The sequence below is a fragment of the Perognathus longimembris genome, chromosome 1, assembly GCF_023159225.1.
Source record: "Perognathus longimembris pacificus isolate PPM17 chromosome 1, ASM2315922v1, whole genome shotgun sequence".
Lineage (NCBI taxonomy): Eukaryota > Metazoa > Chordata > Mammalia > Rodentia > Heteromyidae > Perognathus > Perognathus longimembris.
Genome location: NC_063161.1, coordinates 70,331,702 through 70,397,981, shown reverse-complemented (window position 1 = coordinate 70,397,981; position 66,280 = coordinate 70,331,702). Strand labels below are relative to the sequence as shown.

General features: G+C 43.3%; 1 protein-coding gene across 1 annotated transcript; it reads right to left on the bottom strand.

The window, feature by feature from the left end:
- Positions 1–12,203: 12,203 nt before the first annotated feature.
- Positions 12,204–33,329, bottom strand: LOC125367481 (cytochrome P450 3A9-like). Its single transcript, XM_048368167.1, has 13 exons — positions 33,182–33,329; positions 31,013–31,106; positions 29,092–29,144; positions 28,265–28,364; positions 27,692–27,805; positions 27,355–27,443; positions 26,477–26,625; positions 25,288–25,415; positions 23,540–23,606; positions 22,717–22,877; positions 21,011–21,237; positions 15,148–15,310; positions 12,204–12,340 (listed from the first exon to the last, which is right to left on the bottom strand). The coding sequence occupies exons 1-13, from the start codon at positions 33,250–33,252 to the stop codon at positions 12,245–12,247; spliced, it is 1,512 nt and encodes a 503-aa protein (XP_048224124.1). The 5' UTR covers positions 33,253–33,329; the 3' UTR covers positions 12,204–12,244.
- Positions 33,330–66,280: the final 32,951 nt, after the last annotated feature.

The following is a 66,280-nucleotide window of genomic DNA, read 5'->3' as shown; positions in this document are numbered from 1 at the left end:
ATGAGAATATCTTTCGTGGGGTACTCATGCTTTCTCTGCGATTTCAGGTCGTCCATGCTCAGCCGCCGTCTGGAGGATTTCTCCCTGGTCTATGCTGTGTGCTTTAGCTGCGCGGAGTGTGGGTTGCTGTGCCGGGCACTGTGCCGGCGCCAGCACTGGCGCGGTGGTGGGATGCCGCCCGGAGCTCAAATCTGTGTTTTCAGATGAGCAAAGTCGATTTTTCCTTCCTGGCCAGAATCCCTGTACTGTTAGAACTTACTCTGGCTGTCTTTCTAGGAGTAAAAGTTTCTATGGGGTGAGAAAACTGCGATGTCGGAGGGAGCTCAGCTAGTGCTCTGCAGCTCCTCTGCTGTCTTCCCGGAAGTCTCCTGGTGTTGGTTTTTCGCCAGGAATTGTGTTAAACATTTGAAGTCTTTCATGTTTCCCTATGGGCTCTCCTACCTCTGTGAAGAAAATCACTGTAATTTTTAAGTGTGCATTTCATTGACAATATAGATTAGTTTTGGTTATACAGCCATTGTCAGAATATTAATAAGAGTCCCATGAACTTCCCTATCCATGCTGACTTTGAGCTGTTATCCTCAGATCTCAGCCTCCTAAGTGGCTAAGATTATAGACATGTACCTCTGGTGCCCAATTATGCCCAACTAGGCTATTGCAAGTGTTAGGAAAATAGAGGAGAAAGGAAAGAAATAGGCTGGACTTGATCTTCCACTGGTAAAGACTGTTTATTGAAGATCAGCTAGGGGTGGCAACCTTCCCAAGAGATTGGAGGTTGTACCGGGGGTGGGGTTGGAGTTAAGGCTTTAATGGGGTCTTAGCAAAGTGACACAGGTTGGTTACATGAGTTCAGTATAGAGGAGGTGACAACAAGTATGTGCATAGAACAGGATAAGTATAATGATAATTGACTGCCTTATCCAGGGTATTGTCGGGATCTGAACGACCCCTTTCTCCCCGATCTCCCGGGGAGAATGCTTGAACCCTAAAATCTATGAAAGAGCACTCGGCCTTGCCTTCCACAGGCAGAAGGCCAAAGGCGTACTCTCATGAACTTGCACTAAGTTGAGGAAAGGTTGCTGAAGCCTCCCCTCCCCCCAGTCCCCTCACATGTTACCAGGAGTGGGCGCGGAAAAGAAGGCATCAGGGACACGCTGCTATGGTGGGATGCGTCTCAGCCCCCAGAGGGCGGGACAGACAATTTTATTACGATGACAAAGGCGAAAGGGGAAGGACTTGGGGTGACTGACTGATTGGCTGACTGTGCTGTCACTCAAGTGATCCTGGAACCTCCTTTCTGGGCCAGGCAACCATCATGGTGGCACGCACATGCTCGCCTCCCAAGGGGCAGGGGGGGCTTTTCTGTTTGAGGCCGGAAGGTGGGAGGGGCTCCCTCCCATTGTCCCAGGGCTGGGGGAAGGGCAGCCCCCAACAGGGTATCAGGCTTTTTAATGTTCAAAGAGCTCTACCTCTGTCTTGCATTGATGGTTTGACTTTCTCAGAGTCCAGTTGTCAGCCCTCCATTCAATCTCTTAACCCTCTCCTGATCTTACAGCTTTGTCTCAAAATTCCCCACAGGTTAGGCCCACAATGTAATTTTTACAGCCAGGCATAGGTTGGATTGCCCTGCCTGGGTCAAGCATATTCATGCATACCTGGGGTTTTGCCTGATATCCACATGCACTTGGAATAATAGGGTGTGGGTCAGTTGTTCAGCAAGTGAGATTGTTTTTTAATATCTTTCTCAGATTGTTGATTTGGGTGTATAGAAAAGGTACTAATATTTATATATTGATTTGGTATTCTCTTTACTGGAGATGTTTGTGAGATGTAAGAGGGTTTTGGTGGACTTTTTAAGGTCTTTTAGGTAAGAGATCACATCATCCTCAAACAGCGATAATTTGACTTCTACCTTTTGTGTTTGTGTCACTTTTATTTCTTTTTCATGTCCTATTGTTCTGCTTGGGAATTATAGTTCTAGATTAAATAAGAGTGTGCACTCTGGTGTCATTCCTGATTTTGGAGAAATTTTCTTCCCCTGGTCACAGTTATATATAGTCTTTATTAGTTTGTGACACATTCCTTCTGTTAATTATTTCTTTAGAGGATTGATTGGGCAGGGTTGTTGGGGGCTCGGGACCCCCTTCCCCCTATTCCCCAAGGGATGCCTGAATCCCAAACTATGAAAGAACATTCGGCTTTATCCCTTCCGCCCGCGGAAGGAACAAAGCGTGTTCTTATGGATTACGCTAAGATGAGGAGAAATGCCGAGACCCCCCTCCCCGGTCCCCTCACGTGTCAGAAACAGCGGCAGAGAGAGACATCCGGGAGACAATTCAATGGTCCATAAGTCTCACCCGTCCAGAGGGAGGGCAGAAGAATTTATTACAGTGACAAAGGTGGAAGGAGAGGGACTTGTGGTGACTAGCTGATTGGCTGAGTTGGGCTGCCCATCAGGTGATGTCATGAAATTTCCTATATGGTCGGGGACCACAATCCCCCAAGGGCCAGGCCTCCGCCATTAGGCACGTGGCAGAGCCGAGAGGCAAGGACACTTGCTTCTCTTCCGGTTGAGGCTGGAAGGTGGGAGGGGCTCCCTCCCACACTGTCCCATGGCTAGGGAAGGGCAGCATCTTGGGAGCTCTGTCGCCCTTCCCCCCTTAAGGCCAAACTAAATCCCCAACACAGGGTGTTGTATTTTGTCAAAGGCTTTTTTTCTTCTGCATTAGGGGAGACGTGGAACTAGCTGATAACAGACAATATGACATTGGTTACCTGAAAATTAGTGGTGGGCTGAAAGCTAGGTACAATAACTATTCTATGGGAATTTGATCATGAGAAACAAAGAAGCCACATTTTGAGAGTTTCAATTGAGAGTATTTGTAGAAAGCTGGAAACTGCAGGTGGATTCCTGGTTCAAAGCTTTCCAGCACCAAATGTAGCTTGCACAAAGCTTTTACAGAGAAAAACCACATTTTGGGGGTGGAAACCCAAGACCAACAGAAGCAAACCATATAGAGGAATACTCAGGAGTGAGAAAAACTTTTCATATAGGTAAAAGGTCAGGGTTGAGCAAATCAGGGTTGAATAATTGAAGTTGAGCATTCTGTACAGCAAAGGTTTCCTGGGGTTAAACAGCATCACATCTGCAATTCAAAGAATGGCTTATTTCACCTCTAGGTAGAGCTGGGTGAAAAGGCCATAGCCCCCAGCAAGGCACCATGATGGTGGTAAGAACCAGACATTGGTACTTACATCCAGTATCCTTATGTAAGAATGGCAAAGAAACATGAGGAAATGCTCATTATCCCTGGCCATAAAGGAAATGCAAACCAAAACAATCCTAAAATGCCATCTTACTGCAGTTATATTGGCCAACATTTTGAATCCTGACAACAACAAATGGTCTTGGGGATGTAGGGAACAAGGAGCCCTAGTCCACTGCTGGTGGGGATGTAAACGTGTACATCCACTGTAAAAAGCATTCTGGACGTTCCTTGAAAAACTACACAGAACTTCCCTATGACCCAGCCACACCACTCCTAGGCATCTACCCTGAGCATCATGAGCCAGGATATGACAAGGACCCCTTCACTTCCATATTCATCATTTCACTATTACAATAGTCAAGATATGGAAACAACCCAGATGCCCCACAATAGATGAGTGGATCCAAAAAAATGTGGTACCTATATACAATGGAATTCTATACAGCCATTAGAAAGAATAAAATAATGTCAATAAAAATTGACAGGGGAATGGATGGAACTAAAATTGTGGTAAGTGAGATAAGCCAAAACAGGGAGACAGACAGCACATGTTCTCCCTGATATGGAGATACTATAAAATGCACAGAATTATAGATATTCACATACAGCGAACAAAGAAGGGTAGTCTTAGGAGAGAATCACAGAGGTGCAGTACCCAAGTGCTTCCTCATGTGTATATAAAAATATACATACTGAAACAAACTCCAAAGATTTGGAAGCAAAGGACTTTTTTCTTAATATGTTTCTCTCTTATTTTTTTTGTTGTTGATTATGTATTCTTTACCTTATGTATGGGACATTCACCAGCACATCTGTGGGAGACTGGGTGAAGAGCATAGAATCAGAGGGGGAATGCCGGGCTCGGGTCGTCTCCCCTGGCGCGGGGATCAGGGATCTGCTCTGCTCTAATAGCTCCCTTTCTCACCCTCTCCCCAGGTCACCCGACCCACAGGTAAGGCCAGAGTGGAGTGGGGGGCTCAGGAAAGACCTCAGGTGCACGGGGCCATACAAGATCGCTTTACCCCACTCCTTACCTGTGAAGAAAGCCAGGCATACACGGATCTCGGAGACGCTTTAAGAGCAAATCTGATTTAATAGGGGAGGGGCTAAAGCTGATATAGTAGAGGGCGACGAGAGAAGGAGTCATCGACCAGAGGGCTGGTGATAGGCTGGGAGCTTGTCATAGGACCCCCTCATGAGCTAACGTCACCTGGATAGTGCCACCTCGGGGGCGAAAGCCTGTGAGACGGAGGCACATGGGCTGGCGAGAAAGTTTGTGGGCTGGTTGCAAAGCCAGTTCTTCTGGTTCCGGACCCAGAGAATTGTGGCCTGCTTCCGCATTCCCCCAGGGCTGGGGGAAGGGCGGCGTCTCGGGCGCGCTCTCCATTTCCCTTCCCCCTCAAGGCCAAAGCTGAACCCCAACATCTGCCCCTTTTACTTTTATTTTTTATTTTTTCTTTGAACAGCAGGAGGCGCCCTACTCGAGAGTGCACCATGTCTTAGGTTGCCCCCCCCCCATGGGGAGTCGTACCCGTCCTGGGCCACGCCCTAGCTCTTCAGGCTGACCTTCCTGCCGGGCTGGCCGGCCCGATGAGAGGACTCGGAGAGAGTGGGATTGGCACTTGAAAGAAAGCCCTGATAATTTTTCTCTCATGCCAGCTGACTGCAGTGAGCAGCAGGTCCTAATGGTTGAGTGACGAGCCTCATGGGGTTCCTAGATGGCTAAAAGGCCAAAGGCCACTTGTTATCTAGACAGCTCTGGCCTATCGCTTACAATATAAGAGACCCATGTGTCTAGCACAGGGCAATGTAAACATAATGTTAATGGGAGCATAAAGCAGACATGAGCATAAGCAATCATAATACAAGGCAAATGCAAACATGAGTAACTGTAACACATGAGCAATTACAACACAGGCACAAAGTAATGGAGGGTCTCTTATCTGGCTTAGTCCATAGGAAACAGAGGAATCCTGGTCCATTCTGGTGTCACTCAAGGTAGTGCAGATGGCTCTCCCTTTCCTCGATATTGAGGTAGAGGTAGGTTCAGGCCCTGGTGATCTGGCAGCCAGGGTGCTGGTAACTTAACAATTGATGTTAGTAAACACTTTATAGTAAACATTGCAGCAAGGTTTCAATTCCTTGCTTATTGTAAACATTTATCATAAAACATTAAGGTGTCCAAGTCCTTTAGCTCCTATTTCCCTCCAATGGGGGCCCCTAAGATAAGCAGCAAAGGGGGGAGCGAAAGGAGGAGCAACAGTGTGCAAAATTTCCCTTTGGTCCTTGTGCAAGGCTGTGGGCCATGCTGCCACAGCAAACATTACTCCAAAGGGCGCCAGGCAAGGTCCAGGGAAGAAACAGGGCTGACACTGGGTCCATCGCCGGTACAGGCAGGCTTTCTCATTTCTCCAGAGAAAAATCCACCACGGTCTTTGCTTTCCTGAGAGGAAACAAGGAGAGACATCCCTCAAGGGCAAGTGCCCTTGGGTGGTCATTCTGGTGAACAATATTTTAAGTCTCTAGCTGGTATCCAGATTGGATTCGGTTCCCCAGTTGGGAAAATGCATGCGAAGCCCCTTCCCGCACTGATAAGTGAGTCTGGGCCTCTCCATGCCCCTGTGAGGGGGTCCTTCCAACGGACTTCCACCTTTAAGTAGGGTGTTTGGCTTGACCAGTGTCTCTGGAAAGCCGACACAGGTTGGTCCTTAGAGAAATTTAAAATATTCAATGTAAACATCGCTGTCCTTAGCTGGTCATGGGGGCTTCCCCCCCTTTTTGTTTTAATAATTGATCCTTTAGGGTCTTATTATGCCTCTCAATTATGGCCTGACCCTTTGGGTTATATGGTATTCCAGTGGTATGTTTAATATTCCACATTTGGAAAAAGGCCTGTAAAGGCTTACTGGTGAAGCAAGGTCCATTATCTGTCTTTACCTGTAAAGTAAGCCCTAGGATAGCAAAACATTGTAAGAAGTGGCTTTCAGCATGCCGTGCTCTTTCCCCCTCATGCAGAGAGGCCCAGTAGGTGCCAGAACATGTGTCAATAGACATAAAGTCCTCTCACTGGGCCGGCCAGCCAGGCAGGAAGGTCAGCCTGAAGAGCTAGGGCGTGGCCCAGGACGGGTACGACTCCCCATGGGGGGGGCAACCTAAGACATGGCGCGCTCTCGAGTAGGGCGCATCCTGCTGTTCAAAGAAAAAATAAAAAATAAAAGTAAAAGGGGCAGATGTTGGGGTTCAGCTTTGGCCTTGAGGGGGAAGGGCAGTGGAGAGTGCTCCGAGACATTGCCCTTCCCCCAGCCCTTCAAAGTAATGGGTGTTTTCTTTCCCACCAGCAGGGGGCGAGGCGGAGCATACTACGATGGCAGCCCCTGCTCTTCTCCCATCTGTAAACACATTGGCAGCCTTGACAAGAGTTGCCTGGTAGAGAAAATTACAGGAGGTGTCCATTGTAGCTTGGAGAATGAGGTCACCCACCTCGAGGTGCCATAGTGGCAATCTACCTTTCCCATAAATCCCTCCAGGGCACTGGAAACATGTGCATTATTCCTTCTGACCCATTCAAAATCTGACAACCAGTAGGGAATGGTTAGCACATCGGGATCTCTCCCATAATGTCTCAGGGAAGTATCCCTGCCCTTAATTACCAAGTCAGCTAGCTGGTCTAGCTGGGAATAAACTCTGGGAGCTCCTCCCACTGAGGCATTCACCCAGTGAAGAGGCTCGCCTGACTGGGTAATAGCGGCTGAGGAAAGCTCAGACCCGGGGAGGATCCAAAGGCAAAGTGGGCACTCAGGCTTGTAACGTGCCAGCTGTGCCATATTTAGGGCCAATTGGATTTTCTGGAAGGCTGTTTGAAGTGATGGAGTTATTGTAATAACATCAGTGGGCGCTTTGCCCTTCAAAGAGTCATGGAGCGGAAGCAGCTCCTCTGTAGGCAGGTGAAGCCAGGGTCTTAGCCAGTTAATCTCACCTAACAGTCTTTGCATCTCCACCAGATTATAAGATGACTGGAAGGATAACTGGGGCTTAAGGGGGCACACAGAGTCTAGTTTAAACTCTGCCCCCAAGATCTTAAAGGGATATACTTTCTGAACCTTGTCACTGGCTATATGCAGTCCTCCTCTTTGTTGGAGTGTTTGTAGCTAGCTATAGGCCAAGTCTAGCACTTGAACATCTGCTGATCCAATAATAATGTCATCTACATAAATATATAGAATAATATCTGACTGGTTCTGAAGAGGTTGAAGAACTTGTGACACATAATGTTGGCAGAAGGCAGGACTATTAACCATGCCCTGAGGTAATACTACCCACTCATACCTCTGGTCTGGCCCCTGATAGTTGACGGAGGGCACAGAGAAAGCAAACTTCTCACAATCCTGGGGGTCAAGGGGAATGGAAAAGAAACAGTCCTTGATGTCAATTATAATGAAATTAAGATCCCGAGGAATAGAGGGGATCCATGGCAGCCCCCGTAAAGGAGTGCCAGCGGGGATTATCGGCTCATTAATCTTTCTTAGGTCCTGTACCATCCTCCATTTACCTGAGGCCTTTTGTACAAGAAATACAGGGCTGTTCCAAGGGCTCAGCGAAGGTCTAATATGCCCAAGGGATAGTTGTTCTGATACTATTTCCTTTAACTTTTCTAATTTGTTTGAGGGAATAGGCCACTGTTCCGTCCAAATTGGGGCTCCGGGGTGCCATCGAATGGCGGGGACAGTAGGAACAGTGGCACTTAGGATTGGGAGTGAGGCCCTGTAGAAGAATTAGGAGCCTCCTGCCCCCGAGGCCTCAGAGGGAGGCGCTTTTTAGCAGCCACTAGGGCCACCTGACAGGTCCTGGCCTGTAAAGACCACAGCCTTAATCTTTCCCAAGATATCTCGTCCCAACAGGTTATCTGGTGATTTTGTTATTATTAAGGGACGCACTATTCCCTTGCCACCATTCATATCATCCCAAGGAAGACAGTCCCTGGTTGTTTCACTCTCAGCTGTGCCTCCCACCCCCGAGATCTGGGGGCAGGGGATTAGGTCCCACCATGGAGGCACTAACTCCTTCTTTAATATGGTCCGATCTGCTCCTGTATCAATTAAGAATCGGAACTTCTTTCCAAATATGATGATTTTTGTCTCTGGCCTAACTTCCGGATCAATTGGGACTGCCCAGAGGGCCTTAGGCTGTTTATTGTCTTGGTTGGTGGAGAATTGGTAAGTCAGGCCGTAAAGCAGATGCTCTGCCCAGGGCGTGTTCAGCCCGCCTCTCTCAAGGACCACCCTCCTGAACTCATGGAAATCTTTAGTTTCCTGCAACTCCCATGAAGTGGTAAGGGCTCTGAGTTCAAAACCGGCAGGGCCGTTTGTGCTTGGTGGTGGAGCGCAGCAGCCACTGCTGCTGCTGCGGCTCTGAAGCTGCCGCTCAGCGGGGCTGCCAGAATCTGCATATGTATAGAGCTGAGCGGGGCCTCCCGTGGGGGAGGGGTAGCGAGCCGGAAGTGTTGTGTGCGGCGTCTGGATTGGGATCCCAGGGATCAAGCTCGCGTTTGTCCCTGGGCCTCTCAGAGCGGGGCGTCGGGGCCCCCTCCGGACCAAAATTCACTCCTGCTGCCCTCTCCTGAGTCCAGGGACTCTCCCCTGGGTCCGAGGAGAAGCAAGTCTTGAGAGTCTTGATAGCTCTCAGTGGGAGTTCTTCTCCCCATTCTGCCTCCTGTAACTCCTGCTCTAGTTGGTCCCACGTTTCCCATGAGAGTGGGTTGGCTCCAGTTAGCCTGAGATTTAGCTCCTGCCAAATAAGCATGGCACAGGGTTCTGAGATATTCGTCCCCGCGTTTCGGAGGGTTAACCTCAGGATTTCAAGGGGCGAATTACTTCACCTACTTTGAACTTGTCCCATCCTCTTTGCTGACCTGGATGGGAGGACCGCGCGTCCCGGGGTTTACACCCCAATTCCCTGAGGGTCTATCAGGAGCCGGACTTTCTTGAGTGGGTTCTGCCAACCCACGCTGGGCGCCAAAGTGCCGGGCTCGGGTCGCCTCCCCTGGTGCGGAGATCCAGGCTCTGCTCTGCTCTAACAGCTCCCTTTCTCACCCTCTCCCCTGGTCACCCGACCCGCTGGTAAGGCCAGAGTGGAGTGGGGGGCTCAGGAAAGACCTCAGGTGCACGGGGCCGTACGAGATCACTTTACCCCCCTCCTTACCTGTCAAGAAAGCCAGGCATACACGGATCTCGGAGACGCTTCAAGAGCAAATCTGATTTAATAAGGGAGGGGCTAAAGCTGATATAGTAGAAGGTGATGAGAAAAGGGGTCATGGATCAGAGGGCTGGCGATAGGCTGGGAGCTTGTCATAAGACCCCCTCATGAGCTAACGTCACCTGGATAGCGCCACCCCAGAGGCGAAAGCCTGTGAGACTGGGGGGCACATGGGCTGGCGAGAAAGTTTGGGGGCTGGTTGCAAAGCCAGTTCTTCTGGTTCCGGACCCAGAGAATTGTGGCCTGCTTCCGCATTCCCCCAGGGCTGGGGGAAGGGCGGCGTCTGGGGCGCCCTCTCCGTTGCCCTTCCCCCTCAAGGCCAAAGCTGAACCCCAACAGGGAAAGGGTGAGAAAGTGCAGCAGTGGAGCACACTGGCTGCACTGAACATTGCTGAAAGTGGACTGTGCAATTAATGGGTGGAGTGGGGAGAGAATGTGGGAACAGATGACACTATGTGAACGGAAATGTTCTTATTTATGAATGTATGTAAAGGTAACCCCACTGTATATTACCTCTAAAATAACTGTATGTAAATTAAATTGGAAAAGAAAAAGGGAAATAAACACAAAACAAAGCTAGAAGTGGTAGTGTGACCTAAGTGGTAGAGTAGTAGCTTTGAGCAGCAAAGACATTGCCCAGGCTCTAAGTTGAAGAACCAGTACTGGTAGAGACAAAGAAAAAGGAGAAGAAGGAGGAGGAAGAGGAGGAAGAGGAAGAAGGAAAGGAGGAAGAGGAGCAAGAGGAGCAGGAGGAGGAGGAGGAGGAAGAAGAGGAGGAAGAGGAGGAGGAGGAGGAGGAGGAGGAGGAGGAGGAGGAGGAGGAGGAGGAGGAGGAGGAGGAGGAGGAGGGTGGTAATAGTGCATGTCAAACTTCACTGTCTTAGAATTTACTCAGCTTCTGTAACTCCATTTGTTTTTGTGACTCCGTCCTAAAGAAATAAGTTGTGGTTCCTTATGTTTTGACATTTAAAGACATATGTATCCACTGTCCACTGTTTCTTTGCCCTCTAGGTAGTGGTCATAGAGATAATCATAGAACCATGTCATGTTGCCCTGGCTTAATGCTTGCTTACAGCATTATTTTAGCTTCTGTAACTTCATGCATGGCTTGTACCTGCAGAAAAGAATGTTATGGATCTTTCATCCCCGAGCAAAAAAGGATGTAAAATTTTGCTTATAAGCAGCCCAGTGAATAGGCTTGCTGCTGCACCTGGGGTGTCCCAAAGCCCCAGGGTTGCCAGCCAGCTAATAATGACTTTCTATTTCTTGTAGTCTCTCATGCTTTCTCTTTCTGAAATGACTTTCTTCATCAGCAGTGGCAAATGCTGCCTCCATTATTTTTGATATAGTTTCTTATTTTATTCATCTTCTATTACGTGGCTAACTTCCATTCCTCCGTGGCCTCCTCCCTCCCCTGACTTTTGCCCACCCTCTTGAGGCCATGGCTATCCTTTACCAGACCACTTATCTGCATAGCTCCATTTCACCTTGCTTGGTTACCAGGCCAGGCTTCCTGCTCCATGTGGAGAAGTTCCTGGTTCTACTTATCTCTGACTACAAGTGGTCATGACTCCTTGCAAGGTGTACCCAAGGTGTACCCAAGGTTTCAAGGTGTTCTAGAAGCTTTGAGATTAAATTATGAGGAAAGAGGGAGAGCAGAGAAGAGAAAGCACCAAAAGAAAGCAATGGAAGGGAAGGGGAAAAGGATATGATTTGAAGTGAGTGCTTTTTTTTTTTTTGGTCAGTTCTGTGGCTTAGACTCAGGGCCTGAGCACTGTCCCTGGCTTCTTTTTTTGCTCAAGGCTAGCACTATGCCACTTGAGCCACAGCACCACTTCTGGCTTTTTCTATATATGTGGTGCTGAGGAATTGAAACCAGGGCTTCCTGTATGTGAAGCAAGCACTCTACTACTAGGCCATATTCCCAGACCAAGTGAGTGCTTTTAATATTGCTGTCAAACCAATTGGCCAAACAAGTATTTTTATTCAGTGTTCATTGGGTTAACACAGTGGGAAGATGAAAACAGATTACAAAGGAATATTGGGGAGTAATGAGATAGAAACATTACATCGAAACCAATAAATCATGTCTCAGTAGAGTGGTACAAAATGATGAACTAAAAAACAATAGCATCACAGGAGCGAAACACCTTCAGTGAGGAAGGACATAGTGGATTAACTCTGGGAATGATAATCAAATTGGAGACTTGGAACAGACCCCAAGCAATCCCTGATTCTGATGATAAAAGTAGAAGATTCTCTTCCAGCCCCTCATGTGAGTGGAAGGCCTTACTGTTTGTAAAAGGGAGTTACATGTAAACTTTCTCAACACAATACACATTGTAGAATTATGCAAATAAAACATTGGAGAGAGATCTTTGCCAACAGAGTCATCACAAGAACTCTCCTTTTTCTGACTAATTGTTGATAAGATTAGTGATAAATACCTATGCTCTAATCACAGCTCTGAGAATGGCAATAAGAGAAGAGAATTCTCCTGCAAGAACTGGAAGTCATTTCCTTTAACTCACACAGTAGATGAAAGTCCACACAATCATTGCACAAGCTTGAAGATGTCCAGAAGAGCTCATCACAAATTCATTTAAGAACAAGCCTGGCTTCATTTCTGAGGAGTTCTTCCCTCCTCCCCCCACACACAATCAAATCATATTCTAGTGGATACAATATCCTTGAAAAGCACGGCGAAAAATCTTTGCAGAGAATCATGCTCCACTTATGGTCCCATCTCTTGACACAATCTTTAGGAAAATGGGTTTTTCTGGTTGAATAAGTCCCTGTTCACGTAATTTCAAAGGAATCTGCAACAGTTTAAGAAGCACAGTGAGAGAGCAATGGGCCATGCATCTCCAACACAGAAGCAAAGAAGAAAGACATATCAAAGGTAATAATGATTAACAACTAGTTTTGGCATTGCCTGTCTTGAGTTCTTTATACTTATTTGTTAAGCTCTGTCAAGATTGGGGTAGAAAAAGCATTCTTCCATCTGTTCACTGGAAAAAAATCTGTATCTATGTTATGTTATTTTAATGATATAGTCTTAAGGAAAAAGAATGAGTTAAATAATTTAAGTGGGAAGCCAGTGCCTCATACCTGTAATCCTAGCTACTCATAAGGCTGAGATCTGATGATTGCCATACAAAGCCAGCCCAGGCAGGAAAGTCTGAGACTCTTCTCTCCAGTAAACCACCAGAAAACTGAAAGTGGTGCTGTGGCTCAAAGTGGTACAGTACTAGCCTTGAGCTGAAGAGCTCAGGGACTATATATACCCAGGCCCAGAGTTCCAGCAGCAGGACAAATAATAATAATAATAATAATAATAATAATAATAACAACAACAACAACAACAACAACCAGTCACATGTCTGTGTCTCATGTCTGTAATCCTAGCTACTCAAATGGCTGAGATCTGAGGATCATCATTCAAAACCAGCCCAGGCAGAAACGTTCATTGGGCTCTTATGCCCAGTTAATATTCCTAAGGCTGGATGTAGAACTGTGGCTAAAGTGGTAAAGCACTAGCCTTGAAGGAACAGCTCAGGGATAGCACCTAGACCCTGAGTTCAAACCCTAGGATTAACACACAATCACAGAAAATTTAAACCAAATTCTTATTCATTAATGTAAGATATTTTTGAAAAGTTACAAAATGATTCATTTTGGAGTTGTTGGGTCTGTCACGATAACCCTGAGAAAGTATCACACATTTCAATTACATAAACGGTCTTCAAATTTGAAATAATCCAGTCACTTCATCCTTTTGAGCCAATTCAGTGTAATGATGGGAGAGACTTCAAGTAGAACTTTCTTTCTCTTTCTTCTCTTCCTTCCTCTCCTCCTCCTCCTCCTCCTCCTCCTCCTCCTCCTCCTCCTCCTCCTCCTCCTCCTCCTCCTTCTTCTTCTTCTTTTTGGTGCTCAAGGCTAGCACTCTACCACTTGAGCCACAGCACCATTTCTGGCTTTTTCTGTATATGTGGTGCTGAGGAATCGAACCCAGGGCTTCATGCACGCTAGGCAAGCAACCTAGCACTAGGCCAGATTCCCAGCCCCCTTCCTTCCTTTCCCTTCCTTCTTTCCTTTTCCTTCCTTCCTTCCTTCCTTCCTTCCTTCCTTCCTTCCTTCCTTCCTTCCTTCCTTCCTGTCTCTCTCTCCCTTTCTTCCTTCCTTTCTTTCTCTTTTTCTAACTTTCTCTTTTCTTTCTTTTTCCTTATTTTCTTCCTTCTTTCCTTTCCTTTGCATTTGTGTTTGTCTGAGGGAGGGGCAGTGTCCTGAGGCTTCAATTGAGGGCTTGGATCCTGTCATTGAACTTTTTGCTCTACCACTTGAGCCACAGCTCTACTTCAAGCTTTTCAGTAGTTAGTTGGAGATGAGAATCCCTTGGGCTTTCTTGCCTTTGCTGGCTTCCAACCTTGATCTTCAGATGTCAGAATCCAGAGTATTTGGGTTACAGGTGTGAAAAACTGGCGCCTGGCTTCCTTACTTCTTCCCTCTCTTATTCCCTTTTGTTTTTGTTTTTTACTCTTCTAACATCTTCTTTGACTTCCCAAGGTAGTGGGAAATAGGGAATTTCTGAATTTTGCACTAAGTACTCCATATTGTGAGTGGGTCTTTCAGTGGTGGAGAAACAGCCTTCCTATCCCAGAGCAGGGAAGACTAGCATATTGTTATGAAAGCATTCTCCAGTCTGGAAAACACATTCTTTGGGGACCTTCAGAGCATCTATCCCTTCTCAAGTATGCCAGTGGCCTCCTTTTTCTTATAGTTAAGTTCCTTGGTTGCACAGTCAATAGGAAACTGACACAGCTTCCCCAAAGCCATACACGAAGTAGAAACTTTCTCCTCTCTCTCTCTCTCTCCATCTATCCATGTATCTATCTATCTATCCCTCCATCCACCTATCTATGTTCCCTCTCCCAGGAACCCCACTGTCAAGGAAGAGCAGAATTTAATATGTGAGCCTTGGAAATAAGCCTCTGTCCCCCAGGAAGCCTCTGTAAGCTTTGACAGAGGAGAAGCATCTCAAATATCACAATGACAGGACCATTATACATGAATATCCTGCGCCATCCATGCATCCTAATTCCAGCTGACAGGAAGTTCAAATGCACTCAGGCCAAGACCCTCAGCAGAGTCATGTCATGCTAATCTGTGCTGAGTGGAGACAAGCTACCTACTTTGATTGTATCAAACAAAAGATCTGGTTCCCAAATATGGAAACCCAAGAAATGGAACAACAACAAAGATTCTTTGGTTCATTAATTATTAAAAGATGAACAAGTGTATACTTGTCTGACAATAGGCCTCTCCACTAAAAACATGAAAAAAAAAACCCCACATCTTCCATAAAGCCAGGTGCCAGTAGTTTATGCCTATAATTGTAGCTACTCAGGAGGCTGAAATCACAGTTTAAAATCAGTCCAAGATAGAAAAAGTCCTTAAGACTCTTCTCCAATTAACCAGCAAAATGCTAGGACATGGAGGTATAGCTAAAGTGGTAGAGCACCAGCCTTGAGCAAACAACCCAGGTGACAGCAGAAGGCCCTGAGTTCAAGCCCTGGTATTCAGCCCAAACAACTGCCATAAAATAATGTTTAGGAAGTATACTGACCTGGGTTTCCTTACAAGGTTGGAAGGAGAAATTCTGCATGAGTCTGACCAGAGCAATTTTGATGTTCATGAGAGCAAACCTCATGCCGATGCAGTTTCTGGGCCCAGCTCCGAAGGGCATGTAGATGTAAGGATTGATGCTTTCCTTGTTCTTCTTGCTGAACCTGAGGCAACAAAAGGGGAAAGCATGAACACCTCGAGAACACAGGTGTTTGTGACTAAACTTCACACTTCCCTCTCCATACTAGACAGGACTGGTCAATGAAATGCTGCTAAGATTTATTTTTATTTTTGTCTATTGTGGGGCTTGAACTCAGGATCTGAGTGCATTCCCCTGAGCTTTTGTGTGAAACTCCATTGGTCTACCACTTTGAGCCATAGCACTACTTCTGGCTTTCTGGTAAGAATGTCTTGGAGGCTTTTCTTCCTGGCCTGGCTTTGAACCATGATCTTCAGATCTCAGCCTCCTGAGTAGATTAAATTAAGGCTTGAGCCACCAGCACCCAGCTCCTGTTGTAGTTTGGCTGTGAGAACTGTAAGCCATAGTGTATACTGGAGAGCATGATTGCTTTAGTTCATCTTTACTCTCTCTAAAATGAAAAAGTAAAAAACAGCCACCAGAAAAACCAAACACTATCACCACCATCGACATCAAAAGAAATGAACTCATTATCTGACTTAGGAATTAGTAATCATGCTGCACAACGCCTTCATGATAACAATAAAATTACATTTATAAAATTGTCTAATCAACAGAGAGAATCCTATCCCTTGCTGTAGAAGAGCTTTCAGTCTGGTTCAGGTGTGTGGGACATAGAAGGGACACACATACAGGCCACACTGCAATTGCATGAACCACAGAGAGCAGAGTGTTCTCTGATCTGCAGTTTTATGTCTTCTCCCTCCTTCAACTAGAGCCAGGTGCACACTTCCTTTTGGCTCAGGGAGAGCACGGTTCACATGACAAGGCCTCTGCCCCCAGAAAGAGCCCAGCTCTGAGACAATTGAGGTCAAGATCCCACATCTTCCAATCGACTTCAACAGGTCATCAAAAAAATCATACACCACAATCAAACTGGATTCATCCCAGGGATGCAAAGTTGGTTTAATATACGCAAGTCAGTTAATGTAATCCACCACATCAACCGGAGCAAGATAAAGAACCACATGGTTTTATCTCTGGATGCGGAAAAAGCGTTTGATAAGATCCAGCACCCATTTATGCTAAAAGCCCTGGAATTCCAGAGAACATTCCTGAATATAATCAAGGCAGTTTATGACAAACCAACAGCAAGCATAACTCTAAATGGTGAAAAACTAAAGCCATTCCCTTTAAAATCAGGAACAAGGCAGGGATGTCCACTCTCTCCCCTGCTCTTCAACATAGTACTAGAATTCCTAGCCAGAGCAATCAGGCAAGAAGAAAATATAAAGGGGATCCAAGTAGGTAAAGATGAAGTTAAACTCTCTCTCTTCGCAGATGACATGATCCTATACCTAACGAATCCCATAGACTCTACCCCCAAGCTACTAGAGCTGATCCAAAACTTTGGCAAAGTTGCAGGATATAAAATAAACCTTCAAAAATCAATGGCCTTTCTCTATGCTAACGACCCAAAGACCGAGGCTGATATCAGGAAAGCAACGCCCTTTGCAATAGCCCCCAAAAACATAAAATACCTAGGAATAACCTTAACCAAAGAAGTGAAAGACCTCTTTGAGGAGAACTTTAAAACCTTGAAAAATGAAATTAAGTCAGAACTAAGGAAATGGAAAAACCTCCCATGCTCCTGGATTGGGAGGATTAATATAATCAAAATGGCAATATTGCCAAAGGCTATCTACAAATTCAATGCAATACCCATTAATATCCCAACACCATTTTTTGATGAAATAGAGGAAGCAATCGGGAAATTCATATGGAATAATAAAAGACCTAGAATAGCAAAAACAATCCTAAGCAGAAAGAACAGTGCTGGGGGAATTACAATACCCAACTTCAAGTTGTATTATAAAGCTATACTAATAAAAACAGCTTGGTATTGGCACCGGAACAGGCCTGAAGACCAATGGAACAGAATTGCAGACACGAGAATGAACCCACAGAACTACGCCTACTTAATATTTGATAAAGGGACTAAAACAATAGTTTGGAAGAAAGATAGCCTCTTTAACAAATTGTGCTGGAAAAACTGGCTCAACACATGGAACAAACTAAAACTAGATCCATATATATCACCCTGCACCAAAATCAATTCCAAATGGATTAAAGACCTTGAAATCAAAACAGACACCCTGAAAACACTAAAGGAAGAAGTAGGAGAAACACTTGGGCTCCTTGGCACAGGACAGAACTTCCTTAACAAAGACCCTGAAAGGCTACAAATCAAAAAAAGGTTGGACAAATGGGACTGCATCAAACTGTAGAGCTTCTGCACGGCAAAGGACATAGCTTGCAAGATAAACAGAAATCCCACAGACTGGGAGAAGATCTTTACTGGCCATTCAATGGACAAAGGCCTCATATCTAAAATATATGCAGAACTAAAAAAATTACCTTCCTCCAAAACAAAACCGCAAAGAACTAATAGCCCGCTCATCAAGTGGGCTAAAGACTTACAAAGAGACTTCTCTGATGAGGAAATGAGAATGGCCAAGAGACATATGAAAAAGTGCTCTACATCACTGGCCATAAAAGAAATGCAAATCAAAACAACATTGAGATTCCATCTCACCCCAGTAAGAATGTCATATATCAAGAAAACTAACAATAACAATTGTTGGAGGGGATGTGGCCAAAAGGGAACCCTACTTCATTGTTGGTGGGAATGTAAACTGGTTCAGCCACTCTGGCAAGCAGTATGGAGGTTCCTCAGAAGGCTAAATATAGAACTCCCCTATGACCCAGCAACCCCACTTTTGGGTATTTATCCAAAAAACCACAAACAAAATCACAGTAAAGCCACCAGCACAACAATGTTCATTGCAGCGCAATTTGTCATAGCGAGAATCTGGAACCAACCCAGATGCCCCTCCGTAGACAAATGGATCTGGAAAATGTGGTACATATACACAATGGAATTTTATGCCTCTATCAGAAAGAAGGACATTGCCCCATTTGTAAGGAAATGGAAGGACTTGGAAAAAGTTATACTAAGTGAAGTGAGCCAGACCCAAAGAAACATGGACTCTATGGTCTCCCTTATTGGGAATAATTAGCACAGGATTAGGCAAGTCACAGCAGAGGATCACAAGAGCCCAATAGCTATACCCTTATGATCACATAAGATGATGCTAAGTGAAATGAACTCCATTTTATGGAAATGATTGTTATATCACACTTGTAACTACTTTCAACATCCCATGTGTATCTGTAGTTTATACTGTTGATGATGTTCTTGTATCACCTTCTTGTGATTGTAACTACACTATCTCTGTAATCTTATCTGAGTATATTGGAAACCGTGTATACTGGTATTAAAATTAGGAAATTGAAAGGGAATACCAAAATTGAGAGACAAAGGGTAAAATAAGAGAAACAACAACAAATCAATACTTGCAAAACTATATGGTGTAAGTGAACTGAACACCTCAGGGGGGGAAAAGAGGAGGGGGGAGGGGGGTATGAGGGACAAGGTAACAAACAGTACAAGAAATGTATCCAATGCCTAACGTATGAAACTGTAACCTCTCTGTACATCAGTTTTATAATAAAAACATAAAAAAAAGATCCCACATCTTTTGATTGTAAAGTTGCATTTGTTGTGTTTTCCAACGCAACAATGTAACTATTTCTAGAGTGTGGACTGTGTTCATAGTCTGTTCTTTGCTCCACATTTCCAGAAGAGCTTGCTCAAGACTCCTGAAGAAGGGCCATGAGGACCCATGCTCTCCTCTGGCCTCAGTGAGTATGTCTGAACCATCAGGCCAAGGACATCTGAGGTCCTCAGCCTGCACTTCCGTGATCACCCTGGAGGATCAGGGACCAGTGACTACACAGTGGAAGAGGGCCATGTTTTCTAAACGGGGAGTGTGTGTGTATGTGCATGCGTGTGTGTGTGTGTGTACATTTAGACAGCTAAAGGAGAGGGCACCAAAAACCAGAGAGGATAAAAAACCCAAACATCTAAATTTTGAGTTTAAAATAAATGATGGCAGATGCATGTTTCTCCTAAATTTTGTGTTTGTGCACACACACACTCTCTCTTTCTCACATATACACACATGCACACACACACACCACATACACTTTGTCCTGTCCATGGAGGATTAGTTGCAACATCCAAACAAGACATAATCCATAGATGCCCAAGGCCCTGATAACCAATGGCAAAATATTTGTAAAAGACTTCACTATATCCTTTAAATCATCTCTAGATTTCTTATAGTCACTTATGTAATATAAATTCAGTATAATACTTAAATTTTACTGTTTGGTATATATTCTATACTGCTGTATATATTCAGTGCTGTTTCCTATTTTGCACAGGGTTTTGAGCCACAAATCACTGAAATACTGGTGTAAATTATAGCCCTTTATAATTTCAGAACACGAAATCAATCTGTCATTCATTCAATCAATCTGTATGTTTTCTATATACCCATACATTCTCTCTCTCTATATATACACACACACACACACACACACACACACACACACACACATATATATATATATATCAATATCATGGGAGAGTGAAGACTTTATAGCTTACTAAGTAGTAAACAGGTTTTTAAAAACAAAATCCAGCTGGGTGCTGGAGAATCAAGCCTGTCATCTTAGCTATTCAGGAGTCTGCTATCTGAAGATCCTGGTTAAAATACAGCCCCAGCAGGAAAATCCAAGGGTCTCTTATCTCCAATTAACCACCAGAAAACTGGAAGTGATTCTGTGGCTCATAGTGGTAGAGCACTGGCCTTGAGGGCAGAAGAGCAGAAGGACAGTGCCCAGGCCCTGAGTTCAAGCCCCATGACCACCACCACTACCAACAACAACAAATAAAATAAAATAAAATCCAGTACAATTACATTCATAGAAGTATGCTCCTGGAGACACACACACACACACACACACACACACACACACACACACACGTATATATCTCATTGTTGACACATGGTTTTTTCTTGATTTAAGACTTTGTATCCCTTTTTCTGGTCCATTTTTACAATTTTGTCCAAATCTGTCATGCTTGTAATATCAAAAATATGCTTGAGATAATCATAGGGAATAATTAGCACAGGTTTAAGCTAGTCACAGCAGAGGATCACAAGAGCCCAATAGCTATACCCTTATGAACACAAAAGATGATGCTAAGTGAAATGAACTCCATGTTATGGAAACAACTGTTATATCACTGTTGTAATTACTTTCAACATGCAATGTGAAACCATAGCTTCTATTATTGGTGATCCTCTTGTATGCCCTTCCTGTGGTCGTACCTTCATTATCTCTGTATCTTATCTGAGTACATTGGAAACCATGTATACAGGTATTAGAACTAGGAAACTGTAAGGGAATACCAAAATCGAGAGACACAGGGTAAAAAAGACAAATGATTACAAAAGCAATACTTGCAAAACTGTTTAGTGTAAATCTACTGAACAACTCATGGGGGAAAGGGAAAGGAGGAGCGGGAGGGGGGAAGGGGGAATGAGGGAGGAGGTAACAAACAGTACAAGAAATGTATCCAATGCCTAAAGTATGAAACTGTAACCGCTCTGTATATCAGTTTGATAATAATAATAAAAAGACATTTGTGTGAATAATAGAACAAGAATACTATGCCTTGAATGGCAAGGGATCACCCAAGGTGCTGTAAGCCACCACGTTGGGAAGGAGCCTTTCCCCCAGGACCGCTTACCTTTCAGGGCGGAACTCTTCAGGCTCGGGCCAGTACTTGGCATCGTGATGAAGAGCGTAGTTTGGTACCATCACTGCAGTGTTCTTGGGAATAAACACTCCGTTGATTTCCACATCTTTCTTGCAGACTCTCTCAACTCGGCCAGCAATGGGGTAGAGCCTGAGAACCTCGCTCACCACCATGTCCACATACTCCATCTCCATCAGGGCATCGTAGGTAGCAGGAGCCTGGAGAGGGAGGAACAGATTTCCATCATTGCAAGTTTGGGACACAGTCTGAACTCAGGCAATGAAATTCTGCTGATTCTGTTAGGTGCTTTGAAGAATAACTCCTGGTGATAAAGATCCTTAATTTTTACAAGTGTTTAAATAACGATCAAGTCCTAGCATCTGCTCAAGGGCCATGGAAAAACACAAAAAGTAGAGGTGGCTGTGCCAGTTCATCCCCTTAGGCCTAACCTCATTGTTGCTGTACACTGCTTTTCTTTCTCCTGTGAGGGAATGTGACCAATAGATGAAGACAATGAGGCTCCAGTAAAACATACCTAAGTCAGAGTTCCATCTCACCAGAGAAAGAACAGAGGTTATGGTGTTTAGAAAAGAGAAGTCCTGTCCTATTGAGTTGATTATACAACACACATGGATACATTATAGTACATATATACTTATTATATACACACAATCATATTTCATATGCAACTGTGTAACAAATGAAGGGAGAAAATTGTCCTTTATATGATTTAAAAATAATAATATGGTTTACAAAAAAGAAGGACACCATCAGGACACAGACTTCCAGTTCTAAAAGTTCTAAAGAGGATGCAAATGCACAGGCTTAGCCCCATCCTCAGTAGCGGGAACATTCCGTGGGTTGTTCCTTTAGAGCTTGGCTGCAGACTGGGAAGCGGCCGTGTGCCCTCCTGACTGCCAGTCCAGCTGCCCACAGCATCTCAGTGTGGTCAGAGATGTGAACACATGGTGACAATGTGTGGCTGTCTCTCAGTGCTCTAATGAAGATTGGTTTAGATGGCAGATGCCCTGGGTTACAGCTTAGCTTCCTCAACTCCACCTCTGATGCAGGAGACTGAGTCTTGAGTCTCCCTGTGCAGCTTAGCCAAGTCCATCCTGGCTCAGGCACAGCATGACTACCACCTATCAGCACCTAAATACTTAGCTCATATGTGCTTACACTTCTGTGCCACTGAGATTTTTTTACTTTTTTGTGTGTGCAATCTTAGTGCTAAAACTCTGGGCCTTGATGTTAGGCCCTAGCCTCTTTTACCCAAGGCTGGTGCTCTACCACTTGAGCCACAGTTCCACTTCCAGCTTATTGTGGTTAATTGGAGATATGAGTCTCATCGACTTTCCTGCTGGCCTTTAACCATGATCTTCACATCTCAACCTCCTAAATATCCAGGATTGCAGGTATGAGTCACCAGCACCTGCCTTTGCCATGTAATTTTAATGACAGATCACGGATTCAGTTGGGAAACTGAGCTTTTTACAAAGGTTTTATATTTCTTGAGTAGCATTTATTACCTTTATTTCACTCACCGCTTTCATTTCTCTCTTCAAATTCTTCCCTAATAGATTTGAAGATGTCTTCCAAACTAACACTGTTTTACAGAAATCTCCACCAGAAGTGATAAGGAGACTTTTTTGTGATGCCTCATTAGTTCCCGCCCTCCCCAGCTGCTCTGTTCTCACCTTATTGGGCAAAGTCCTGTCAACTTCCTCTTGAAGTTTCTTTTGGACATCAGGGTGAAGGGCCAACAGATACATAATGAAAGAAAGAGTGATGCTGGTGGTCTCATAGCCAGCAAAAATAAAGATAATTGATTGAGCTGCTATCTCCAGGTCCGTTAGACCTAAAGGGAAAGAAACATATATTTTTGGTAAATGCAGTCAGTACAGACTGACACAATCACAGTTCATATTATCACCAACACTTAGGGATAAGACATAGAATGGCAAGGTAGCGTCACCTAATCATCACATGTGACAAAAGCCAAAGGGACAAAGTAAACTTAATCCAGTTTCACAAAGGTTTACACTACCATTGCCCATCTTCATGGGCAATGAGAGAAGTTGAGTATCAAAATATTATGTTGATAGGAATAGAATAATGGTGTGTGTATTTGTGTGTGTGTGTGCATGTGCGATGCGCCATTTCTGGGGCTCAGAATCTGAGCCCTTTAGTACAAGGCTAATTCTCTACCACTGAGTCACAGTTCTGCTTCTGGCCTTTTGGTGGTTTACTGGAGACCAGAATCTCATGAACTTCCCTACCAGGGCTGGCTTTGAGCCTTGACCATCAGATTTCATCTTCTTGAGTAGTTAGAATGAGAGGTGTGAGCCCCTGGCTCCTGGCGGTAAATGTAATATGTAAGGTCATGGTAGTGAGAGTGTGACTCAAGTGGGATGCCATATGTAATAGTGAGTTTTTCTGAAATTCTGCAGAAATTGTCCCTATGTGGAAAAGCAACTTGACATTTTCTATGTGAGTAGACTCTAAAGGACTCCCTATTACCTTTGTGGGACTCTGTGTCTTTGGAATTCTGGGAGTTAATCATCAGCTGAAGTAAATCCACTCGGTGCTGGAAAGAAGACAGACAGATTTCAAATGCAGAAAGTCACCCAAGAATTGAGAAGTAACTCAGAAGAGCTTAACCTCTCTCTGTGAATATGTCTCATGTAACTCCACAAGTCTTTCTTTCTCTCTTTATTTTTGTCAGTTGTGAGGTTTGAACTTGGGGGCTGGGGTGCTGTCCCTGAGCTTTTTTGCTCAAGGCTAGCGCTATACCACTTTGAGACACAGCACCACTTCTGGTTTTCTGGTAGTTAATTGGAGAGAAGAATCTCATGGACTTTCTTCCCAGGCTGGCTTTGAACTGTGATCCTCAGATCTGGTCTCAGCCTCCTCAGTAGCAAGGGTGACTGGCATGAGATACCAATGCCTGGCCACAAGTCTTTCTGACATTGCCTGAATCAAAAGTGAATGAGAATACTCATCTATAAACTTTGGAGGGATCAGGATCTTTTCCTAAAAGAAAGCCAGCTGTCCCAACCAACAGCTTTTGGTCTTTGCTCTCCCGAGCTCTGACAGTCTCTAGTTTCTGAACTCAGACTCCTGGTCCAGGTAGCAACTGGCTTCTTCTCCTATCACATCTCTTTGCTCAGGAGCAACACCAGGACTGCAATCTTTTGTTGTGTGGACACACTTGTTAATGGATAGTCCCAAAGATTAAAGTCTTGCTATTCCCACATGCAATCTATTGGGTTTAGAGCAAGTGTCTGAAAACAGTTTACAATTCTAGAATGTTACAATTTTTCAGTGACATCTGGAGAAACCCTGTACTGTCTTCCTACCCTACACACATCCTTCTTCTGATGTCTATGCTGTGTGAGTCAGATATTTAGACAGGCCTCCAGGACCTCAAATTTAATTCAGACACACTGCAATAGATGGCCTGAATATGAAGCTTGGAAATAAAATGATTCTCTCTCTCTCTCTCCTTTCTCTCTCTCTCTCTCTCTCTCTCTCTCTCTCTCTCTCTCTCTCTCTCTCTCTCTCTCTCTGTGTGTGTGTGTGTGTGTGTGTGTGTGTGTGTGTGTGTGTGTGTGTCCTGGGACTTAAACTCGGAACTTGGTTTCTGTCCCTCTACTTGTTTGACCAAGGATGGCACCACACCACTTGAGGACTTCTGGCTAATTGGAGAGAAGATTCTCACGGACTTTCCTGCCCAGGCTGGCTTCAAATCATGGTTCTCTGATCTGATCTCAGCCTCTTTTATGGCAAGTATTACAGGCATGAACCACGGGTCCCTAGGCTTATCATTTGATTTTAAATTCTATCTTTCTCATATATTTTATATCTCCTTCATTCTTCCCTCCAATCTAAGAACTCCTGATCTCAACCTAGTTTTCATCTAAATTTAGAAGTGTAATTTTTGTTTTTTGGTGTTTTTTGGTGGTGTTTTTTTTTGCCAGTCCTGGGGCTTGAACTCAGGGCCTGAGCACTCTCCTTGGCTTCTTTCTTTCAAGGCTAGCCCTCTATCACTTGAGCCACAGTACCAGTTCTGGCGTTTTCTGTACATGTGGTGCTGAGGAATCAAACCCAGGGCTTCAAGTATATGAGGTGAGCACTTTACCACTAGGCCATATTCCCAGACCCTCATCTAACTTTAGAAAAGGACAGAAAGTTACATAAGACACATTTCTAGAGTCATACAAGGTTTGAACTGGGAACATCCTTAAGTAACCATCAGCAGCTTTTACCTTTGCTTTGTCCTTGAGACGACTTTCTTTCATCCTTTCTACAGAAGTTCTTAGGAAATCTGTAACATCCTTTGGAAATAAGTTGATATTTAATGCTTCATAAACAGGTGTTAAAAATGGAAAGAGTACTACAGGACAAGAAGAAAGAAAACCATAGTGAAAATACAAAATGTGCTATCTACACCATGGAATATTATTCAGACATAAAAAGAAATAAGGTACTAATACATACTTCAAGATGCATGAAATTTGAAAGCATAATACAGAAGCCAGACAGAAAAGCCACATATTCTACAATTCCATTTATAGAATGTGTCTAGAATAAGCAGTGTCAAAAACATAAGTGAACATTTAGGCCTGAGAGAATTAGAAGAGTAGAGAGCCAAAAAAGTAAAGAGCCCCTTCCTTTCTTCTTTCTTTATTCCCTTTTTTCCTTCCTTCCTTCCTCTCTCCCTCCCTCTTACCATTCTTCCTCCCTTTCTCCTTCCTTTCCTCCCTTTCTCCTTCCCTCGGTTGCTTCCTTCCTTGCCACCCCCCCTTGTCTTCTTTTTTTCTGCCAGTAGTGGGGCTTGAACTCAAGGGCTGGGCACTCTCTCTAGGATTTCTTTATTTTCCCTCAAGGCAGATGCCCTACTACTTGAACCATAGCTCCATTAGGAAATCAGAGTCTCACAGATTTTCCTTCCCTGGGCTGGATTCAAAGCATGATCCACAGATCACAGACTCCAGAGTAGCTAGGATTATAGTCATGAGACACTGGCACCCAAGTAAGATACAGGGTTTCTTTTATTTACCTTTTTTTTTTTTGCCAATCCTGGGGCTTGAACTCATGGGCTGGGCACTGTGCCTGAGCTTCTTTTGTTCAAGGTTAGTGCTCTAACACTTGAACCACAGATCCATTTCCAGCCTTTTCTTTCTATGTGATCCTGAAGAATCAAACCCAGGGCTTCATGTATGCTAGGCAAGCACTCTACCACTGAGAGACCTTCCCAGCCTAGTACAGGGTTTCTGATGACAAAATATTCTGCAACTAGCAGTGGTAAGGACTGCATATACCATTATATCTAGAGAAAAAGTCATTGAGTTATATAGTTTGAGATACTTATGTGTATGAATAAATTATATCTCAGTGAACTTTTTAAACAAAGATGGGAGAGAGAGAGAAGGAGAGAGAGAGAGGTCTACCAACCTACTGAGAGAAGCAATGGATCAAAGAAATTAAATTTTAAGAGCCTCTTGACTTTTTCCACAAAGACATCCTGTGGGTTGTTAAGGGAATCGATGTTCACTCCAAATGATGTCCCTGTGATCACATCCATGCTGTAGGCTCCAAAGATGCTGAAGTAGACAAAGACAGGACAATAAAAACTTGCATTTCATTTTTACTCTCTCTCTCTCCTTTCTGCTACATGGGCAGCAAAAAGTGGAAGCAAATTCCTGTGTCAGAATAAGAATGTCAAAAGCCGTTTCCTATTAGAACTGCTTGAGGGGTCTCCAGGTGAGTCCACCACCGCATCCCCCTACCCCCCAAGATCTTTACCAGGTGCTTATGGCTCCATAACCCTAGTGTGAGGGTTGACAAGAAAAATTGGGCGGGTCAGGCTCACATGGCAGCTCAATGAACTTTCTCAGAAAAGACAGACACCCGACCACCACCAGACAAATCACAGCAGTGTAAATACTATATGGATGATAACAGATTGAAGTAGATGGTGATGGATTGTAACAGACATAATAATATAAGTAATAGATAATAGATTGGGGCTTGGGCAGGCCAAGGGTGGAATAATTCTCTCTCTCTTTCTCTTTCTCTCTCTCTCTCTCTCTCTCTCTCTCTCTCTCTCTCTCTCTCTCTCTCTCTCTCTCTCGGACATTGGATTTAGAGCCTGGGTGCTGTCCTTGAGCCATAGCTCCACTTCTGGCTTCTTTTTCTGGGGTAGTTTACTGGAGACACGAGTTTCACAGAATTTTCTGCCTTGGCTGGCATCAAACCGCGACCTTCAGCTCTCAGTTTCCTGGGTAGCTAGGATTACAGTTGTGCACTGCCAGTGCCCAGCAAATACTTACTCTTTCAATGCCACAGTTTTGCCTTTCTCTGCTTGTGGTCTCAGGTTTTTCACCAACCCATCAGAAAACTCATGAATGATGGGGAACATCTAGGCACAAAACAAGAGAAGTTAAAAGAGAAGACTCAAATGCCAGAGGCCATGGCTCCCTCTCAACACAAAAGATGAAACAGCACATCCCATTTATGAGAAACCATGGATTTGTGGGAAATATTGACTAATACCATTTTATGGCAATTCTCCCTTACATGAAGTCCTCTTGGAAAAGGGCTCTGATCTGACTGCCTATCCCGATTCATTCTGTAATTTTCCGGCACCGCGTTCTCAGGTTTGATTACCTCCTTCAGTTTCCCACTGGTGAAAGTGGGGGAAAGCAATGTTCTTATTCTCTTCCAGTCTTCATCCTCAGAGATGGAGATGGCCTTTTTCATAAATCCTGTTGGGCCAAAAGGCTAGACTCCAAAGAAAAACAGATTAATTACTTTCCATCAGTTTGAAGATCTTGCAGAGTTGTATAAAATCAGGGAGTTGGCAGCATTTAAAGCATTATCTACCATCTACACGATGGCACTCTAAAAAACTCAATGAACATTTATCCCAAATGCCTAAATCACCTTATGTGATTTGTGGATTTCTTATTCCAGACACTTATCTATCAGTCAATCCATTTAATTACTACTGATTTTATATATTACCTATATTTTCTTATTTATAACTATAAATGGAAGGGTTTCCATGTAACACATGGCTCATGAGCACTATGTGCTTGATCAATATCCCTCCTTTCAACATCCTTTCCCTCCGTTCTCCAGAGCTTATAATTATTTCATGATACAAACAGGATGAATATCTATTTTGTTGATAAATAAATATCAGGATGTGTTAAAGAAAAAAGGAGAGGGGATGCCTACCCTGCGGTTTGTGAAGATGGTGTAGCATTCTTTCACCAGCACTGTTTTGATCATGTCAGGATCTGTAATCGCCAGTACAGGGCGACGGCCATCGTACAACCTGTGTGTGCCAAACATAGCTGAGTGGAAACTCTAACCAGCCAGGCTCTAAGCCTGGAGCCAAGACAAAGAAATCCAGACTGTGATCACACCCCAAGCTCTTCCACACATGGCAATAATAGCTCAAGCGAGGGATTCTGTGCACAGAAGCCACAGGGGGGCACAAAGTGAAGGCCAAGGTGGCTTAGGCACAAAACAGACATCCAAAGACAAAACAGTTTTGCAAACAGTCATGATCTCTAGGTGTTTGCTGAAATCTAGGTGGTGCATACCTGAGTTCTGTCCGTGCCAGTCACCAAGGATTTTAAATACATTAAGACAGCAAGCACATCTGGTGCTGGTGGCTCATACTTATATTCCTGGCTACATAGTTGGCTGATATCTGAGGATCATGGTTTGAAGTCAACCTGGGCAGGAAAGTCTATAAAACTCTTATCTCCAATTAACCACCAAAAATCCAGAAGTGGAGCTATGGCTCAAGTGGAAGAGCTCTAGGTTTGAATGAAAAAGATCAAAGGCATCACCCAGGGCCTGAGTTCAAGCCCCATGATGGTCATAACACATACACGTACAACTATTGGCACCAGATGAGACCTTCTTCAGGAAAATCCTCCATTAGGCTTCATAATTCATCAGTGTGGCTCAAAAGGCTCTGGGCTGATAGTGTCCCCACATAATGCATTTTCTCATTTATAGATCTACCCCATGAAAGTTTCCAGAATACTTACCCCCAAAGGCTTCCATATTTTTTATGACACTCTGTATCAAAAACTGCAAAGCCCTAGGAAGATAAATAAAAGTAGGTATTACATGTTTAATACTTCATCCAAGTATATTCTCCTTGATCAAGTTCTAGAACAAGTTTGTACATGCAGTATGTCACTTTGATGGGGCTTTCAGATGAGCATTTGGGTTGGGGGGAGCCTGAGATGGCTTCAAACTCCAATTCCAAGGTCATTAGTTGTCTAGTAGTTAAGACTAGAAATTTGAGCCACAGTACTACCTGATATATCCAATCTTTTATTACTTATCTTGTCAAGCAACTGATTTCTCATTTAGTGAATGAGGTCCCTGGAGTTGGGATGTTCAAATCACCTTTTTGGTTATAGAAAATTAATATAAGGCCCAGGCAGAAGTCAGAGGGTGAGTGAAGGCAAAGTGAACTTGCTCAATATGAAAAGATAAGAGTGACCCCACCTCTACCCATAGGACACCACAAATTAAACACTTCCTCTGAGGTTTACCTTTGAAGGTAACAAAAAAATACTAAAAACAAAAAAGAAAGAAATCTTGCTGGTGGGAATTCTCAATTGTGAAATGTTAACTGTGCAAACAAAAGTCCTGGAGCTATGAGTGTCCCTTCCTGGAATTCACTCTGGTAGGGAAAATATCTTTGGTGCTCACAAAGTCTGTGAATCAGAGGCAGGATAAAAATACAGAATATCAGAACTAGAACAAAATATCAAAGACAGAACCCCTGAGCAAGGGAAATTCCAGACCAGCCATTACAAGAAAATTCCTGAAATAGGCCTTTAGAAGTAAGTTCTTGAAACAGACGGATTTATGGCAGGCACTGATGGGAGAAGGGAGAGGATCTGAGATATCATTTGGTCCACAGCAGTAAATCCCATTTGGTCAACAGGAATAAATCTCGAATACAAAAAACAGATAAAGTATGGGAGGACTCAGGAGGTAAATTTTCTGGAATGTTACTTTGTGGCCATTAGTCTTATAGACATTAGCCTTGATGCAATCTTGACAACTTATTGTTTATTACCCTATAGTAATTAGTTCTGATGTAGTTATTTTGTAGCCTGGAGGACTGCTGTCTGTAATCACTAATGACATTACTTGTAAATATGTCTGTGGTCACACATCACCATCTGCCCGTGGCTGTTCCCTTTGAAAACCCTGCTGAGATGCTACAGATACACATGTGACATTCTATTATTGATGATGTTCTTGTATCACCTTCCTGTGGTTGTAACTATGTATACTGGTATTAGAACTAGGAAATAAAATGGAAATACCAAAATTGAGAGACACAGGGTAAAAAAAAAAAAGAAAAACAACTACAAAAGCAATACTTGCAAAACTGTTTGGTCTAAGTGAACTGAACACCTCATGGGGGGGGGGAAGGAAAGGGGGAGGAGGGAGGGGGGTATGAGGGACGAGGTAACAAACAGTACAAGTAATGTATCCAATGCCTAACATATGAAACTGTAACCTCTCTGTACATCAGTTTGATAATAAAAATTTGAAAAAAAGAAAAAGAAAAAGAAAACCCTGCTGAGGCTGTGTTCTCTGAAGCGCATAGAGGAGTGCAGACGCCATGGCTTAATGAAGACTCCTTGCCTGTTTATCTGAGTCTAAGGTCCTGTTTGCAGGTTCTGGGGTATAATATAACTATCAAGTTCTCAACATGAGCACCAAGAGGCTGGAAATCTGAGTGGATCCACTGGTGCCCAGCAGATCTTCAGCACCGCTGGACACAGAGCCCTGCAGTGCACCTGGCCACCCTCCAGGGGGAGCCCACGCACAGCTTCTGAAAGTCAGCCCTTCTCTACACCAACAGCACTGCTTAGAGATGGAAGGAAGCCGGACTTTACATCCATAAAAAGCAAAATGTAGAGCCCAGACCACACTCACCTTGCGATAACAAAGAAGAGTTCCAAAGAAGGGCAGAGGTTTCGGTCCAGGAATTCCCAACTTCTTAAAAACTGTATGTGGATAGGTCCCATATCTAGAATTTTTTTTTTTTTAAAAAATCCAGATCATAGAAATACACACACACACACACACACACACACACACACACACACACACTCCCTGTACACATGTGGAGTGTTGTCAGTTACTAACTCACCAAGTAGGATAGTCAAACTGGGATGTAATGTGTAGGCAATAATAACACCAGAAACTCAAAGAGCAATGATGAGCCTTGCTCTTCAGTTCTTTCCTTACAGTTCTGAGAGAACTCTAACAGTTACCAAAATGAGTTAAAAGTAGCTCAAGTCTTCAGGCTCCTCAATCTAGAGTGGATAGCTGGTTAAAGTCTACAACCTTGTTTTGAGTGCTATTGTGAGATTCAAACTAGAAATTCCAAGTCATGTCATGTACACTTGCCATTTGATCTGGACAGCCAGGCTCATAAGTGTCTGGGATCTCTGACTTTCAAAGAGAGGAATTTTTTCCTGTTTCCTCCTAGCTCCCACCTGGGCATTGTTGATTTCATTATTGTCTTACCTTCTTTCTACTCATCTCCACAGAGAGATTAAGACATCCTGCTGGACAGGAATATCAATATACAAGGGAGATTCCTGCATACCCATGCTATTGCAGCTCTAGTCACAATAGCCGAGCTGTAGAATTAGCCAAGTGCACAATAGATCTTCATATGCACACAGGCACTATGGAATAATACCGTGCTAAGTGGCAATCATGTCATTTGCAGGAAAACATCCGAAAAACATCTTATTGAGTGAGATAGGACATGTTCTAAAAGCCCAATATTGTGTGCTACCACATATCTGTGGAATGATCATGATCATGATGAAGATGATGGTGGTGATGATGATGATTATAGCAACAATAATAGGACATGAATAAAAGGAGGATTGTCTGATGGGATTTGTGGAATGGGGAGAGAAGAAAGGAAAGGATACTGAGGAGTGAAGAGTATTGAAAGATGTTATATATGTCGTAACAGCTTTGTGTGTGTGTGTGTCTCTCTCTGTGTGTGTGTAAAGATAATGAAACAAATGCACTCACACTGTTTAAAATATATAGAGAGGGGGGATAGGATGGAGGAAGTGAATGTGTTCAAAGTTGATTGCTTCCATGTATAAAATTATTATATCCAAATCCCTTTGTATTACTAATGTATGCGCATTCAAGTCTAAAAGTAAATTTAAATTGCCAATGAATTAAAGCAAAGTGCTTATAAGGTACTTTGAAAAAATCTATGTAGCCATGCACCTGGTGGCTCATGTTTGTAATCCTAGCTACTCAGAAGGCTAAGATCTGAGGACTGTGTTTTGAAGCCAGCTTGGGAAGGAAAGTCTGTAAGATCATTTTTTTTTTTTAGGTTATGTATGTTGAATTCAGGGCTTGGGTACTATCACTGAGCTCTTTTTGATCAAGGCTGGTACTCTAACACTTTGAGCAACAGTGTCACTTCCAGTATCCTGGTGGTTAATTGGAGCTAAGTCTTATGGCCTTTCCTTTCCAGGCTGGCTTTGAAACATGATTATCAGATCTCAGCCTCCTGAGTAGTTAGAATTTCAAATGTGAGCCACTAGTACTTGTCTCTGAGACTCTTCTTTCCAATTAACCACCAAAAAATAGAGTGCTAGACTTAAACAAAAAAGCTCAGGGACAGTGCCCAAGCCCTGAGTTCAACATCCAGATCCAGCACCAACAAACAATAATGACCTTCCACCCCAAGTATACAGAGATCTCTACAAGAGCGATCAACTGGTCACTGTTATATTCTGCTTCTGCTGAGTTTGAGTCATTACTTTAGGCCCAAACATCAACTGAGACATAATTTCCAAATGATGCCACTACCCAATCCCCACCTCCCCCGGCCCACCCTGCTGGAATTGAGAGTTTTCATGAAAGAGGAACATTTATCAACCCTCTCTTTGGGTCTCTACAAGGTAAATAATAACCTCTTAGAATGTAGGTTAAATCTTACTCTTGAGCAATTTTCCATTCATTTTTCTCTTCTGCTCTTCCCAATCAATAAACCATAATGATCCTCACTTGAATCCTAGGTTATGGGGAGGAGACAGCAGAGTCTAGATAGTTACTCACAGGTAGAGGAGCACCAGGCTGGTAGCCAGGAGGACCCAGGTTTCTATGGAAAAGTTTGGGATCAAGTCCATGGTCACTCTTGTCCAGTAATTCTGTCCTCTGACTTTCCCTCTCAGCTCTGGGTTGTGCTGGCTTCAGAGCTGAGGCTGCTGAGCTCCCCCAGTGCTCCTCAGCTCTGATGAGGGAGATGAGGATCCTGTAGTTTATGGGCTGGGAAAGGGGGCGGGGATGATGGCTCAGCCAGTAGAAAACTTAGCTATGTTGCACCCACCCCACAGGTGAGTAAGGCAGGTGTCCTGTCCCAGTTTGGCCAGTGAACAAGGAAGGAATCGTGGACACATGAACTCTGAACTCTGAATTCACATTTTATAAATGTGCCAGTAAATAAATGCAATCACTGTTATCACTAGGACCAAAGGTTACAGATTGTCTTGAAGAAAGTAAAGTGCAGCCATTGGCTCCTCTAAACTCTTATCTCCACAGTGGCTCTTATTCCCAAATACTTGGAACTGCACCCAAATAAACATCATCCACAGGTGTTTACAAATGCAGCTTCTTCTGCTGAAACTGTCTGCCAGACAGCTGCTCTTTGAATAATGGGTGATCTCTCCATGGGTAGAAAGCAAGCCCCAGGAACTGGGGCTGGAGGTAAGGCTCACCAGGTAGAGCACCAGCAAATGAGTAAAAGCACCAGACACTAAGTTCAAGTCTTGGTCTCAAACCAAAACAAAGAAAGAAAGGAAGGAGGGAGGGAAGGAGAGAGGGAAGGACAGAAAGAAAGAAAGAGACAGAAAGAAAGAAAGAAAGAAAGAAAGAAAGAAAGAAAGAAAGAAAGAAAGAAAGAAAGAAAGAAAGAAAGAGGAATAGGTTAGAAAAAGCAATCATTACTTGTGACCCCTTTCTGCTTCCCAGGTTCCTGATGGGAGAGATGTCACAACTACTTGCATAAGAATTATACTGGCTCATTAGCATGATTACCCATATTCTATGTCTACTTGATCTGAGAAATGAAGGATCAGGTGACAAATAAGACCTTAAAGTCCCCAAAACACAAAAGAAATAGAGAACTTTTCATCTAGGCTTATATATGTATATATAATTCCTTGTTTCCCTTCCTCATCTGCCATTAGGCAGAAACTGGTACTCGCCGTTTAGAATGTCTTGACCTAGGAATTACCAGGTTTGCCCAGAAATTACAGATTGGATGTGGTTTTGTTTTTGTGGATAGCTCAGTTCTCATCACTGGTTGAGGAGGGTCTTGATCCTGAGGACTTCAACACAGTGGGGCGTTTTCAGCTGGTTGGTGTTGCAGGACATGGGGCTTGTGTGGGGAAAGGAGATTGCTGGGCAGTGTTGCAAGAAGATACACCACATCCTTAGGCTGTTTCTCTCATGCTCTCTCTCTCTCTCTCTCTCTCTCTCATCTCTTTCCCTCTCCTCTCATTGTGTCTTTTTCTCTTCTTTCAAATTTCTCACACACTCTTCTGTCTCTTTCTCTCTCATAGCTTCCTCTCTCCCCCACATTTCTCTCCTCTTGGTCCCCCTCCCACCTCTCTCTCTTCCTCTTTTCTATCTCTTTCATCTCTATCACTTTTTCTCACATCTCTCATCTCTCTTCTCTGTCTCTTTCTTCTCTCTCCTATATCTCCCTCTCCTTTCACTCATATCTCTCATTTCTGTCTCTCTCCTCTTTACTCTGTCTCCATCTCTGTCTCTCTCCTTACTTCCCAGCCACCATAAACCGAGCACTCCATTCCACTTCAAGGTCCCTATCAGGAGGTTTCAGTCTTGCTTTAGGCAATGGGAATGAATAATTCAAAATAAAACATTTCCTTCTGTACATTGTTTACCTCACGTGTTTTTTCACAGCAATGGAAAGTTACTAAGTAACTTGGTAAAATGTGTTAATTCCCAAACCAGCTCTTTGGGTTCAGTTTCCTCCCCTAAGAGCTTGTGGAGCAGCCTGAAATCTCCATGGTGACAGGCAGTGGCCATAGGTTGAGGACTATCCAGGAAGTGCCAGGTAAAGAACAGGTATCCACCTATTTATTCCTTTCCCTTTCTCAAGGCTGGTGCAATACTGGTGCAATACTGCTTGAGCCACAACTCCATTTCTGGCTTTTTGGTAGTTCATTGGAGATAATAATCTCATGCACTTTTCTGTCCAGGGTATCTTTGAACTGTGATCCTCTGATCTCAGCCTGCTGAGAAGGTGGGATGACAGATGTGAGCCATGGCACCAGGCCATTCACTCATTCTTCACTCAGGGCCAAGGGAATGAAAGTTCTTGGTGCAGTGCCAGGGATGGAGCAGATGCCACACAACCCTATTTCTCCAGAACAGCAAAGTGAGAAAGAGATATAAATGTGTTGGTTGACAAGGTGTGTGTGTGTGTGTGTGTGTGTGTGTGTGTCACACTTGTGGAATATTGGGGATTAGTGGAGTCCTATACAGTGGTAATAAAAGAAAATAAATGGCACTAAGCCTGAATATCAACAAAGGTGAGAACCTGGAGGCAATACCTAGGAACAGTAGGATTGGAAGTCCAGTAAATTCCAACATATTCCTGCCACCTTGCATTTGCTTCATTGGGCCCTGCCAACTAGGGCCTGCATACCCACTTACACTTGTAGAAACTGAGGCACAGTGATAGCAAGAGACTTCTGGAAAGCTGTCTAGTGATGATGACAAAATATCTGTGAAGTTAATAAAGAAGGGAGATTGCAAATCACTCGGGTACACCAGAGTTTGATAGATGCTACTCCCCAATGGGTGTCAGTACAGGAAATAGTGGGATTTGGGTCTGCAGCCACACCCTGAGTTGAAATTCATGAAATGACTCCATCTAATGACTCCTCCAGAAGGTCCAACATGTTTCCCAGAATGAAGGGTGACATTTTCTCTCAGCAGGAAGAATAGAGAATCTAAATCACATGAACAGAAAAGGAATTGGCATGTAAGATGTTCACCTTCACATTCATCATCAGAGCAGCAGACAAGGAAATCCATTACTAATGGTGAATGGTAGCATGCTTCAAACAATGCAATACCACATTACTGGCTGCTGGTGGCTTAATGAACTCACCCAAACACCAAACTTTTCCTATACATAACATTTTTTTGTTGTTGTTGGACATGGGGCTTGACCTTGGGGCCTAGGCACTGGTCCTAAGCTCTGTTGCTCAAGGCTAGTGCCCTACCACTTTGAGCCACAGTTCCACTTCTGGTTTTCTGGTGGTTAATTGAAGAGAAGAGTTTCATGGACTTTCTTGCCTGGGCTGGCTTTGAACCACAATCCTCAGATCTCAGCACTCTGAGTATGATCTGCCAGTGCCCAGCATGACTATTTTTTAATTATAGAATCTCAGTGCAGCTAAAATTACATCATCTTCCTCCAAAACACATATTTGACTGCAATACTTTGATGAATAGGGCCAAGATGGCCTTTTCCCCATTCTACCCATCTCCATGCCATGGTCAACCTGGTTCAGATTTTATTTCAACAAAGATAGTCTTTGCATTCCTTAGGACTAAAACAGGAAAGCTAAAAACTAACATTCTGCTATGTTTGAGATTTTTGCTCTATTGTTCATGTATTGAATTGAAAAATTCCCAGGGAAAGAGTACATTTTTTTTATGCCTCATTGGTGGCTCAGATAGGAAACTGAGATCGAAGAGCCCAGTTCGAAGCCAATAACAGCAGGAAAGGCTGTGAGAATCTTATCTCCAATTGACCAGAAAACCAGAAGTAGAGCTGTGGCTTGAAGTGGTAGAGCAGTAGGCTTGAGCAAAAGAACCCAGGAGCAGCATGTAGGGCCTGAGTTCAAGTCCTACAAATGACAGAGAGAGAGAGAGAGAGAGAGAGAGAGAGAGAGAGAGAGAGAGAGAGAGAGAGAGAGAGAGAGAGAGAGAGAGAGCAAGAAGGAAAAATATAAACAAATAAATATTTTTTCTATGTAACAAACCTTCAAAACCAGCACTGTGCCCTGACCAACATAAAAGGTCCTGCTCTTGAAAGAACAAATCCTTTATGAATTTAATTCTGTATAAGGTAAGAATATCAAACATGCCAAGACTGGCATATGAAGAGCTGTACTGTATATGTTCAGGAATTTAGTGTGTGTCAGAACAATGTTTTAATGACTTTTGTTCTCTCACCCACCCAGATGCTCATTGAAGGCATTATGCATTTTGTTTTTCTTTTTGGTCTGAGACCAGGACTCAAGCTCAGTATTGAACATGTTCACACATTGGCTAACGCTCTTCCAACTGAGCCATGCCCTCCCAACTGGGCATTGTGCACTTTCAAAGTTCTGTTCCACACAGACTACACAGATGAGTAACAATCAGATAAAACTCTGGGATTCAGATATGCACCGATGAGATCATTCCAGCACATTCAAGTACAAATTAATCATGCAGGTACTAGAAACATAGAGTTCAAATTAAGCCTTTCCCATCTCTTTACCACAAGGTAAAGTTCAGTTTCAGATCACACAGAGAGAACATTAGGCTCAGCTGTCTGGGCAATTGGGCCACTGGTAAACTGTACAGGACTCTAGGCATTCACACACAGCCAGACCAAAGGAGGATACACTTAGGAGAGGGACACAAAAGCACAATGCCTGTATGCCTCTGGGCATATAAAATAACATTTTTCCAAATGAACTACAGGAAGTGGAAACAAGTGGGTTTGTTTTCCCTTTGTTACTAGTTTTGTTTTCTTTCTGTCTTGTTTGTTCATTTAACTTTGGGAGTGTAAGGAGGCACAGAAATGGGAGAAAGGGTGAACAAATGCAGCAATGGCACTCACTGGACACTATGTTAAACATGAACCATACAACTAGTGGATGGGGACTGGAGGAAAACCTGGGAGAGAGCTAGGGAAGGAGGGACACTGTCCCAAAAGAAATGTACTCTTTATCTGACTTATGTAACTGTAGCCCCTCTGCACACCACCTTTATAATAACAAAAATAAAAGAACTGTTCTCATTATCTGGCTTATGCAACTGTAGCCCCTCTGCACAGCACCTTTATAACCATAACAATATTTTTTAAAGCATAGAGATTGGACCAATCTGAAGCTTTAAACTTTGCAGCTATTAAGGAAAGGAGGACACAGTTCCCGGGATGGAGTTCTGATCTTAGAGCCCCCCAGTTAGATGTGGGAGGGGCCGTCCCTGCAAGGGAAGGCTGGGAAGCTGCCGCCCCTACCTAAAGAGCCCCTGCCTTGGAGCAGGGATGGTGTGAGGTGAGCAGTGCAACCGAGGCAACTGGGCTGGTGGTGCTGCAGGGGAGAGAGTGGCCAGCCTGTCCCTGAGCATCCAGAGATCCCAGCTACAGCAGAGGCCATGGAGCGGGAGAGCTCAGCATGCGCTGCGCAGGAGCGATGGCTCACCCAGCCTCCGTGCACTGCAGCGCATCCGCTGGGTGGCCTCCCACCCACTGGAATCGCTGCCCTGCGCCCCTAGGCCATTATCTCTAGAGCTGCCGCCCCTCACAGCCCCTCCAGCTGTTATACCTGGCTTAGAGTCTCAGCCGCTTTACCCAGATTGAACCCAGAGGAATCCCACGGAATCCCAGGGCCAGAAGGACTCGAGCACTCGCCTCAGAGAGGACACATGACACACAGAGGGCCAGAGGCCAATGGAGCACACCTGCTGCAGGGGCACCGCACATCTGGAACACGTCTGCTGCGGGAACATGGCACACCTGGCACACAAGTGTTGCAGAGGCGTGGCACACCTGGGGCACACCTGCTGCAGGAGCTTGGCACAGCTGGAATATGTTCTGCCTCTTGTCAAGGGTGACATACTGATGTCTGTGGGCTTTGTATTTCTTCTTTTTTTTTTTTTTTTTTTTGCCAGTCCTGGGGCTTGGACTCAGGGCCTGAGCACTGTCCCTGGCTTCTTTTTTGCTCAAGGCTAGCACTCTGCCACTTGAGCCACAGCGCCCCTTCTGGCCATTTTCTGTATATGTGGTGCTGGGGAATCAAACCCAGGGCCTCATGTATATGAGGCAGGCACTCTTGCCACTAGGCCATATCCCCAGCCCCTCTGTATTTCTTTTTCTTTTGGAGTATTTTAATATTTATTTTCCTTGGTGTGCATGTAGTCTTGTTTTTATCTTTTTTTTTTAATTTTTTTATTTTTTTTTATTAATTGGACATAAATTTTTTTTACAAGGTGTTGTGCAAAGAGGGTGCAGTTACATAGTAGGGCAGTGTGTACATTTCTTATGATATCTTACAACCTGTTTTTCTATCCCTTGTCTAGGTCAGGTTGACATATATGCAATATACAATGTATCAAGAACATATACAGTATTCACAGACTTGGTCTCTACTGTCTCTCCGTCTCCCTTTGTTAACAGTCATATATCAGGGAGATCATGCCCCTTTGTTTTCTGTGTTCTAGGCTTGTCTCACTCAACATTATTTGTTCGAGTTCCGACCATTTCCCTGCAAATAACAATATTTCACCATTCCTAATCGCTATGTAGTATTCCATTGTGTATAAGTACCATATTTTTTGGATCCATTCGTCTGTGGAGGGGCATCTGGGTTGTTTCCATATTTTAGCTATTGTGAATTGTGCCGCGATAAACATGGTAGTACAAATGCCTTTTTGATATCTTGGATTTTGCTGTTTAGGATAGATCCCTAGGAGTGGTATGGCTGGGTCATAGGGTAGGTCTTGTTTTTATCTTTTAAAAGAATTTTCTTCACCATATTGTCATTCTTAAAAATTCTACTGTGAAAAGAAAAGAAGATAAGAAAGCAAAAAAGGAAGAAACAAAACAAAAAAAATTCTACTGTGATCTTTTTGCACCCTATAGTTTCTTATACTTTCTCATTCAATCAACTTCCCTCTCCCCATCTTTCTTCTTTGATCATTTCTCCACCTACCTTTTTTTTTGGCCAGTTCTGGGGCTTGGACTCAGGGCCTGAGCACTGTCCCTGGCTTCTTTTCGCTTAATGCTAGCACTCTGCCACTTGAGCCACAGGGCTACTTCTGGCTTTTTCTGTTTATGTGGTGCTGAGGAATCGAAACCAGGGCTTCATGTATATGAGGCAAGCACTCGACCACTAGGCCACATTCCCAGCCCTTACGTATCCTTGTTTTTATCCAATTCATTGTAAATTCCCAGGCTTTTCACAGTTCCTGAACTCCTGATGCACAGCAGGGTAAGTACTGATTTTTCTGCAAATTGACCTGTAGTGTCCATGCAATCCTCAACAAAACATAGGGACATTTTTGTAGACACAAACAAGGTTATTTCTAATTTGGATGAGAAAGTAATGAAGTAAGGATAGGGGAAATGCTTCAGAAAAGGTAAGTAAAGTGAGAGGAGTTGCTCTGCATAATGTTAAGACATAATATATAATGTATATGTAAACAAATAAACTAATGAGGGCAGGCAAATCAAGAGCCTAATATGTATCTTAGCTGTGTACATCATAAGTGTGTGTGTGTGTGTGTGTGTGTGATAAATTTACAGAGAGATACATACACACAAATAAGAGACCATAAAACTGATGAAAACTAGCCACATGCTAGTAGCTCATGCCTGTAATCCTTGCTATTCAGGAGGCTGACATCTCTGGATCTTGTTTCAAAACCAGCCCAGACAGGAAAGTCTGTGAGACTCTTCTCTCCAACAAACCACCAGAAAGTAAGAGTGGAGCTGTGGCTCAAGCAGTAGAGCACTAGCTTTGAGCAAATAAGTTCAAGGGAAGTGCTCAGACCTCAAGTTCAAGGCCCAGGACAGGCACACACAAGCAAAACAAAACAAATCAAAACAAAAAACATATATATATATATATTTATATATATACCTCATGCATACCGAATAAGATCTGAGAACTGGCTGGAGATATAGCTCAGTGGTATCATGTCAGCCAGACAAGGATGAGGTCCTAAGTTCAAAACTGAAAAGAAAATTCAAGAATATAATAGAGCAACAGGAGCACACAGGTACAAAGGGGGAATCAGACTGCTCTGTGCATTGATCTGTGAATCTCTACTTATTTCATAATAAACATAGCATTAATAAACACATCTTAATATGTTACTAAAAATAGTATCTCCCTGATATGATAATCAACACTCATAAAATATGGGTTGGGGAAATAACTGATAAACCTTGGCAGATTCAGCAGCTGGAGTACTTCCCAGAAACCATAGGCTTTGGTCTTAATGTTACAACATCCACAGACTCAGCTCTGTAAGATGCAACATGAGCTCCTAGTTCCAGTGACAGATTCAAACACAGGAGCCAATCAAGCACACAAAATGACAGGTAATGTGGCTCAGACAGGGGAAACAAAGTACCAAAGAATTCTTCAAAGACACTGTCACAATAAACAGTATTCGAATGTCTGTTACATCTCAATGGTGCATCCATGACAATGGTCTGTACTATTTGCCATGAACTTTTTCTCTTTTTTTTTGTTTTTCCCTTTTGCTTCTATTTGTTTGTTTGCTTCTCAGTTGTGGTGAATGAACTCGGGATCTTGGCACTGTCCCAGAGCTCTTAGGTGCAAGGCTAGCACTCTACCACTTTGGGCCACAGCACCACTTCTGGTTTATTTGGTGGTTAATTGGAGATGAGAGTCTCATGGATTTTCCTGTCTGGGCTGACTCTGAACCATGACCCTCAGGATCTCAGCCTCCTGAGTAGCTAGGGTTACAGGCATGAGCCACCAGTACTGGGCTTGCATGAACTTTTTACATGTTCAAAACAATGGATTATCAAAAAGGATTATTAGGTCCAGTGGCCAATGGAAGCAAATTACTTGATCAATCACTCATAAGTCCTAAGTATGGCAAGGGGAGGTCGGGTCTGGGACCCGCTGGTCTCATGCAGTGTCTTCATGCTAAGGGTTATATGGTCTTAGTGGGGACATTGCAGAAATAGGGCCAGCTCTAGGCTTTGTGATGATGGATGAGAAATAAAGAGGTAGAAAAGGGCAACACTTTGCTTCTGTGCCTGTAACACAGAAGCAAAGAAGATGATCTTTCCGAATGCTCCTGCCAGGATTCCAGCAGCTCTAAAAGAGAACAGTTACTGTAATTATTGCCGCCACACCTGAGGGTCCCTGGGAATACAGCAGTATAAACTATATTCCACACAAGTTCTTTTTTTTCCCTGACACCAGGTTTTGAACACAGAGCCTTAAACATGCTCAGCTTGCTAGCTTGGCTGGTGTTCTATTACTTGAGCCATGCCTCCAGTCTGGCTTGAGCAGATGGAGTCTTATGAACTTTTCTGTTTGGACGACCTCACACTGCAGTCTTCTGAATCTGTACTTTCTGAGCAGCTAGGACTGCAGGTATGAGCCATGGGTGCCTGACTCTTACACAAATTCTTCTTTGTGTGTGTGTGTGCTAGTCCTGAGGTTTGAATTCAGGGCCTAGGCACTGTTCCTGAAACTTTTTTGCTCAAGGCTAGCACTCTAACACTTGAGCCACCCCTCTACTTCCTGACTTTCCCCCCTGTCTTCTGGTGGTTAAGTGGATAAGAGTCTCACTGACTTTTGTGCCTCTGCTGCCTTTGAACCACAGTCCTTAGATATCAACTCCCTAATTAGCTAGGATTTTAGGCATGAGCCACCAGCACCCAGCCTTATACAAGTTCTTAAACATAAGTAGATCAAAGTAGAGAAAAAGATATTGTGCATAATTATATGGAAGGGTCTTTGCTTAAAACTATGTGCGAAGGGTGTGAGGAAAGGGGTGACATTGTCCAAAAAGAAATATACTCTTTACCTGACTTATGTAACTGAAACTCCTCTGCATATCAGCTTTACAACAACAATTTCTTTAGAAAAACTAGATGAAGGGGGATAAAGACCCATTGCAATTACAAGAAAAACAAAGGAAAACACCTGAGCTGAAGGGTTTTTCAAGTCTGCATTCAATATCTCTTAGTTTTTTCCCCCCAGAAGTATATCTTAAATGCACATTTTATATAAAGAAGCTTTGGCTGTTTAAAAAATTACTTTATTGTTGTTTTAGAGGTGATATACAACGGGATTACCTTTACATACATTCTACAATAAGTATGTTTCCTTCCTTTTGCTTAGTATTATCTGTTCCTTTATTCTCTTCCATTCCCTCCCTCCCATCTCTGCCCACCACTTGCTTGGTTCACTTTTGTCAGTGTCCACAGCGGCTGGTGAGCTCCACTGCTGTACCTTTTCACCAGTTTTCCACCGATTCTGTGTCCTTCCTACCCTTCCCTCAGATAATCACATGAATACAACATGTATGAGGTAAAGAATATAGTCATCTGAAAACAAAAGGACAAATAAAGAAAAGGTCATTTGCTTCCTTATCTTTGGAATTGATTTTTATATGGTGTGTGTGTGTGTGTGTGTGTGTGTGTGTGTGTGTGTGTGTGTGTGTAGGGGTGCTTGGGTATTACAACTTGATAATTTTCTGCTAAGACTATCTTTCTTCTCACTGTATATGGGTGTACAGAATCCTGTGTAATTTGTCATATCCCATTGTGTTTTAAATCTAACTTCTCTATGTCAGGGAAAACATGGGCCATTTGTCTCCATGATCTTGGCTTACCTTGCTAAACATGATTTTTTCTAGTTCCATCCATTTTCCTGTAACTGCTACTATTTTATCCTTTCTAATGGCTGTGTAAAATTCCATTGTGTATAGGGACCACATTTTTTTAAAATCCGTTTACCTGTAGTGGGGCATCTGGGTTGTTTCCATATCTTGGCTATTGTGAATAGTGCAGCGATGAACATGGATGTTCAGATGTCTTTATCATAACCTGGCTCACGATGCTCAGGAGTGGTAGGTCTGGGCCACGGGGAAGATTTGTGTGTAGTTTTTTGAGGAACCTCTGTTGGGGATTATTATGGCCTGGGAAAGGCTGCCCTTCCACCAGCCTTGGGACAATGGAAGTCCCTCCCACCTTCTGGCCTCCACCCCTTGGGAGGTGAACACGTGCGTGCCACCATGATGGGGTTGTCCCGCCCACAAAGGGAAGTTTTGTGATGTCACTTGATGAACATGGTCCCTAGCCTATGACTGACCCTTTGGCCAGCCCCCTTTCTTTCCCGCCATTACTTCTATATAAGTGCCCTTCCATATTAAAGTCTTTGAGACGCTTTCCACCACCGCAGCGTGTCCCTGATGCCTTCCTTTTCGCCTCCGCCCTCGGTAACATGTGGGGGGACTGGGGGGAGGGGAAGCTTCAGCAACCCGTCCTCAACTTAGCGCTTGCCCATGTGAGCACGCCTTTGGCCTTCCGCTGGCGGAGGGCCAGGCTGAGTGCTCTTTCATAGAGTTTGTGGTTACCATTCTCCCCGTGGGGGGAGAAAGGGATCGTCCAGATCCCAACAACCTCAAGACTGCTTTCCAGAGTGGTTGTACTAGTTTGCATTCCTACCAGCAGTTCAGTAGGGTTCATTTTTTCCCCACATCCCCACCAGCATTTGTTGTCTGAATTCAGAATATTGGCCAGTCTAACTGGACTAAGATGGCATCTCAGGGTTCTTTTTCATTTGCTTTTCCTTTATGGCCAGGGATAATGAGCATTTTCTTGCCATTTTTACCTCTTCTTCTGAGAACTCTGTCCTTAGCTCCCTTGCCCATTTAGTGATTGATTTATTAGGTTTGGGAGGGGTTAGTTTCTCGAGCTCTCTCTCTATATTGGATATTAGACCTTTGTCTGAAATATTGCTCATAAAGATCTTCTCCCAGTTGGTTGGCTGTATTTCTAGTTTACTAGCCATGTCTTTAGCTTTGCAGAAACTTTTTATTTTAATGTAGTACCACTTTTCTAGTCTCTCTCCTATCTGTTGTGCCCCTGGAACTCTTTCAGGAAGTTCCTACTTGGGCCTATAACTTCTAATGTCTCTTTCTCTCACAGCAGTTTCAGAGTTTCTGGTCTGACATTGAGGTCTTTGATCCACTTTGAATTGACGTTAGTGCATGGTGACAGGCTGGGATCCACTTTTGGTTTTCTGCATGTGGCTGCCCAGTTTTCCCAGCACCAATAATTGAAGAGGCTATCTTTTTTTGCAGTGTATGTTTATGGCTCCTTTGTTGAATATCAGATGACTGTTAGTATGTGGTTTTATTTCTGGGACTTCTAATCTGTTCCATTGGCCTTCATGTGTATTTTTGTGCCAGTACAAAGCTTTTTTTGTTACTATGGATCTATAGTAGAGCTTGAAATTTGGTATTGTAGGCTTTGCTTAGCATGCATGAAGCCCTGGGTTCAATTCCTCAGTACCACATAAACAGAGAAAAGATGCCAGAAGTGGGGCTGTGGCTCAATTGGTAGAGTGCTAGCCTTGAGCAAAAGCTCTGAGACAAAAGTAGCATGATACAAATCTTTCGTTAGGTTAATTGCTAGATTTTTTAAGGCTATTGCAAATGGGGTTGTTTTCATGATTTCCCTTTCTGCTTGTACATTGTTGGCATACAAAAAGTCTATTGATTTTTATAGCTTAATTTTGTATCATGCTACTTTCCCAAAGTGGTTGATTAGTTCCAGGAGTTTGGGGGTGGATTTGTTTGGGTCCCTCAGTTATAAGATCATGTCATCTGCAACTGAGCATAGTTTAATTTCTTCTTTCTCTAGGTGGACTTGGCTTTGAATTGCTCTATGAATTCCAGAAATCCTCCTGGTTTTAGGAGAAATAGTTTTAGTTTTTCTCCATTTAGTATGATATTAGCTGTTGTTTTTTCCTATATGGCTTTTACTGTGAACTTTTTTTTTCTTTTTTTCCCCCAGTCCTAGGGCTTGGACTCGGGGTCTGAACACCTTCCCTGGCTTATTTTTTTCCAGTCTTGGGGCTTGAATTCAGGGCCTGAGCACTGTCCCTGAGCTTCTTTTGGTCAAGGCTCGCACTCTACTACTTGAGTCACAGCCACACTTTTGACCTTCTCTGTTTATGAGGTGCTGAGGAGTCAAACCTAGGGCTTCATGCTTGCTAGGCAAGCACTCTATCACTAAGCTGTATTCCCAACCCTTGCTTTCAATGTTTTAAAGAATGTTCCTTTTATTTCTAGTTTCTGTACAGCTTTAACATGAGTGGGTGCTGTATATTGTTGAAGGCTTCTTTTGCATATATTGAGATGATCATGTGGTTCTTGACCTTGGCTCTGTTGACAAGATGAATTGCTTTTATTGATTTGTGTTTGTCAAACCAGCCTTGCATTTGTGGAAGCAGCCTGAAATATCTACCATGACAGTTGTCACTTTTCAGTGATGGTTTTATCAAGAAATCACCAGATAAAATCCACAGCTGTGGCTAAGAAACATAAAAGGAACACACACACACACACACACACACACACTTATTTTTCATGCTCAGTTCAATGGCAAGTGTACATGTGTCATGTTTAGGTATGGTGTCAGGGAACAATGGGAGTCACATAATCCCTTTCCAGGCCATCATCCTCTTCAGGAACAGGATAAAATTATATCAAGTTTGAAAATCAACAAAAGACAAACAGTTGGAAGCTAGAGAATCAATCCCTAGAAAAAATAAGGTTGAAAGTTTAGGAAATTCTGTGCCATTTCTGCCCTCTTTCATTGGTTTCATTGGGCACTGCCAAGCAGAAGTGGGTTCAAATGCCACCTGTTTCCAAGGGTAGAAATGGAGCCCTATTCACTTCTGGTGGCTACTGTTTTTATCATAACAAAATACTGTGTAGAAGAGAGATTATGACTTCTCCTGATGGCCAGGGTGCTGGGGCTCACACCTGAGATCTGGGGATCAAAAGCATCCCAGGCAGATACTATGAGAGACTCTTTTCTCACATTAACAGCAAAACGGTGGAAGTGGAGGTGTGGGTCAAGTGATAGAGTATCATCCTTGAGAGGAAAAAGCTACACAAGAGTGTGAGGCCCTGAGTTTAAGCCCTAATAGCACACACACACACACACAGATGCAAACACACATGTGTGGGGATTATTATTTCTTTGTGCTGCTTCTAGAAAACACCCAGTGTTTTTGTAAAATAGTGCACAATGTTTCTCAGGATCCCTGGCTGATTTCCTTTTAGCCTCATTGTCTAGAATAGGATCACATGGCCCATCCTAGCAGAGGGAATAAGAAGATGGTAATATTTGACTTTGACTTATAATGATTCATGATCTGTGTCTTGACCCATTGATACTCAAAATAAATTTGTCATTTAATGTAACTTGCTGTAGGAGCCAGAGGACCCTGCAAGGAATGTTGTTTGTAGTAGGTATGGGGGAAATGGGAGGGGAGGCAAATAACGTTCATATCCATTAGGCATATGCTGAAATTTTTCGTTGTAGTTGTCATCAGAGCACCACACCTCTTCAGGGAGGGACTGGATTGTCACTGCAGGAGGACCCAGCATGTTGAGAAGGAGCTCAAAACAACTGAGGTGAGCCAGGCATGGAGGCACCACCTGGAACCCCAGCTACTCAGGCGCCTGAGATCTGAGGAGTCTATGAGATCCTTAGCTCCAGTTAACCACCAGAAAAGCCAGGAGGGAGAGAGAGAGAAAGGAGAGCCCAGGACACCATCTTGTGTGCAAGACAATTGGGACAGGAAGAGAGTGTGCCTTCAGCAACTTTTCTCCCACACCTGCTCCCGTGTAATCCTGCTTCTTGAAGTGCTGAGTGCACAGGGGGCTCCAAGGATGTGCGTCTCAGTCACTGCAACATCTGTCTTCCTTAAGCAGCTGTAAGTTGACCCATAGCATTGCACAGGCAGAAGAGATATTAGAAAGAGATATTAGAGATATTAGGAAGAGATATTAGAAAGCAATTTTTGGTTGTCCAGATTCTTTGACCCATGAAAAGTGTGCATTATAGAAGATCACAATAGCCTAATAGCTATACCAGTATGAACACATAAGATGATGCTAAGTGAAATGAACTCCAAACAAGTGGTATATCATTGTTGTAACTATTTTCAACATGCCATGTGCAACAGTACCCTATTGTTTTTCTCTCATATTCCCTTTCTGTTGTTTTACTCCTGCTATCACTGTTTCTGATCTTAGTACCCTAGATACTGTATATAAATGTATTATAACTAGGGTAGGGAAAGGGAATACCAAAATCAAGAGACAAAGGATAAAAAGACAAACCATTCCAAAAGCAATACTTACAAAACTGTTTGGTGTAAACAACTGTACAACACAAGGGAGGGAGAAGGAAGGGGAAGGGGGGAGGCAGGGAAAAAATGAGGGAGTAGGTAACAAGGTGGATAAGAAATGTACTCACTGCCTTACATATGAAACTGTAACCCCTCTATATTTCACTTTGACATAAAGAAAAATGTGTGCATTATTTATGAAATGCATAGCAGTTAACTGCGGCCTCTGATCACCTGCTATGTTAAAGGATGCTAGAGCTTATACTAAGGGTCTTTTGCTCATGGTTTCCAGCCTCCTACTCCACTTTCCATCCTGTAGCAGGTCCTATTTGGCTCCCTTCTGGTTGTCAAAAGAGTGGCTCAAGGGCTGGGGATATAGCCTAGTGGCAAGAGTGCCTGCCTCGGATACACGAGGCCCTAGGTTCGATTCCCCAGCACCACATATACAGAAAACGGCCAGAAGCGGCGCTGTGGCTCAAGTGGCAGAGTGCTAGCCTTGAGCGGGAAGAAGCCAGGGACAGTGCTCAGGCCCTGAGTCCAAGGCCCAGGACTGGCCAAAAAAAAAAAAAAAAAAAAGAGTGGCTCAAGTTGGGAACTGGTGGCTCATACCTAGCATCCTCAGCTACTCTAGGCTAGTGTTCTAACCACTTGAGCCACAGTTCCACTTCTGGCATTTGGGGGAGTAGTTTATTGGAGGTGAGATTCTCATGGACTTTCCTGCCCAGACTGTATTTGAACATCAATCCTCATATCTCAGCCCCCTGAGTAGCTAGGATTATAAGCAGGAGCCACAGCACTGATTACACTTGTTTTTAGCATCCATATGTGAGAGAGAACATGAAGAATTTATCTCTCTATATGATATATTTTATTTAACATAGTATCTTCCAGTTCCATTCACTTTGTTGTAATCAACCAAATATCGATTTGCCAATAAATAATACTGTATTGTATATTTACAGTGCAGGGTTTCTGTCTATTCATGCATTGAGTCCCTGCATATCTTAGCTGTGGTGAGCCACTTATTTTGTGTGTGCAGTGATCCTGAAGCTTGAACTCAGGGCTTGGGTGAAGCCTAAGCATTTTATTCAAGGCTACTGCTCTATCTCTTGAGCTACAGTGCTACTTCTATATTATTGGTGGTTATTTGGAAATAAGAACCTCATGGACTTTCCTGCTTGGGCTGACTATGAACCTTGATCCTCATATCTGAAGCTCCTGAGTAGCAGAGGATTACAAGTATGAGCTACCTGTGTCCAACTTGAGCCACTACTTTGACAACCAGAAGCAAGCATTGGAGAAGGCAAGGAATGGAGGATGAAAACAGAGAGAATGTGTGATTTGGGAGGCAATAAATGGACAAATGAAACAGTATTATAGAGAATCAGTCTGTTATCATGGAGGTACAGACCCTGGTGTCCGACTCCAGATCCATCACCAATACACTGGACATCGAAATGATGCTTTGATGTTTGGCTTCCCTGTCTGCTTCTTAGAACTTCAGGTCCCTAGCTTTGAGGCATTTACATTGTTTGCATGAAGCTAAGAACTTCCAGCACTGCAGATAAATAAGAGAGAGATTAAAAGTGGGTAATGGAATCAGCCAGCTAGAATGTGTTGCAATTTACAAAAAGCCATCAGTAATAACAGAACCTTCTGTTCTCTATGGCGCTGTCTCCCTTGCTTACTCTTCTCTAAATATTAAACAAAGAACTCCAATGACCACATAAAACTCATGAACTTCAAGTTAGAGCCAAACTACCTTCAGTAGGTTACAAATATGAGCTGACACACTCCAGAAGGAGGGTTGGTATTTGTCATAGATGCCAATATTTCTTGGTCATTTTCAATCCTCTGACAATCAGAAAAAAAATAATCAGAATCTGGCAAGAGATAACCTAAAAAGATAATTACTTGCATGTCAAAAATGTAACACTTTCTGTGCCTCATGCCTATAATCCTGGCTACTTAGGAACTTGAGGATCATGTTTCAATGCCAGCCTAGGCTGGCTTTCCTAAGTCCATGAGACTCTTATCACTAATTAACCTGCAAAAAACCAGAAGTGGAGCTGTACCTTAAGTGGTAGAGTACTATAATTGAGGGGGGGGAAAAGCCCAGGGACAGTGCCAGGCCCTGAGTTTAAGCCCTAGGAATGGTGCCGCGTGAGCGCACACGCACACACACACCCAGATAACATTTATTTGGTAATTTCCTAACACTGGTTTACATAATCCATATTAATTATTAAACAAAGACCTTAAGTGACCACACAAAGTTTAGGAAGTTTAGGTTACAATCAGATTATGTTCAGGCAGGTTGAGACTATGAAATTGGGGGAACCTATTAGTTCTAATTGTTGTAAAGGCTGACACCTGCACTCTCAATAAACATTACATCTTCCTGAAAAGTAGTAGTTTCACACTCATTGCATTATCTGAGAAACTTTAATTGATCAAAACTCAGTGCTAATAAAGTTACTTTAATAATAACAAAAGCTATATGGTTCCATACAATATAGCACATAGTTCCCTAATGATAGCAAGTACATGAATACTACTATATGTAATGTAATTTTGATGTGTTTTCCAGTTTCTTTTTCATTTTTGTGCTAGTCCTGAAATTTGGGGCAATGTCCCTAAACTTTTGCACTCAAGGCTGTTGCACTACCACTTGAATTACAGCTCCACTTCTGTAGTTTTGGTGCTGAATTGGAGATAAAAGTCTCACAGATTTTCCTGCCTGGGCTGCCTTAGAACCACCATCCTCACATCTCAGCCTCCTGAGTAGGTAAGATTACAGGTGTGAGCCACCAGTGCCTGCAATAGCTCCATATTTTAATGTGAAAAGTAGAAGCAATAAAAGTAAGTTTCTTTTTTTCTTTTGTCAAATAGGGACTTTTTATTTGGCTTCTGTGTCCTTTGACATTATTATGGGTATCTGTTATATGTTTTTTTAAGTTTTTATTATAAAACTGATGTACAGAGAGGTTACAGTTTCATACGTTAGGCATTGGATACATTTCTTGTACTGTTTGTTACCTTGTCCCTCATACCCCCCTCCCCCTCCCCCTTTCCCCCCCTGAGGTGTTCAGTTCACTTACACCAAACAGTTTTGCAAGTATTGATTTGTTGTTGTTTCTCTTATTTTACCCTTTGTCTCTCAATTTTTGGTATTCCCTTTCAATTTCCTAATTCTAATACCAGTATACACGGTTTCCAATATACTCAGATAAGATTACAGAGATAGTGTAGATACAATCACAAGAAGGTGATACAAGAACGTCATCAATAGTAGAAACTACAGATACACATGGGATGTTGAAAGTAGTTCCAACTGTGATATAACAATCATTTCCATAAAATGGAGTTCATTTCACTTAGCATCATCTTATGTGATCATAAGGGTATAGCTATTGGGCTCTTGTGATCCTCTGCTGTGACTTGCCTAAACCTGTGCTAATTATTCCCAATAAGGGAGACCATAGAGTCCATGTTTCTTTGGGTCTGGCTCACTTCACTTAGTATAATTTTTTCCAAGTCCTTCCATTTCCTTACAAATGGGGCAATGTCATTCTTTCTGATAGAGGCATAAAATTCCATTGTGTATATGTACCACATTTTCCTGATCCATTCGTCTACGGAGGGGCATCTGGGTTGGTTCCAGATTCTCACTATGACAAATTGCGCTGCAATGAACATTGTTGTGCTGGTGGCTTAAAAGTAAGTTACTTTAATGTGTACATGATGTATAAAGATGCAACTTTGGACATCATGAGCATAAAGAAGGAGTGTGGAACAACTGAAGTTAAGAAATAATCCATTTAAAACACTGTTAAAAGTATAGAATATTTCCTATAATAGGTCATAATGGCCAAAATGAAAATACCTACCAAATATACACAACAGGGGCTGGGGATATAGCCTAGTGGCAAGAGTGCCTGCCTCGGATACACGAGGCCCTAGGTTCGATTCCCCAGCACCACATATACAGAAAACGGCCAGAAGTGGCGCTGTGGCTCAAGTGGCAGAGTGCTAGCCTTGAGCGGGAAGAAGCCAGGGACAGTGCTCAGGCCCTCAGTCCAAGGCCCAGGACTGGCCAAAAAAAAAAAAAAAAAATATATATATATATATATATATATATATACACAACAGACACTGAGAAGGAAAGCAAAATATGTCACTAGAAAATATCAACAAAATACACATCAACATCAGTGTAAAGTACAGAGGGAGAAAAAATTGATATGCAGAGAACAAGTAACAAAATTACAACAGTTACTAGTAAGTTCTCATCTATCAGTAATTAATCATTTTACATAGATTGTCTCCCATGTGCAACACTATGAATTCGAGCCCCTGCACTGGAAAAATTCAAAAGGAAATTAAGAGGATGGAATGGAAAAATGGCTACCTAGTCACACAATCATAGTGGAAAACAAAACAAGGCAAATTAGGAAACAGAGGCCTTGATCAACAACAAGTGGATCTCAAGTGTCCTTGAAATATTCTCCAGAAGAGGCCATACACGAGGCCAAAAACTAGTCTTTACAAATCTTAAAATGTTGCATTGAATGAGTACCAGGATGCTGGTACATGGGTTGTGGGGGGAGGTCAATGAATGACTAGAGGAAGGGGAGGAGAATACAGTCATAAAATCCCATGTATATTGTATGAAACTAGGAAAATTGAGAGAATGGGTGGGGTTGAGAGAGAGATGGGGCAGAAGGATGGAAGGGGCGATGTTGATCAAGATGCATTGTACTCAGGCTGAATGGTAACCCCTTTGGACAACTACTTAAAGAGAAGTAAAATATAATTAAATAAAAATAAAATAATGCAATGATACCTCTATTGATTTCTAGCCAATTTTCCCAAATACATCATATTTTGGAAAAATAAACAAAGAAAATAACAGGCTAAAATAGAAGATTGTTTTGGAAGATAAATGGGAGATTAGATAGTAAGAAGTGTTTGTACCTTTTTGGTGAAATGTAGTAAGGGTTTCATTTGCATATCAAGTAGTAGGATTCATATGGCATTGTGTAATCTCCCTTGTAGTACCAGCACTTGGGAGAATGAGACAGGTGGATCACCGGTTTGAGGCTACACTAGGGAATGTAATCCATTTGAGGTCAGCCTAAGCTACATACTAACACTTTCCCTTTCTTAAAAGAAATATGTTCCATTATGACATATTTGTGTATGTGTGTGCCAGTCTTGGGGCTTGAACTCAGGGCTCACAGTCTTTCTTGTCTGGACTGGCTTTGAACCAGGATCCTCAGATCTAAACCTCCTGCTTAGCTAGGATTACAGTCATGGGCCACCTGTCACCTAACTTCACTATGACTTTTTATACTTTAATGATATTCACCTCCCCTAGAAACTTTTCCCCTTCCCTCCTTCTTTCCCCTTCCAGTTTTTAAACAGATTCTAGAAATTTTCATTGTCAGCAAAGAGCCACTTCATTAGTGAAAGCTCAAGAACCTTCTGTACTGAAGCACAATTTGCAATGTCCAGCGATTTTTAAAATTTTCTGTATCGCTTTATTTTTCTTGTCATATTGTTTTTATATTCTGTCCTGCATGTATGGAATACTGAAAATGTTTTGCCAGTTGAAAATATTGCATTAAAGGAAGACATCATATTTTCCAATGTGACCCAAACATTGGTCCAATCTCTATCAAAATTCTCTTGCAGAAATCCAAATGTGAAGACTGAAAGACTTTTACTTTTTTTTTTTTCCAGTCCTGGGCCTTGAACTCAGGGCCTGAGCACTGTTCTTGGCTTCTTTTTGCTCAAGGCTAGCACTTAATGTCCATAATGCTCAAGGCATTATGAAAAAAAGTCTATTTCATAATGTATTTTAAAGTGTACACTTGCTTCTGGTACCATCAAAATACAATTTATTAAATATTGAAATTTGTGTTTCAAGAAATCAGCAGCACCAGGCATGGTGGTTCACACCTGTAATCCTAGCTACTCAGGAGGCTGCGCTCTAAGGATCATGCTGTGGAGCCAGGCAGGCCAGAAATGGGGCTGTGGCTCAAGCGGTGGAAGAATATAGCCTTCAGCACAAAAGCTCGGGAACTGCAGCCCGGCCCTGAGTTCAAGCCTCAGGATGGACACGTGCACACATACAAAAAGTAGTTTTAAAAACAACAACAACAAAACAAACGGGGGACTTCCTCCGGGGCTCCGCCATGCTGGCGGGCGGTCGGCTCTCCTGAGGCGCCTCTCCTCACCTCCAGTGCTCTCTGACTTTTTCCGGCTTTCCTCTCTTTTGCCCTCATGGCAACGCGGGTCCCCGAACTTGTGGAGCAGGCGGCGGCAGCTCGGACCCCGCGCCTGGGTCTCGGGCGTGCTGGGTTTGGCGGCAGTCGGTCCGTCTCTAGGTGCTCGGGAACCTTCTTTCCCGCTGCCCCCCACCTCGAGTCCCACCCCCTGATCTGGCGCCCGGGCAGTGGCGGCTGGAGGCATAGTGGTAACCCCGGGGCCGTGTGCACACCCCGTGCTTAGAAACTGAACACCCGACGGGAAGCGGGATGGAGAAGGACTGGGATCGCCAGGGTGAGGCAGTGGAAACGTTTCCTTCCCGAAGGGAGCAGAGTGGGAGAGAATGAGAGAGGACAGATGAGACCTGACCTATATAACAGCAACCCTGCTAAAACAAGAGAAGTGGTCTCTGCTTGACCCTGCCCAACAGAAGCTGTACAGAGATGTGATGGAGACCTTCTAGAATCTGGCCTCCACTAGCTGGTGCTCTACCACTTGAGCCAGACTCCCTGCTCTATGGTTTGGAATATGGAAAGGGACTATTTGGGAAAAGAAAAGGAAAACCAGACCATTGAAGATAGAGAAGAACAAATCCTTGAAGATGTGTACAAAAATCCCTGGAGAAATCTAAGGTTAAGCATTCTTAATCAGAAAATCCAGAATGGAACATATTCTGGTGCTGGAAACAGCTGGAGTACCCACATCATGTCACCAGTGGCGACCTCTGGTGATTCCAGCATGCAAGTTTTAGAGTCTTTATGAGCATAAAGGACATACTCAATGTGGAAACCCCTTCAGTCCTATTCCAGGACATTATGAAAAAGGAAACTCCAGCAAGATTGGAAGCAAGTGAAAGTCGTATGTCATCCTTGCATATGCTAATTAAAACATCCACTTCTGTCAACCCATTTGAATATCAAAAATATGGACAGAAGCCACATATGTTTAAAGAATATGAGATAGCCTTTAGTTATCCTCAGGGCCTTCAGGAATATGACAGGATGGACACTGGAAAGAGATTCCATGAATATAAGCAAGATGGAAATGCTTTGTGTTGTTCCAGTTCAGTTCAACTATGTGAACAAACTCTGAATGGAGAGAAACCCTACAAGTGCAATCAGTGTGGGAAAGCCTGCCTTTTTTTTTTTTTTTTGAGTGATATTCAAAGTCATGAGAGAGTTCACTCTGGAGAGAAACCTTTCATCTGTAAGCAGTGTGGGAAAGCTTTGAGCTCTTCCAGTTACGTTAAAATCCACAAAAGGACTCACATTGGGGAGAAACCCTATGTGTGTAAGCAGTGTGGAAAGTCATTCTTTTCCTTGAGTGATGTTAGAAAACACAAAAGAACTCACAGTGGAGAGAAACCCTTTTCATGTAAAGAATGTGGGAAATCCTTCTTTTCATTGCGTGATGTTCAGAAACATGAACGCACTCACAGTGGAGAGAGACCCTTCAGATGCATATATTGCGGGAAAGCCTTCTACACGTGGAGCCATGCACAAAAGCACTTCCACACACACAGCGGGGAGAAGCCCTACATGTATAACGAGTGTGCAAAGCCTTCAGTGGTTCTCTTCACAAGCATAAAACAACAGAACAGAAGCCCTACTGATGGAATCAGTGTGGAAAAGCCTTTCTACTGGGCAATATTCAAACACACTTACAGACTCACAATGGAGAGAAACCCTTCGTGTGTGCCTGCAGTGTGGCAAAGCCTTCTTCACTTTAAGCAACATTCTAAGACATGCACGAATTTACAATGCGGAGAAAGCCTGTGTGTGCAAGGAATGTGGACAAGTGCTCCTTTCATTGAGTGACTTACAGACAAGTGAAGCACACTTGGATTGTGTGGAACCATGTCTTAATGGTTTGAGTATGGAATAACCTCCGCAGCTGGCATTTGTAACTTGGGGACATTGTGGAAATTTTAAAAGATGGAGAGTAGCTAGAAGAAATAATTACAAGCATAGATCTCTTAGGTTGTTTTGCCTGTTCCTGTGGTCTTGCAGTTTGCTTCCTGCTCACCACAAATTCTGACCTCAACTGCAGGTTCCCATGGCCATTGTGGTATCCTGTCCCAAAACAAAAATGGTAAATAAGTCCTCTCATTAAAAAAACAAAACAAACAAACCATGAATTTGTTACAGAAGGCAATTGGTGGTGAGAGATAAATCCTAGACAAAAGGGGACAATTCAATATAATGTTCTTTCTGTCTTCTGTTGCCTCTTTGATAACTCACATCTCCTAAGTCTTCTGGAAGTAAAGTAACACTCCTGGCCTTTGGTATGGAAAGGAAGATGGCAGACCACCAGGAAGAAATCTCAGCTGACTTGGCAACCCTTAAAACCAACACTTGCCCATTGCCAGTGATAACATTTATCTTGTGCTTTCCCTACCATGGCTGGTTGGCATAATCCTTGTTGAATATTAAACCAAGAACTCCACTGACCACAGAAACCTTAGGAAGTTCACTTTATAATCTGACTGCTGTGGGAAGGTTGAGAATAGGAAACTAGAAAGCTGGAGTTAGCTCTCAAGGATGGCCACCTGCATGCTCAGGAAACAAAATTTACAAGGAAATGTCTCTTTGGAAGCTTCCTGAAATATAATAGGTTCACGTCTGTTGGAGCAGTTTCCTGTGACTGGAGATGGGCTGAGGGTAAGGCTTCTACAATTGAGGAGGTTGAGGAGGTTGAGGAGGAAGGGACTGAGTTAATGATGGAGAACTGAGTGATTCTGTGACAACAACTATTTCATAGTGAAGCCTCCATGAAAAGTTTCTGCAATGTTATTTCCTAAAAATGAACTGACTCTGAAGTTGTCAGTGGTGGAATCCAGCCTTGGAAACGAATCTTGGCCATGTGAGGACCACTCACTACAATTGAGCCATGTCTTAAACAGGAAACTTAACCATCAGATTTTTTTTTCTTCTTGTGCTGATTCTAGGTCTTGAACTCAAGGCCCGGGCAATGTCCCTGAACACTTGAGCTCAATGCTATTGCTCTATCACTTGAGCCACAGCTCCAATTCCAGCTTCTTTGGTGGCTACTTAGAGATAAGAGTCTCCCAGACTTTCCTTCCTCAGGCTGCCTTTGAGTCTAAGAGTGATCCTCAGATCTCAGATCTCATAAGCAGCTAGGATGGTGGGAGTGATCATCAGATTTTATCACATGACTTGGTTGTCAGCATTGTCTCAGCTTGTAGATGGGGAAGGTGCACGCCATGCATGCAGTAAGGTAGTGGACATGTCTCATGTCACAAAGCATGTCCATGTGTGTAGAGAAGGCACCAGAGTCCTTCCAGTGAGCCAGCACCATGCTCCAGTCACTGCATCAACTTCCCACAGCTGACAGTGAATCAATCCATTTTCCTGAGACTCACCCTTGATTAAATAAAATTCACTTGAAATAAGAGCTTATATGTCCTGGAAGGAGGCAAGTGGATAGTGTTTAAATCAGCCCTGTTGCCTGAACAGTGAACTTGAGTGCAACTGTGGCTTAAGAGCTTGCCATGAGGTGAGGCTGACTCGTGTTGGCCCACAAGACAACATCTTTGCCCAGCTTTTCCTCAGGCCCTGGCCTGACTCAGCTCCCCTCCTTCTCCTCCTGTGAGGATTCTCTCAAGAAACCACAGGCAAAGCATCCCTGTCTCAGGCAGGGACTCCCAGACCAGCGGTAACCCATGTTCAGTAACATTCATCAAAGGGGAAGACAGGAGCAGAAGTTCAGGACAAACCGTACAGCTGGGTTATACTATTTAGTAGAGACCTGACAGCTGGGGCCGAGAGCTGAGATTCAAAATTGAGGAGCACCATGCTTAAAGCTCACATTGTCTGTGATGGTGGGGTGCTGTTTCCATAGAGGCCTAAAGAGGACCAGCAAGGCCCAGGTGAGAGACAGGGAGCCAGAGAGAAGGAAAAGATATCTGTTTTACTTCTCTGTCAGGAAGAATGACAGCCTGTCATTGGCAGAGGAATGAGTAGATCTGGAAAAAAATCACGCAGAATGAAATAAGTCAGGCTCTTCTGAGGGACAATGGACTCATGTTTTCTCTCAAACGTGGAAGTGAGAACAGAAATATAATCATATATAACCATATACAGGGTCGTATGCATGTATAGATACAAGGGAAGATTCCAGTAGAAGAAGTTCTTTAAACAATAGAGCAGTCATTTCCAATAAAATGGAATATGTGTTGTAGGGAGCAGAGGTGAGGGAACAGGAAGAAGGGGAAATACGTGAAGAGAAGATGGATGAATGCCGTTCAGAATATTCAATGCCAATGTATATGAGAATGCACACAGGAAAATTTAGGGGATGGCTGGGACTGGGGGAGATGGTGGAAAGTAATGGAAGGGGTGACCTTGATCAAGATGTCTTGCATTCCCAAACCGACATGTTGAATTCTACCTCCCCTGTCCAACCACTTCAAGACAACAAACCAATTAACTAATGAGAAAAACCTGAAAAATAAGTAAAATAGCCCCATGGGCCAGTTTCCTGCAAGAAGAATGACAAAACCACACAATACTTTGCTCAAAGAAATGACTCTCCCTAAGAGAAATCAGAAATAGACTGTCTCCCCTGAGTGGAAGAACACATTATCTTCCTAGAAACCATGTCACCATCCTGCTAGATAGCCACTAAGCAACATTCCAGGAGCAGGACGGGAACACCAATGCAACACTGCCCTATAGCCCTCACTGCACTCCCTGGACCGAGTGTCTCAGTAGTGTTCTGTGGAGCAGAAGCCTCCAGCCCAGGTATGTCTCAGTGTCTCCCCTCTGGAGCTTCCCTGGACCTGGGCATTTCTCAAAGTATCTTGTGTTTCATAATCTTCCTTGATTCTTTGAAACATCATAAATCTATGACATTATTTTTTATTATCTCTGTGTGTGTGTGTGTGTGTGTGTGTGTGTGTGTGTGTTTGTGCCTGTCTGTCTGTCTGTCCTTGAGCTTGAACATAGGGGCTGGGGCACTGTTCCTGAGCTTTTCTTCCTCAAGACTAATGCTCTACCACTTGAGCCACAGCTTCACTTCTGTCCTTTTGCTGGATAATTGGCAATAGGAGTCTCACAGGACTTCTCTGCTCAGCCTGGCTTTGAACCATGGTCCTCATGTCTCAGGCTTCTGAGTAACTAGGATTTGAGGTGTGAGCCACTGGTACCCAGGGATTTGATCAATGTGTTAGTAAACTTCCACCCACCGCTTCCTTCTCATGGCCACATCCTCTCCTCATCCCGTTTATACAGAGGCTGCTTCTGAGAGGCTATCCACTCCTTCCTCACACCATTCATCACCTTCCTTGGACCCCACTCTCAGGCCAGACTTACCTCCATAAAGATGCCTTCCCCTCCCAACTTCCTCCTGTTGAGTCACCATAGCTTTGACTTCCACCCCAATATGGAGACACCTTGCTTACTCCACCTAACACCTTTAGAATAAAGGACCCAGGAGTGGAAAGGAATGAAGTGAAGAGGAAAAGGAGGAACCCTGCTCAGTTTCTGATATTAGAAGAAATCAATGGAACTCTTTAACCCAAGATGCCCTCCTGGCCTGTCTCACATAATTATCTAATTTCCACTGTCCTAAGAGGCTTTAGGGTACAAGATGGAATACAAACAGATGCAAAAATATGTTTACAGTCTTTCAGAAATGTCAGGAGAGGTGATGATACATTAAAACTAAGAATAAGGAATAAAATATGCTAAATATATGCTTTAAGTGATAAAAATTAAAATTGTGATACATTTTCCAATCACTGTGCAAAGTCAAAGCTGGTTAATGTAATCTGCCCTAAGAGTCAAATGCGGATCTGAAGTGGCCCAGGCAAGGAGTGACCACAGTGGTCAAAAACTCTTAATTACGGGCCAGGTTGCAGTGGCTTGTGCCTGTCAACTTAGATACTCAGGAAGTGAGTTCTGGAGGATCATGATTCAAAATCAGCCTGGGTAAATAAAAAAAAGAAGTCTACCAGGCTCCACCTACAATTAACTAGCAAATGCCAGAACAGAGGTATGGTTCAAGTGGTAGAGCACTGGCTGAACAAACAAGCTGAGGAAGAATGAGGTCCAGTACCAGCCCCTCTTCCTTGCCACGTTAATTTCTGGTTCTCCCTGGTTCTGTTTTCAGTTTCTGCATTAATGTACAAAAACACACCATATACTTTTGGAAACAATTGTTTTATGTTCTTAATACAATACTTATTGTAGCACATTAAAAAGAACACATTAGATCTAGATGTCATTCTTAGAGTCACCATGAGCTATTATGTTTTCATGAGAAATTTTTGATAAAACTACACAGAAATGTTAACTCTAATCACAGCCCAACAGATGTAATGGATATAGGCCCAGACCAGATCAGATCAATCCATATATTTGTTAGTGATTGCCTTTATATTCCATAGTGAGGTCACTCTGCACAGACCCTGAGCTGGCTCAGAGAATGTACCAAACCTCCAACCATTCATCAAATTCAATAGATGAAGTGTATCTTCATCTGGGTTTTACTAATGTGAATTCTCTGGGATCCTGGGAACGGCCTCCTCATACTACACAGCAGGAAAATCCTGAGGGGAATTCAGGCTCCATTTATGGCTCCAGCCCTTGATACAACTTTTAGAACGATGGGTTTTTCTGGCTGAAGAGACAATTCCTTGGCCAATACCAAAGGCACCTGAAAGATTTGGACAAGGATATTGGTACCTATACTTTAACTTTATAAGGATTGACGAGTAAAACCTTTTTCCAGCTGGTCACCTGAGGCTCAGGCCTGCAATCCTAACTACTCAAAAGGTTGAGGTTCATGGCTTTTAGCCGACCCAGGAAAGATTAAAAAAGTTTTTTTTATCAGTATAGGGATTTGAACTCAGAGCTCTGTGCTTGGTAGACAAGTTTTCCATGGCTTGAGCCACACCTCCGCTGTTCATGAGACTTACCTCTAATGAACCACCAAAACCAAAAAGTGGAGCTGTGGCTCAAGAGATAGAGCATCAGACCTGAGCAAAAAAACCTCAGGGACAGACAGTACTCAGGCAGTTATTTTGAGCCCCAGGACAGACACTACCACCACAAACAACAACATGAATCTTGTATCTCTAGCTGTTCATGTAGATAATATTTCTTGAATACATTCCCTCTGTACGTATGGCCTGACACAATATTGTTATTTTGTCTTCTTGATAGATTTAAATTTTAAGTCATAGTCTGAGCTTTTAAAATTTAAAGCACATTTTAACACACATATGTTAGAAACATGGAAAGTTGTTTTCTTTGTAAAAACCTAATGAAGTTAAATTATTATTTTTTGTCAAGACTTGAAAGGTCACTCTGAGCCAGACTTTTACACTTCAAATACAGGGGACACCCTTGACCTGTAAGAACCTGCTCACCTCCTACAGTTGAATCTTTCCGGTTTAACAATGGGACAAGGACTGTAGGAGACATTTTACTTTTGTTTCCTGCCATTTCCCCTTGGGGAGATCTTCTCAAAATGATGCTCTTCCCTTCCAAAGGTAGTAGAAAAGGGGATCTTCATAGGCCTACTAATCTCTTGGCCTCAGCCCATTCAGTGTTACCCTGACAGTAACCCTCTGATCTTAATAGAGAGAACCATATACCAATTGACGGACTTTGTAAAAAGCCAACATGTTACCTTCCTCCTCTAGGGTGTTCCAGAATCCTCTCTTCTCCAGACATGCCTGCCTAAGTGCATATCCTTACAGCACAGATAGAAACCTTCCTTAAGGCCTCTTTTCTCCTGCAGAAGATTTCCTGGCAATGAGGAGATGCTAACTGAGTCCACACACCTTGGACATTATCTTCATTGCCTCAATTCAATGAATGAAAGTTGTTCTTGAAATACTCCAGTGGGTATCATTTCAACACATTTCCTAAATATATCACCTTATCATTTAAAAATTATAAAATAATATGCCTTGTCTCTGTGCCATCGATACACAGAAAAACACAGACATAGACACACTTACAGATAGCTATATGGAGAGAAGAGGCTGTATAAACTGATGAGAAAGTAACAGGAGAGCATTTTTCCTGTACAAGACCTCTTGAAATGTGAGCTCAGAAGCCCTGGATGGGCCCATTTCCAACACAACAGGAGTGCTTTAGACCAGTGATTATCAGCAATAGCTGTATAGGATATTGATGAGGAAACTTTGAAACCCACATTCTGGGAGAATTTTCTTAGAAGAGCCAGATGATCATGAGCTTTTATAGCCAGATGATCTTAGAGGAGCCAGGGGGTGAAAACCACTCTTGGGAGGGAGCTTCTGTATGGTGTGGTAAAGACCACCACTCAAAAACTTTGACTAGTGGGTTGGGAATGTGGCATAGTGGTAGAGTGCTTGCCTAGCATGCATGAAGCCCTGGGTTCGATTCCTGAGTACCATGTAAACAGATAAACTCAGAAGTGGCACTGTGGCACAGGAAGTGGAGTACTAGCCTTGAGCAAAAAGAAACCAGGGAAAAAAGAAGCCAGTGCTCAGGCATTGAGTTAAAGCCCCAGGACGGGCAAAAAAAAAAAAAAAAAGAAAGAAAAACCACAAAAAACAAACTTTGCACCGTGTTCCTTCTAGTCCTTCCTCAGCTGCCTTGCTACAGACTTTAAGAACTTACTGCCAAATTCCAAAGACACCACAGATCTGAGCTGCACAGATTATGCGTGGCCTTAGTATTTATGCCCTTCTCAAATCCACTTGTCAGTTACAGAACGGAAAAACCTTAAAGATCATACTTGTCTTCATAATGATCCATTGGCCCATAAAAGAAATTACAACAACATGACCAAGCCCTTTTCTCTAGTACTCAGGGCCTCAGGCTCTCCCTTGGCTTATTCACTCAAGGCTGATGCTCTACCACTTGAGTCACACCTCCACTTCCATCTTCTTGCTCATTAACTAGAGATTAAATCTCATGGCTACTTCTGTATAAGCTGGCTCTGAACCTTAATCCTTACATCTCAGCCTCCTGAGTTGCTAGAATTGCATACATGGAACCCAGAGCCCAGCAAGCATTTTGGTTTTGGGGTGTGTGTGTGTGTGTGTGTGTGTGTGTGTGTGTGTGTGCGCGCGCGCGCACGCGCGAGCATGTTGCTCCTGGTTGTGTCTGTGTGTCTGAGAGAGAGAGTTTGTGCATACATGAACCTGCTTGTGCCAGCCCTGGTGTGAGGTCAGAGCCTGAGTGCTATCCATAAGCTACCACTCTGCCATTTGAGCCACACCTCTACTTCTAGTTTTGTTGATGGTTACTTGGAGATAACAGTCTCTCAAACTATTTCTCCCAGGCTGGCTTTGCATCAGAGTCCTCTGATATCAGCTTCATGAGTAGTTAGGATTACCACATTGAACCACCCGGTGAGATACTCCTTTTTAAAAAGATATTTTCTTAGGATATATTAGTTGTACAAGAAAGTATTTATTGTGACATCTCTATATGATGTATCCCTGATCAAACTCCCCACCCCATCTGTCTTCCACATTCCCCCTCCTTGTATCTTAAGAAAATGTCAACAGTCTTGATAGTTATACTCACACGTATAAAGTATTTTGACCATATTTACCCTCTTTCACCCTCTCCCGCCATCCCCTTCCCCTCCTGCTGATACCTGCTCTCCAAGAGATCCTATTTTACTGTCTTCTGATTCTTCTTTCTTTTGTTTTACTAAATGTATATTAATTGTACAAAGGGAATTCACCATAATAATTCACACATGCATATAATTTAATCAGATCAACCTTATCCACTGCTCTCTTTTCCTCATCTCCCCACCCCTCTGTTGTTCAATAGCTTCCAGTGAGCTGTCTTAGGTTCTTTCTCCTGCAGGTGTTGGCTCTGAAATCCTGGAATGTTCCTCACCAGGCCTGGGAAGATTGACTGAATTTCCAAAGACAACACATCCTTTACCTGTTTTTTGGTTTTGTTTTGTTTTGCTGTTCCTGAGGTTTTAACTCAGGTCCTGGGCACTGTCTCTGAGCTCTTGTGCTCAAGGCTAGCACTCTACCATTTGAGCCACAACTCACTTCTGTAGTTTTGGTGGTTAACTGGAGATAAGAGTCTCACGGACATTCCTGCTTGGGCTGGCTTTGAAATATAATCCTCATATCCAGTCTCCTGAATTGCTAAGATGACTGGTGTGAGCCATCAGCTCCTGGCTATCCTTTATCTTGTATTTGGCATCATTTTTTCTTCCTTTCCTTTTCTTTCTTTCTTTCTTGCCTTCCTTTCTTCCTTCACTCTGTCTCTGTCTCTGTCTCTGTCTCTCTGTCTCTCTGTCTCTGTCTCTGTCTCTCTTTCTCTCTCTCTCTCTCTCTCTCTCTCTCTCTCTCTCTCTCTCTCTCTCTTTCTGTCTTTCTTTCTTTCTTTGCCAGTCCTGGAGTTGGAACTCAGGGCCTGAGCACTGTCCTTGGCTTCCTTTTGCTCAAGGCTAGCACTCCGCCACTTGAGCCACAACACCACTTCTGGCCGTTTTCTATATATGTGGTGTTGGGGAATCCAACCCTGGGCTTCAGGTATAGGAGTCGAGCACTCTACCAGTAGTCCATATTCCCAGCCCTTTGGCATCACCTTTCATGTGTCTTATGAGTTCCCTCTAGAATCCTGGTGAAATTTGGCACTTGAGAACAGAGTTGGTCTCAGCATTTTTATGTACATCTCAGGAATGTTGCTGGCTGAGAAAGTGAGGGGGGAGAGGCAGACATGGACTTGCAGAGTTCTGCTCAAGATGGAAAGTTGGCAAGGTGCTACCCCTATGCACAGGACACATAAAATGAAACATTTCCTCTGAATTTTAATTGCTGTGCCTTAAGAATAAATATCCCTGCCTCAAAGTTGCACCTGTGAGTTTCAATAATGCAAAGGAACATTCTAGAAATGGAAGTCTTAGCATTCACTAGAGGTCCCAGTTATTCCTTGGACCTTCAGTAAGCTTCTCACTGCAAAAGTGACTCCTACCTGTAATGCCAGCTACTCAGGAGACTGAGATCTGAGTATGTTGGCTCAAAGCCAGACCAGGCAGAAACATCTGTGAGACTCTTATCTCTCGTTAACCAGCAGAAAACCAGAAGTGAAGCTGTGGCTCAAGTGGTAGAGCACCAACCTTGAGCAAAAAATCTAAGAGACAGAGAGGCCCTGATTTCAAGCCCAGGACTGGCTCATGCATACACACACACACACACACACACACACACACACACACGCATGCACACATGCACACATGCATGCACACACATACACAGACAGAGTCAAATCTAAGAAAAAATTAGAGTCGTGGGAAGAGAGTCTGAGCACAGAGCAGACACACATCATCTGGCGCTGACTGTTGAGTCCTGAGCTCATGAATTTCTGTCCAGGTACCATACCTCTGGAACAAGCATCAGATCCAGCTAGCCATAAAGGTTGGAATCTCTCTGACATTGTTTACATACTGTCGCTTACCCTAAATCTTGAAGAATTTTCTTAATGCATCTTTTCCCTAATGATATTATAGAACTAATTCTACCTCTAGAAAACCAAAAGTTCTTTTCTGATACATTATATCAAGTCAACAGACAGATTGCACTGTCTTCCACACCTCACTATCTGTTCAGTTTCACCTCCAGGGTGCCACATTTCAGTGGAAATAATCCAGAACCTTCAAAAATAGTAAAGAAAACTAGGTGCTGGTGTCTCACTCCTGTAATCCTAGCTAC

Bases quoted from the DNA above. Each gene is read 5' to 3' on its own strand.
- LOC125367481 (XM_048368167.1), bottom strand. From the start codon at position 33,252: ATGGACTTGATCCCAAACTTTTCCATAGAAACCTGGGTCCTCCTGGCT. The intron at 26,626-27,354 runs GTAAGTATTTGC...TGTCTACTTCAG, and splicing joins AAAACTGTGGCATTGAAAGA to CATCTTTGGAGCCTACAGCA. The intron at 25,416-26,476 runs GTTGGTAGACCT...CTTGTCCTGTAG, and splicing joins TCCATTGCTTCTCTCAGTAG to TACTCTTTCCATTTTTAACA.